Source organism: Lytechinus variegatus, chromosome 8, assembly GCF_018143015.1.
Source record: "Lytechinus variegatus isolate NC3 chromosome 8, Lvar_3.0, whole genome shotgun sequence".
Classification (NCBI taxonomy): Eukaryota; Metazoa; Echinodermata; class Echinoidea; order Temnopleuroida; family Toxopneustidae; genus Lytechinus; species Lytechinus variegatus.
The window spans coordinates 29,332,055-29,404,143 of NC_054747.1; the positions used below are offsets into that span (position 1 = coordinate 29,332,055).

General features: G+C 36.6%; 2 protein-coding genes across 2 annotated transcripts; one reads left to right on the top strand and one right to left on the bottom strand.

Moving 5' to 3' along the window:
* Window positions 1-5,842: 5,842 nt before the first annotated feature.
* LOC121420304 (cilia- and flagella-associated protein 45-like) lies at window positions 5,843-25,551 on the bottom strand. The gene is made up of 10 exons (XM_041614881.1): window positions 25,451-25,551; window positions 17,137-17,396; window positions 15,821-15,965; window positions 11,632-11,802; window positions 10,954-11,132; window positions 10,295-10,424; window positions 9,317-9,547; window positions 8,430-8,653; window positions 7,751-7,975; window positions 5,843-7,181 (listed from the first exon to the last, which is right to left on the bottom strand). The coding sequence occupies exons 1-10, from the start codon at window positions 25,451-25,453 to the stop codon at window positions 7,115-7,117; spliced, it is 1,635 nt and encodes a 544-aa protein (XP_041470815.1). The 5' UTR covers window positions 25,454-25,551; the 3' UTR covers window positions 5,843-7,114.
* Window positions 25,552-25,675: 124 nt separating this feature from the next.
* On the top strand, window positions 25,676-46,695 carry LOC121420305 (39S ribosomal protein L39, mitochondrial-like). The gene is made up of 10 exons (XM_041614882.1): window positions 25,676-25,844; window positions 31,223-31,420; window positions 32,467-32,606; window positions 33,019-33,118; window positions 33,999-34,170; window positions 34,511-34,649; window positions 35,425-35,457; window positions 37,318-37,365; window positions 39,533-39,580; window positions 45,194-46,695. Exons 1-10 carry the CDS (start codon window positions 25,796-25,798, stop codon window positions 45,230-45,232), a joined length of 966 nt encoding a protein of 321 aa, XP_041470816.1. The 5' UTR covers window positions 25,676-25,795; the 3' UTR covers window positions 45,233-46,695.
* The last annotated feature ends 25,394 nt before the right edge of the window (window positions 46,696-72,089 follow it).

Genomic DNA, 72,089 nt, shown 5'->3' on the forward strand with positions numbered 1-72,089 from the left:
CAGTAATGGTGCTTTTTTTGCACTGATGTCAGATCATGGCTCTTGTAAATTTTATTGCAAAAATATCCTTGTTACATGTGTACGTGATCCTGTTATTGCTATTTTTATGCAAACTTTGATTTCATTTGATTACTAGTTACACTTTCTTGCTTTGTCACTACATCATTATTTTTGTATGTTTGAAAAAAAGACTATTCAAACTTGGCTTCTAAGGTGTCTAGGATATAGGCTGAATTACATGCAAGTTCATAGGATTTTTCCTGAAATTGATATGAACACACTTGTTGAAACACTATGGCCCCATTTCACAAAGGCAGTTTAGGAAACCCACGGTTGAATCCATGATTTATTCAGATTTCCTGTGTAAATCATGCTTAATTTAGTGCATATTGGGCATGTGTATAAATATTCCAATACTGATGCACGCTTTTGTCACAGTGCGCCAAAGGGATACCTGTTACCTTGGTTAGATAAGGCTATTTCATTCATGAGTCCACTGTTAGAAGAGTAGACTCGTGAATAAAATAGCCTGGATAACCACGGCAACAGGCGTCAATTTGACGCACTGTGACAAAAGCGCGCATCAGCATTGGACAATTTATTTTAATATACACGGTAAAATAAGCATAATTTATACAAGCAATCTGCATGAACCATGGACTCAACCATGGGTTTTCAAAACCACCTTTGTGAATTCGGGCCTAAGAGTTTAGGTTGCTCCTTTTCAGGACCATCACATGCCCTCAAAAAGAATATACAGGTGTACTTGATTTCTTAGGTGTCTAGGTGATGGGCTGAATTACTTGTAATTTCATATTAGGATTTCTCCTCAAGACGACAAGACACACTTGTTGAAACATTGCGTTTGGGTGGTCCTTATTAAAGGTCAAGTCCACCCCAGAAAAATGTAAATGAAAATCCATAATTTATTGTTCGAAATAGACATGAAATGAAATACTCCGAAAATTTGCTTTGCCCAATTGATCGTGGGCCCGGCAGCCACTGTGCAGCACCAGTGGCTGCACAGTGTTGATATGAAAACCTGTAAATAGAGAAGAATTAGCATAATGCTAAAAATTTCAGCAAAATCGGATATATAATAAGGAAGTTGTGACATTTAAAGTTTCACTTATTTTTCATGTAGGACTTTCATTTGAAACCAATAAGAAGAGGAAAGATGGTGCGATTGATTTTGATGTACATGTATTGTGTGTCAGGTGTGCTTTTTCAAGTTATGTTTGTTTCTACGTATTAGTATTACTATTACATCATGTTCAGAATTATTGTTTAATATATTACAGGGATGCCATGCAATTCTCTTTTTTTTCTTACTCTCTCATCATTGTATAAATCTGTGTCTGTTTTCACAACAGGAATTTGGTAGCTTATATGTACATGTAGTTTGGGGTCACTTTTGTGCCCATTGTATATCACCCAATATAATCATTTATATCTCAAACTACTCAGTATTTCTGACCAATGATAATGCCTATTGTAATGAGGCCATTAGGGAATAAAAAATGATTGAATTTTCTTTCATACACTTGTAGAACATTACATTTTGGTTGCATCGCATGTATATAATTTGCTATAATTTGTTTTTTACAGTGTACATGTATTGTCCACAGGTGTGCAATGGCGCAAAATATTATATTTCAAATCCAATAGGCTTGCATACAACATTCTCTGTATGTGATGAAGAATTGTGAATATTGCATGGATAATGGTTAAATTAGCCTTAAAATGGCCTCGGTTATTGGACCTATCTCATTGCTAGGAGGAAGGGAAGGTATACGAACCAAAACTTTTTATACTTGCCTTTTTTTTTCTTCAGGGCTGGCATTTTTTGTGCACATTAGCTTCCCCTTCCCCTAAACTACTCTGTCTTATCTTAATACTGGATCCGTGCCAGAGAGGGCTAGGCCCGTCCCTGTCTGCCCATCCCCAAGGTGTTTCAGGGATTCATAAACGTAAATTTTGAAGAAAGAATGCCGAAAGATTGCCAAGTATGAATTATTTCTGCCAGTTTGATAAAAGATATGTGTATGTTAGGACCAGTCGATCTCGTTTGTTATTTTTGTTTATTATCGGAATATCGGTACTTAATCATGCACACTGTAACCTATTAATGTGTTGAAAACCTGTTCATAATGCTAATTTGTAATTATTTGCATCACTCTTGAGATTAAAAATATCTTTCCTTGCCACTAATTTCTAATATTACGAAGTTTCGGTACATTTTTCATCACAATTTCCAGTATTTTTCGATACAGTACTTATCACTTTTTGTGTGCTAGATTTCACGCTGAACAATGTTAGACTCCGGCTTGTTTTATATGCCATTGATACTGTTAAGATATGCACCTACTAGTCTCTGTGTGCTTAATTTTGTGCTGAACAAATGCTATGCTATGCTATGCTAAACCAAGGGTAATAATGTGAAGCCACTGATACATGTAAGTATACAGATCAGTGTATGATTCACTTAGAAATGTTTTGAGCCGTTCATTAGGCTCTGTTTAAATGATTAATATAATAATATGTAACCCCCCACCCTAAAGCCAACAATAAGTCACCCAAAATGAATTCCAAGATTTTTATTGAGCTTGAAAAAAAAAACATTTCTAGCTTTACATTATAGTATGTACAAACTTGTCAAAATTATTGGAATATGATATGACCTTCCACCCGAAAGCCAACAGAAAGTCGCCCAGAATGAATTTTTGGATTTTTATTGAGCTAGAAAAGCATATTTTAGCTTCACCAATTCAGTGAGAGCTTCAAGAAATAAGGAGAAAGCAAAAGTTTGAAGCTTACGGTTCACTCAAGCATGAGATGTGCATACTGCGCAATTTCTGTGAAACTTCCACGCATCCTTCAACCTTACAACTGCAATTTATGTGTACATTTTAGATCGTTTCCTGAATTTCCAGTGTATAATCATGTTAAAAATGTAGTCATAGCATTGTAGCAGACCCTATGCATGCTTTGATTTTGTTTTGTTTTTGTTAATGGAGAGTATTGATAAACATGTAAACATGTATTTTGTTCAGACAGGGGCTTTTTTTTGTATACTATCATGCCTGTTGAAATTTTCTCTGAATGTTGAATTTGTATTTTTGTATTGTTATTTTCATATATTGAATTACAGTATTGAGTCAAATTATAAGAATGAACTACACACATTTTGTCAATTTTATTGTCATTTTGTTCAGGATGTTGTTCTTTGAGAGAAGTTGGAGAATTTGGAAGTGTGATTGACATGGATATTTGGAGACCAACAACAGGATACTGAAAATTAAGAGAATAGAATATATACCGGTATAAAAAAATCTTCAAACATCTATTGCCTGTCGATTAATGTTGTCTATCTATTGATGACATTGTTTTATTTTGTCCAATATTGGGGCATCGTGGTCTAATGGTTACAACTCTCGTCTTTCGATCAGGAGGACGTGGGTTCAAATTCTAGCCATGGCGTGTTTTCCTTCAGCACTCGACCCAAGTGAGGATGAATGGTAACCCGGGAGGATGTATTCCAAGAAAGCTTTAGGCCTGTATTGCAACTCAGCTTCAGCTGGGGTAATAATGTACATATACCTCGGTCACATTTGCTCTACAGTGGCCGTACAGCGAGTCGAAAACGGCCGTTTTAAAATTTTCTGTACCAGCTACATAATGTATAGGCGATTCGAATAAAAATAAATATAACGGCTGTTTTCGACTAGCCGTATGGCCAACATAGAGAAATGTGACTGAGGCATTAGTATCAAGCACAGTAGAGTATGTACATGGACCATATTGTTATTATTTTATTCAGATCTTTCATTCCTGTTGTCCTCTTTGTACATGTATATCCTGTTACACTTACCACCTCTGCATAATTTTTTTTCTTTCATTCTCTCTCCTTTCCTATTCAGACTCGAATCCCATCTCTCTTCTCCAACCTCCCTTCTGTTTTTGTAAATCATTCTCAACTCCTGCCCACTTTCACTTTATCAATAGCCTCTCTTCTCTCTTATATTGCCATATTGCTCTTTTTTGTCTCCTACATGTAGCAATTAGTCTGCTAATGTAACTCCAAATTCTGTCTTGCCTTCACTTCCAGTAGGAAGAATTGGGACCCTCCCATTTTTCAATCCCATCTCTCTTCATATTTTCAATCTCCACCCTCACTTGCTTCTTTCATTCTCTATCCCCGCTTTCCTTCTCTTCCCTAATCCATCTGCTTTTCACATCCTCACCCCCCACCCCAGCATTACCGTTTCTCTGTCTGCCTCTCACACCCTGCCTCCTCCCTACCCACTTCCATCGCCCCCCCCCCTTGCTTTCTTATCCCCACCTACTTTTGTCTCCCATCTCTATCCCACTTTCTCCTCGGCCGTCTCTCTTTATCTTTAATTGAATCCCCCCCCTCTGTATCTCATTATTTGTCCTCTCAAAATTTTATTTAATCTTTGAAGAGTGAATTAAAGGGGAAGTTCACCCTAACAAAAAGTTTATTGTAAAAATAGCAGAAAAAATAATAAAAAATATTGACGAAGGTTTGAGAAAAAATCATCAAATAATTAAAAAGTTATTAGAATTTCAATTATTTGATTTGTGACGTCATATGCGAGCAGCATTCCTACATAGCGAATGGTAAAAAATCAATAAAAAGTCATTTTCTCAGAAAATTGAAAATGGTTTTTACTGTACCTTTTGTATATCAATAGATAAATCATTTCACACCCGATCATGAATAGAAAACAAAATTAAGTCATCAGCAACCATATAAAATTTGAAATTCATGCATTTTATATTACATAACACATGGGGCAGCTGCTCGTTTATTACGTCACAAATCCAAAACTTTGAACTCTAATAACTTACTTATTCTTTAACAGATTTTCCTCAAACCTTCACCAATATTTTTTACTATTTTTTCTGCTATTTTTACAACAAAGTTTTCTTCAGGGTGAACTTCCCCTTTAATAATGATAAAAGGCATTTATATAGCGCCATCTATCTAGAAAAATTCTACTCCAAGGTGCCTTGTTATTATTATTATTACCCCGGCTTTAGCTGGAGCTGCTTCTCAGCACTCATGCATTCAAGGAATTGATCCTACCGGGTACCCTGATCCAAGCTTTAAAAAAAAAATCTTGCACACAGAATAGAAATATTTGTTTTCCATGACTTTATTTTCTTACAACAAAGACATTTCAAAGTAAAATCATGTGTAACAAAGGATAAATCAATATACATGTAACATTTAAGAATTAGAATATTTACACAATTATACATATATATATAAAATACAAGGATAATTTATATCATCATACCTTCAAAGGTAATGAGCACATGACAATATCTTATTTTATACAATACTTACAGCACACAGGCAAGCCTGTAAAAGAGTTTATGAGTGGTAGCCTTAAAGGTGTACTCAGGGCTGAAAATATATCTAAATAAATAGAGTAAAATTCACAGAACAAAATGCTTAAAATTTTCAGTGTTTTGTTTTTGTCTGATTGTTCTTTATCTGTTCAAATCATTATTTCAAGCCTGGAGTACCCCTTTGAAACAGCTACTGAAAATAAAAATTTCCTTCAATAACATACAACTAATTTACACACACAAGTGCCTTTACAAGGGTTACAATTTTTTATCATTACATGTCAATGTATGTCAACTTTACCAAAATTATGGTAACGTTCGTGGAAAACTAGATTTTGATTGGCTGTTGAAAACCATTACCATGTTAAGTACAGTAATGGCAAAACTGACATAATAAGCCAATAAACTGCTTTAATGAAATAGGGCAGTGATAAAAAGTAACTCCATTTTCATTAACTTTCATTCAAAATATGAATTAAGCTCCTTATGGAAGTGCCTTATACATGTATCAATGGAACTGACTAAAACCGCATACATGTCGGCTGGAGTCAATGGAAATATGTGTTATTGCGAAATCATCCAGTCTTCAACTGGATAAGGCCAACTGCACAGAGTTGCAATAAGATGCAACCAAAACAAAAATTAATAAATAAGATTACATGGTGTCCATTCATAATTTACTTGCATTTACATGTACCTCTTTATACAGCTGGCCCTAGATCCAACAAAAACCTGCAATTTACTTCACTTTTAGATATCTTTTGGTTATGTCAAACAATTTCTACCTTACCAAAAGACTTAGCCAACGCTTGTGTTACCTTCCTTTTCTGTAAGCACGTAGAGGGGGGATGGGAGGGACAGGGTTACAAAGACAAATTTCCATTCAAGTAAACGCTACTTTGTCCATTTTAGAATATTGAACTGACGTAACTGTTAATAGATGTCATACTCTAATAAAAGACAATATACTGAAACAAAATCCAAATGTGCACACCACTGTACAATTTATTGGTTGAATTCAGTGTAGACAATAAAAATGTGAATAAAATTAAATATATATTTAGTTGTACTAAAGCCAAATACTGTACAGTACACACATCTGAATGAATCAATAACATATAAAAATCAACTGGCATACTTCAACCAGATATATCTTTGGAATTATATGGAATCAAGAAAAAATATATTGAAATGTTTGCTTATAAAAGTACAATAGCAATTACGGCTGTTCTTATTACTATAAAGGTTTAGGATGCTCTTGGAAATGGAAAATCCAACAACAAACGATGAAGGATGTTAGGCAAAGCTAGATGATAGAGACATAAGAGCAGTAGCCATAAACATTTTTTAAAAAAGAGGATAATTGCTCTGGATAACATCTCAGAACCTGTACTGTCAATTCGAGTACCGGTAGTTCATGGAATTTAGGAAGAGAGATTGTTAACCAGAAAGTTTAACAGTTTCATAGTCAGGTAGACTTGAACACAATGCAGGTTAAGCTGATTCTGGCGAGCTACAAGGCTGCCAAATAAAATAATATTAAGGACATAAACTAAATAAGAAAAAAAAAATGATTTCGAGATTGATCAAACACAATCTACAACAGTTGGTTTTTTTTGGATGGAATAAGCTTGAACATGAGGCAAAATGGACCCTAATTTCTGACAGTGGAAGGTTCCTCCAGTATGGGATGACACAGAGTTTGGACCAGTTCATTGTGATTTTAGGGGTGTTTTCAGTGTTTGACTGCCATTGTCTTTCTTTCCACCTCAGCGCAGTACTTGTCAGGAACACCAGCATCTCTGCAAGACAAAATACATAAAAAGATTTGTTATTTCTGTTGACTTTGGTAATATAAAATTATACATTTTTCATAGCAACTTGAACCAGCATCAGCTTAGAACTCTCCATATTTGGGGGGGGGGGGGTTCTCAGCTGTAGTATTACATGTAAGTATGGGTAACTTTGCAAAATTAAATTCTTCTGAGACAACAGAAACTTGTTCAACTAAGGAGGATTCAGACTTGAAACAGCTGTACAACACATATTTTGCATAATCTGGTCTCAAATACTGCTTTGATTTGGGCGAATATCTGACTTTTGGAGGTTCAAAGTTTACGATATCGCAAACTATGCATTTGCCTTTGCCAGATCTGAACTATATATATTATATTCAAATACCTAATATCTAAATTATAAAAAGAAACAATTCACAATGTAAACATATCGCTACCTAAAGTTGATCCGTCAAACGATTCTCTAGTTATCATCGCAGGAACGAAAACGGGACGGACATACCATTCGAATGAAAGAATGCATCTGACATTGGTGATGGTGGACATAGACATCAAAATACTACACAAAAACTCACCTTAATGCACCTAGTTTCTTCTTCTTAATGGCATCTAACTTGGCTCTCCTGTCCCTGGCTTCATCGTTAATCTTTACCCCTTCCTCGAAGAATGCGTTCCTGTCGGACACGCGGAGCTGTTCCTTCTCACGGATCTGCTTGCGGACATCGTCAGCGTGAGTGAGACGGTTGTGTTTCGTTTCTTCTTCTTCCATCCTATCCTTCTCCATAGCCTCCTGCTGTGCCCTGTCATCACACACATAAAACAACGCAAAATGTAAGTATTAAATGGAATTTAGACATACATAAACTCTACAGCTCTCATAATCTATCAAATGGGAGACAATATCTTTTTTATTTATTTATTCTCGAATATTTAAACAGTGTCGCCTGATCAGCATAAAAAATACAATATACGAAAAACATGGCAACAGGACACTATGAGATACAGAAAAAAGGAACAAATACAAAGTAAAAATATGAGAATATGTTACGAAATACAGATGGCAAGATACAATATCGGTGGTCACTAAAGACAGATTTTCAGTATAGACAGGTGGCTGCTATGATAGCTTTCACTGTAGTTTATAAATTGCCAAGTGATCATTACAAATTATTTTGATAAACCTTACCCCTGCCTTCCCCCCAAAAACTAAACCTTACCCCCTCCCCCCTCCCTCTGAATAGGCATCATTCTCACCTCAGGACCCTCTCAAACTCAGCCCTCTCTCGCTGGGCCTGGACAGCGAGGAAGTGATCCTTGTTCTGAACTTGGACCTCCCTCGCCTCTTTAAGCATGCGCTCCGTCTCTGCCTTAATGATAGCCTCTTCCTTCTCCTTCCTCCTCCAGTCTCTCTCTCTCTCCTCTTGATTCCGCTTGGCCCGCTGGGCGTCCTTCTCCGCCTGATAATCCTTTGCACGCTCCTGGATAAAAACAAGAATTGGGGATTGGTATTGATTATCTGTATGCGCTTGATAGCATTAATGATATTACATGTAAATCTTTTAGCCATAGCAAAATGTTAAAGCAGACTACAGTGGATAAAACCAGGAACAACTATTTCTTTATCTCTTCTCCGGCCAATTGATTCTTTAGCAATTAATGCAAGGTCTTTTGCAAATTATGAAAATAAATTTGAGATATTTTGAGGCTAATCATGCTCCAAAAGACAGGAGAGAGTGCTTTGACAAGTTTTTAGAAATGAGTTTGGAGAAGTTTGGACAAGTTGAACCCATCTGGTTCCCATTGCACAATGGTAACTTTGCAATTAACATACCCACTATGGAGCCCAGCAAGCATTCATCAATGTTCGTCATTTGTTATCATTATCATCATCATCATCATAATCTTCATCATCATCAACACCTCCTTCTCCTTCTTCTCCTCCTCTTCTTCCTCCTTTTTCTTCATCATCAATCATTATCGCCACCACCACCATCACCATCATCATCATCAAAATCATCAACACCACTACCATCATCGTCATCAAATTCTTCATCATCAAAATCATCATCGTTAAAATTATTATCAGCAATAGTATGATCATCATCATTATCATCATCATCTATCTTCACATCATTATTTACCTGCAGTGCCCTGAGTCTGGCAATCTCTTTCTCTTTCTCGATCCTAATCCTTTCCTGCTCGGCTTCGTACGCTGCTTCCCTCTCGGCTTTCTGCTTCATGTATTCATTGACCTTGAGGTCTGCTAGCTTCTCCTGCTCCTGCTTCTTCCTCTTCAACTCCTCCGCCTCCTCGTTGGACCTGTGGATCTCCTTCTGGGCCTCCAATTGGATCTGGCGTTTCTTATCAAGGTCCTATAGAGAATAAAACAGGAATCATATTAATCAAAATATACAATTCAAAACAGGGAAATATGGTGCTTGACAACGATGATATTGATAATGGCGGCAGTAGTCATGGTGTTTGTGATGATGAATATGATCACTGCCATGCCGATCAAAATAATGCATAGTAAATAAGAGGCTTTATAGGAGGTAATTAATAAATTTTTGGCATTACTCCTATGTGTTTAAGATGGCAAGCTTCATCTGTAATGAAAAATCATAAGTCAGAAGAAATGATGGAAACATAGCATTTACATTTTTAAATCATTGTATTGTAGAGAGTGTCATTTCGTAAGGGGGGGGGATGGTTGAATCAATATCTAATATAGCAGAGTGCATGTACATAAAAAATGTTTTTCAAGAGTTTCACAAAGTAATAGAAGTTGAGTCTCTCCTAAAGTTGTGTGTTATTATGCCACTGATGATGGGGATATTGATGATGATGACGATGATGATGGTGGTGGTGGTGGTGGGGATGACTTTGTTGATAATGATGCTACTTATGATGGTGGTGGTGATGCTACTGATGGTGGTGTTGATGATGATGATGATGGTGGTGGAGATGATGTTGATGGTAATGTTATGAAGTGAAAAGGGTTGGGGCATTGAAGACGTTTTTAATGATGAACTTGAGTAATAACAGATATGACAATAGAGAAATTATCTATCATAATCAATTTTTGAGGAATACAACTAAGCAATTATAATAAAACTTACCTTCAGATCTTCCATTTGTAATTTTTCAAGGTATTTTAGCATCTGTTGCGCTTCTTGATCTTTCTTCTCCTGTTGTAATAATCGTTCTTCCTCCCGTTGTGAAATTTGAGTTAGGATCATGGCTTTCCCTCTGAAGATTAATAAAGTGAATAGTCATAGATTGAAAGTTTTATGATAAGCACATTTTCACTGCTCATGAATACAAGAGTGATTGTAAGCTATGGAGCGACATCGTTCCAAAGGGAAGGTGACTTCATTGCATTATTTCATGGCAGCCATTTTCCCTCCTTTGGGTAGTGTTGCATAAAACGGGCCCATATGGTAATCATAGTGGATCTTGATTAGTGGGAGTGTCATGGTCTTGCGGTTGACTTTCGTCTTTCAATCAGAGGGACTTGGTCTCAATTCCAAGCCATGACATGTTTCATTCAGCAAGAAATTTACCCACATTGTACTTCACTCAACCCAGGTGAGGTGAATGGGTACCTGATATGAAGAAATTCCTTGAATTCTTGAGCGTACAATCAAGGTAGATGCGCTCAAGCCGGAGTAATAATTACATTATAGTGGTAAGCTGGGCCCATTGGGAGAAAAGTTTTCGGAACTGAAATGACTTCCCTGGGTGAAATATGGGTTGTTATTATTATCAAATTACTTACTCATATCTCTCTATCTTCCTCTGTTCTTCGATCTCTTCTTGTAGTTGTAGTGCCTTCTGTCGATCAGCCTCCATCATGGCATCCAGTCTCTTCTCTTCATATGTTGTCTCCTCCTTGATAACACCTTTCTCCAGAATCTGAGCATCTCTGATAGCATGGCATTTGGCATTCAACATCAACTACAGAAAATAATAACATTGTATCATTTAGCATTCAAAGAAGCATTCAGTTAAGAAAGTAAACAAAGAAATTGGGCATCTCTGATAGCATGGCATTTAGGATCAGCTATAGAAATTATAACATCATATCAGTCATTTATGATTCAAAGAAACATTCAGTATCGCACAAGAAACATAGTAGTTGAGCATCTCTGATAGCAATGGTATATAGCATCAATGAAGATCATATACACATCATCATATTGGCATTCTAAGGAGAATTGAGAAGCAGATAAACTTAACTTGATAAAATTTTGTAATCAAAGAGGCATTTCATGCTAATGATGCTATACATGTACAGTAAATATTTTTTTATTGTAATGTGTTTGGTATTCAGGATCTGCTACAGTTCTGTCAATCATTAAAAAAAAAATCACAAATCCATCTCCACAATCAATCCATCCACTTGTCAATCATTGAATCAGTCAAATTTTCTAAGAATCAATCATTGATTGCTTACCTCATTTAAGTGTTTAATTTCATCTTCTTGTTCTTCTTGCTGCTCACGAGCTTTAGCTAACAGGTATTCACCTTGCTCCTTTGCTTCTAATTCTAAATCACTCAACTTCTCATTCTTCTGTCTCTTTCTGTCCAAGGCTTGCATGTGAAGCTTAATTTCATTACTGGCATCCTAATCATATCATCAAGAAAACAGGAAAAAAAAACAAGAATTTATTGATTAATACAATGTGGATCACCAAATTCCTCATTATGTTCACGTTCTGTAATAGGAAGTACTAACAAGTGGAATGCCTCTGGCCGTCTCACCTGCATCACGCGGTTCAATATAGCAGCAGTGCTGACTTTGAATACTACTCTAACACGCACAAGATGTTCAGTGATACATGGTTACTCTTATGTCCACTTTTTATGAACTAGACCAATAAACTTACAGAGATTCACCAAAAAACCCCAACATGGCCAAAGTTCATTGACCTTACATGACCTTTGACCTTGATCATGTGACCTGAAACTCAAACAGGATATTCAGTGATACTTGATTACTCTTATGTACAAGTTTCATGAATCAGATCCATAAACTTTCAAAGTTATGATGGTAATTCAACAGATACACCCAGTTCGGCCAAAGTTCATTGACCTTTGACCTTGGTCATGTGACCTGAAACGTGCACAGGATGTTCAGTGATACTTGATTACTCTAATGTCCAAGTTTAATGAACTAGACCAATAAACTATCAAAGTTATGATGGTAATTCAACAGATACCCCTGATTCGGCCAAAGTTCATTGACCCTAAATGACCTTTGACCTTAATCATGAGACCTGAAACTTGCACAAAATTTTCAGTGATGCTTGATTACTATTATGTCCAAGTTTCATGAATCAGATCCATAATCTTTCAAAGTTATGATGGGAATTCAACAGATATCCCCAATTCGGCCAAAGTTCATTGACCCTAAATGACCTTTGACCTTGGTCATGTGACGTGAAACTCATGCAGGATGTTCAGTGATACTTGATTAACCTTATGTCCAAGTTTCATGAACTAGGTCCATATATTTTCTAAGTTATGATGACATTTCAAAAACTTAACCACAGGTTAAGATTTCGATGTTGATTCCTCCAACATGGTCTAAGTTCATTGACCCTAAATGACCTTTGACCTTGGTCATGTGACATGAAACTCTAATAGGATGTTCAGTAATACTTGATCAACCTTATGGCCAAGTTTCATGAACTAGGTCCATATACTTTCTAAGTTATGATGTCATTTCATAAACTTAACCTCAGGTTAAGATTTGATGTTGACGCCGCCGCCGCCGTCGGAAAAGCGGCGCCTATAGTCTCACTTTGCTTCGCAGGTGAGACAAAAACTGTGTGATTGAATCTACTGTCCTAAATCATTCCCTTACATTTATTGTACATAGCTTCCATTAATGTGGAATATCACTGGTTAAAACATCACTTCCCACTTAGAATAGACCCCGCTTAACTTCACCTCAACTGAACTCATCAACACATTTTTCTTGTTTATTTTCTAAAGCACAATAGAGATACATGTATCTATTTTGTTAAAACATTTCTAATCACTTGGAAGAGACTCTGCCTAACTTCAACACAAGAAAGTGAGCTCACCAAAACGTCTTTTCCTTTTATTTTCTAAAGTACAAAGAGACATACTTATTATGTGTTATGAGCTATACAGTGCGTATCAAAAAAAGTTTACACTTTGAAAAAGACATGGGAATTAACAAATGTACAACATGTGGGCAATTTTTTCACATATAATTATGGGTTTGGGTCTCATCTATCCAATGAAAGTAAAAATTTTGACAGAATGTTACATTTGAGTGAGCACTGTCCATTTTTGTAAAGCTCGCAGAAATCTGTTTGCGCAGAAATGCTTGTTTTCACGCTGTGTCAAGGGGAAAGGGCGAAATCAAACTTACCCTGCGAAGCATTTCTCATAAATTTTCCTAGCACTTTTAGCCAATTGACATAAAACGGATGCATTCAAGCATTTTGTAACCATTTTGCCGCCCAAATTTGAAATTTCAACACTTAGTAAGCACAACCTTTACCCTTTTTGTGCCAGCTGGATCTGAGGACATAACTGAATCTGAACAAAAGTTTATATCAGACATCTCCAGCATTTTTCACTAAGTTTTTATCATTTAAAGTTGGTTTACATTTCATTTTTCATTTAATACTTGTTTCTCCACACTTTTCCCAAGCTTGGCAATGATTAACAAAATGAAAATCAAGCCTAAGCCTTTTAAGTAAATCACAGCTCAGTGCATGTAAAGCAAATATCGTCACCATGGACTGGGTATGTGGGGGAGTGGGATGGGGCGCAATGCACTCTTCGAAGTGTTTGGACAAGGAAACAAGTTTAAAAGGTAAAAGATATCTTCAAATCAATTTTACTAACTAATTTCCACGTGTTCTTCATGATTAAGGTCTACTTTTATTCGCATAACTATTTCAAAGTTCTGCGCAAATCATTTTTCACCAACTTTTCAAAAGTAAGTGGTGCTCACTCAAGCGGAAATATTTTTCGACAGTTATATCGTCATTTGCTTAAATGGATCTGTACCAATGCTAAAATGAGGAAAAATCTTTAGGATATTACAAATATATAATTTTACAGGATTTTTTCGAAGTGTAAACTTTTTTTTGATACGCACTGTATAAAAACTGGCTCTCATCATTATTATTATTAACCTTCCTTAAATTTAACATTCACCAAAATCAAAGCATTTTTGCTTTTCTACGTGCCAGTAACAAAAAGCTTAGCATTGATTGTCAACTTTTTTTCTACAATTGATTGCAGAGACTACAATGTACAATTAATTTTGAAAATCAAGCATACGACTAATCGCTAACCTTTGTGTTACTGGACCCAGATCATAATATGCAAAGACATGTTATTAACATCTTTGAAATCAAACAGATTTCTATGGTCCCAAAAGAAGCAAAGGGAGATTTAACTGCATTTATTTATAGGCCTACAGATCCTTTGAATATCTACAGGTTGTCTTTATTGTGCTGAACGATGCAGCTGGTCCAACTTGATTACACTGGATTTCATCAACCGAAGGGAGATAATTTTAGTCAAACTGAATTGAAAAATACATAATTTCAAAGGACAATTCCATAAAATAATCAAACGTTTTGTTCATGTACAACCAACCCCCATTTTTCCTCAAGTTTTACTTCACCTCATAAATTGACCAAGTCATGGTCATTTCAGAGCATTACTGGGGCGGTATTCTGAACATTGTCTTATCTCTGTATTTTATCTTATCTCAGAGATATGACATAATCGGTATTCTGGTGGATGTCATAACTTTTGTCACAAAAATTGTCATAAATTTTGTCTCTTCTCTTTAGCGCACCAAAATTACGCGGCTTTCAATGCGCGTAATCCTTTTATTCAAGAAAAAGATACGACAAAAGTTATGACAGGGGGTAGCAGTCATAAATTTTGTCATATCTTTTAGTACCAAATATTCCGATACCCTGCCTACTAAATGTCAAGTATATGATATTATTTAGATTAGATTGTGGTAGTAGTTTCACTCATCATCGATGACAATTTTCAAAATTATTTTTTCATGCTACAATTAGTTAGGCCCTACATATTAATTCCTCCTCTTTTTCTCTGTTTTTCCTTCTTTTTCTACTTCTCCTCTAAAATCCTTCACAGCTCCGTGTCTCTCTTTGTAATTAAGCGCATCAATATTCGCATAGTTGCGCGATGCCAGCAACTGCAGTGGGGATACGCCCTAACTGTAACGGGGCCTTCCTATTGGCTAGAAGGGCTCCCACTGGGAACTAACGATGATTTTGATTGGATTGCTTCCGAAAAGATGGGCGGGAACTTTGAGAGATATGACAGGGAAAAGACAATGTTCAGAATACTGATTTGTGACAATCACAGCGGTGTCATATCTCGGAGAGAAATGACAAAATTTATGACAAAAGTTATGACAAAGTTCCAAAATACCACCCCAGACTGTCAAAAGAACCAGAATTCAGAGACAGAAAATTTAATGAAGGTCCCACGTATATGGGGTCGGACATACATATTTTATGGAATTGCCCCAAAATGAACCAAGTTGGCCTGAGTCATACTGCATTAAAAATAAATTATTTCAAAATAAAATTGAATGGAGTCATCTTTACCTGCTGTTTCTGTTTCTCTTCTTGTCTTCTCTTGAGTTCAGCGACCTTTTCTTCATGTGACATGGTTTTAGCAGCATTCATTATCCGACGGTATTCATCAAACGGTAAGACTACAGACTGTCCTGATGGGTCTTCTCGAGGTACTCTGTGATGAAAAAAAAAGTAAAAACACTATATAATGAAAGGCAAAAAAGATAAGAATGTTATCAGTTTAAACCAAAAACATTGTCCTCCATCAGACGTGCAAGTACAACAATGAACTACTTGCATAGCAGAGGACAGCTTTGTTTTACATTTTTCATTACTATCATCATCATCATTGCTATAATCCTTCCCTCACTTTTACATTATTTTCATTGCATCTATTTTTTTTATCATTTATTTTACATTTTTATGCCTCCACTTATTTGTCATTCTTACTCTGTTAATATGCATGCCCACTGTCCTAAAAAAAAGTTTCAATAAACCTTCATTCCCAGTCATGTTAAAGGGAATCCAACCCAAATAAAAACTTGTTTTTATAAGGTTAAGAAAAATCAGACAAGTTGATCGGTGAAAGTTTGAACAATATTGGACAAACCAAAAGAAAGTTATGAATTTTTAAAAGTTTTAAATATTGGTAATCACTACACCCATGGAGACTTCAAATTGGCCGCATATGGGATGTCATAGTGATGTAAGGCAAGGACTACTCTTCCATGTACTTCAATACATATTATAGCTAAAATGTAATTTTTCCTAAAAGTTTTATTTCAAATTATATTTTTCTTTTCTGAGGACATAAAACAATATACTACCTGTGTTATATTTAGATTACTGCCCCAGGGGAATGGGTACTTAGGAGAAAACCACAAATCCCTGATAATAAAGTACATGGCCTATGGGAAAGTTGTCCTTGCCCCTTGTCATAATTTACTTACCCAGTTGCCAATTTGATATCTACATAGTATTAGTGATCTCAATTTTAAAACAGCTATAACTTTCTTATTGCTTGTCCGATTTCTTTCAAACTTTCACCATTCTGTTTAATTTATTTTTCTCCTTCCCAACACAACATTTTATGGCCAAGGCTGGATTCCCCTTTAACCTAAGTTTTCAAAATGGAAATTACCCAATCATAGTCACTTGAAATTTTCAGAATTGTATTTATTATTATTTTTTTTATTCTTATGTCATATTTTCAAAATTATGAAAAGAGAGGGGGAATTACATTATAAGTCATGCAATCACATTCATAAACATGAAAAGAAGAGAAAATAGGCAATACACTGTACGCTACTTTTGCACTACAGTCACTGGCTTTAACTTAGACTTACATGAGTTTACGGATGAGGTCTTTCGTGATGACTTGTACTTCTTCTTTCTGCTTTTTCTTTGTCCTTCCTCCTGACCCTCTCCTGTTGTCTACCTCTTCTCTGGTCTCCATAGCTTGTGTGTTCTTGTTGCTACCATTTTTGTTGGCCGGTCCAAACAAGGATTCATCGATTTGAGAGGTCTTACTCACGGTGTAGTACTGTCTGGTCTTAGCTCGCCGCGAGGCAGAGCTCGTTGATGAGTCGCTTATCACGCTGTGAGGCTGTCACAAAGTAAAAAAAAAATCAAAACAAAAATAAAGTTGGGAATGAGTTAGAGTGAAAAATCCACTGTTCCCCTCCCCAGGAGCTTGTAAACATTTTCTGATTTTTTTTAGTTCTGCTACACAGACAGAAGTCTCCCATAAAACATGTAGTGACGGTGCTTCACACAACATATAACTACAGCGTCTATAGAGAAAAGGGTAGGCTACATGTACCCTACCCTCCTCAATTATTGCTTAATTCCCCCTTTTGGTATGGAGTGCAATTATGTGAATTTGTTAATGAGTATGTAGGCTAATCAGCTAACATGTAGATGTAGAATGTATTACTATAATAATTTTCATCAATAAACTGATGCTACAAAATGCCGTTTTGAAGAACAATTTATCAATTGAATATTTTTGAAAAGTCCTCAAACTTACACCCGAAAGTTAGTCTAGATTAAACATGAGTTTTATTTGATTCAATGAAAAAATGTCACGACTGAATTTTTGTTTTGGTCCAGTTATGGCTTTATGCTAAGTATTAAATTTCCGATATTGTGAAAGTGAAGAATTTCGTAGTCGGCCGGTGCAAAACTGCATTTGATTTGCGCCAATCGTTCCCAATCCGACCCCTCCCCCCCCCCGAGGATGAGCTGCTACACTACAGGGGCACCAGCAGTGCTGCAGAGGAGAGCTACCAAGACAGTCTCACGCATTATGCGTCAGAGACAGAGTCAGACTCAAGCATTTTTTACTCTTGTTCATCCCCTCAAATCTCTGTCTCACACAACTATCACATTCACAGTCTATCCCCATATACATTGTATACAATGTCTGTGATCGGCATACTCGTGATATAGGCCCCGCTCGAGAAAAAAATTGTAATCGATCATACCTCAATATCTAGGTTGCTAACTTCAGCTCACTATATATACTCGTGATATAGGCCCCGCTGCTGTGTTGAACGGCTTGGAATGTCCGTGCGCGGGGCCTGTTTCACGAGTATAGTACTATAACCGTTATATAGGCCCCGCGCTACGGCACTGCAGACACTCCAACACAGTAGTGGGGCCTATATCACGAGTATATATTAAGCTTGCATCCTAAGATAGTCGCGAAACAGGCCCCGTCCAATGCGCTTATCCCAGCATTCGCACGTGTGTGGGGCTCGGATGACGGCTATATAGTATACTCGTTATCGAGGCCCCTTACACTGTTGTGTAGTGGAAAATAACGTGGTCGTGGGGCTTGTTTCCCCGCACGGTGGACGATGAGAATTACCACGGGCGGCGCCTCCCCGGGGGGGGGGGGGGGGGGGCTCCAATTTGTTTTCCAAATAAACAATGAAAGAATATCATGGGCGGCGCCAGTTTAGGGGGCGGGGGGGGGCTCCAATTTCATTTTTCAGATATCTATCTGTCGATTTACTTATGTATGAATATAGTTATCAATCTATTTGTATTGATTAATTAATGTATTCATTAATCATTTAAGTTATTTGTGTTTAGTGTTTTTCTTTTGTGTTCTATTTGTATTGATTAATTAATGTAATAGTCATTTCATTTATTTGTGTTCAGTGTTTTTTTTTTCTTTTATGTTATATATATGGAGAGAGTCAGAGGTCTTTTTTAATTTTTTTATTTATGCGGAAGTTCATTTATTTCAATCTATTTTTATTGATTATGTATTTATATTGATTAATAATGTATTTATATTTTTTCATTTAATCTATTAGGTTTCATTTTTTTCTTTTGTGATGTAGAGAATCAGAGGTATCATTCGTTTTTAATTATATCTGTGCGTGAAATTTCGTTTATTTATTTATCAATCTATTTTAATTGATTAGTATATTAATATATATTCATTAAGCATTTAATTTATTTCTTTTCATTGTTTTATTTTCTATTGTGATATAGAGAGTCAGTATCATTCATCTTTAATTATTTTATGTGCGGGAGTTTATTTATTTCAATCTATTTTAATTGATTAAGTAATGTGTTTATGTTGATTAATAAATGCATTTATATTTATCCATTATTCATTCAATTTTTTATTTATCAATCTATTTTAACTACAGTGTTTTTTTCTGTTGTGATATAGAGAGTCAGAGGTATAATTTGTTTTTAATTATTTTTATTTGTGGAAGTTCATCTAATTTATTTTTAAATATTAATAAATGTATTATTAATTATAGGATTTATTTGTTTTCATTTTTTCTTCTTTTGTAATGTAGAAAATCAGAGGTATCATTCGTTTTTTAAATTCTTTTTATTTGTGGAAGTTCATCTTGTTTATTTTTAATTGATTAATTGATATATTATTAATTATAGGATTTATTTGTTTTCATTTTTTGTGATATAGAGAGTCAGAAGTGTCATTCGTTTTTTCATTCTTTTTATTTGTGGAAGTTCATCTAATTTATTTTTAATTGATTAATTAATGTATTATTAATTATAGGATTTATTTGTTTTCAGTGTTTTTTTTTGTGATATAGCGACTCAGATGTATATCATTCGTTTTAATTCTTTTTATTTGTGGAAGTTCATTTAGATTTTTATTCAGTCTTTTTTTAATCGATTAAGAAATGTATTAAAGCAGTTTATCTTTTTATCTATTAAAGCAGTTTATCTTTTCAAAATTCATATATGTGGCATCTCTTACACCAATTCCAGAATGGGTTTATGTTGAGCTTGATCAGCTGACTTTTACTTTTTGTGGGGTGGCAGAAATAAGATTAACAAAAAAACGATGTACTTAGATTACCATCAAGGTGGCTTAAAAATGATGAAATTTCAATGGTTAATAAAGGCACAGAGAGTTATGTGGATTAAAAGACTAAAAGAAAATAATACAATGAAATGGAAACAATATTTCAATTATGCCACAAAACATCTGGGAGGAAATTTTATATTTTCATGTGATTACTTGCTTGGATTGTTGGAGATAGCATTGCTGCAATTTTATATAGATTTGTTAGAAGTATGGATAGAGACGAAGGATTTTCGTTTAAAATCTGAAACATTTAAAGGAAATGAGATATTTTTTAACAATAAATTTGTACGAATTGAAGGGAAATGCATATTTAACCAAAAAATATATGAAAAAAATATTTACAGATTGAAACATATTATGGATTATGATGGAAACTTAAGGCCATTTTCGTACTTCCAAAGACAGGGTTTAAACATAAATGATTTTCATCTGATAGAGTCTATTTATAAAACTTTTCCAGTCAGCTGGAAACGAAATATGAAAATAGATAGCAAAGAGGCTTCTCTTAGGGAAGAAATATCATTTATATCTGGAAAAAGAATTTTGTCAATGGAGGAGTTAGTATCTAAAAACGTTTATGCAAATTTTATGAAATGCAACTTCTCAATACCTGATGTTTTCGAAAGGTTAAAAAACAAATATAGTTTCTCTTATGAAAAGATTGAACACATTTTTATGAGACCAAGACAATGTACTCTGAACAGTAGATTAAGAGAATTTCAGTTTAAAATGTTACACGGCATTGCTTACACAAATCATCACTTGTTCCGTTTTAAAATCTCACAAAATAACCTTTGTTGTTATTGTAAAAAAGAGGAGGAAACATATCGCCATCTTTTTTTGGAATGTGAATATGCTTGTCTGGTTTGGGATAATTGTAAGATGTTTTGTTTTATTTCTACGGGTAATTTAAGCTGGGAGGAAATTCTTGTAGGGGTAGAATTAAAGGACGAAGGAAAAGAACGCTTAATCAATCACTTTTTAATTTTTGTTAAATCTTTAATCTTCAAAGGGAGGGAAAAGGGTGCACATATATCCATGGATGAAATTAAAAGGAAATTTAAAGAAGAATGGGAAGAAAGAAGGCTGGCGCTAGGTAGAGGCAAGATGTCTCTTCATTTAAGGAAATGGGAAAATCTTAATTAAAAGAATAAATAGGGAGAGTGAGGCAAAGACGAGAGACAAAGCCACAAAACAAAATAAATAAAAACACAGAAAAAAAACAATACGGAGAATTGCAGTCCCTTCAATGTAGAGTATAGGCATAAAGGGGAGAATGCTCCTAACCTGGGGACGGAGGGGAAGGGGGGGGGGGGGTGGGAGGTGGAACAACATTTTTATCTTATTTTCTCTCTGATCATGTCATATATTTTGTTAATATTTCATTTTGTAATTGCTGAAACGCATTAGTATATTAATTTCTAGTATTTTTTAAGTTTGATGTATAAGTTGTATAATTATATTGTAATGGATTTATTGTATAATTTATAATTATGTTTCAAATAGTTTGTACAAATTGTTTATAGAATCTGATTATGTATGTTGATTTGAGAGAATATAATAAAACATCCTTAAAAAAAAACATTTCTTAATCGGAGGTGCTCGGCCTCGGAGAAGCCGTGGCCGAGTGGTCTATGCGCCTGGCTGTACATGGAAAGTCCGGGGTTCGATCCTCGGCCACTGCACCTACAATGCTCTTTTATCCTGCATTCAAATAAATGGAAATGCTATATGCATTATTGGTAACTAGGTGTGCACTTGTGTTTAAAAAAAATATATTTATTAATTATTTACTTTATTTTTTCTTTTTTGATATGGAATCAGGGGTATAATTCGATTTCATTTTTTTATGTGTGGAAGTTCATTGTTATCTCCCTTGTTTTGGGGAAAATAAATTGGAGCCCCCCCCCCCCGCATTTCTGGGCGTTGTGGCGTGCGCCAGTAATCCAAGCTGTGGGGAAGTTACAAATTGATGCGGAGGTTCGAGTCCTGGTCACGTCTTTCGGATGGTGACGTTAAAGGTCGGTCCCAGACGTAAATAATGATACACGTCTGACAAAACTCAAATACACGCACACACATTTCATTATGATTATTTTTTGCGGGAGGGAGGGGTTCATCAATAATCAAATTATATAATTCTTGTATAATTCCCCCAATCTTCCATTTATTCATTCATGTAATCACCTGGATGTAAGAATTCAATATTTATATATATATTTTTTTTTTCAAATCGGCTTTCTTCTCTTATTCAATATTGAATCATTCATCTGGCTTCGTGTGTATTATCGATTTGTATTTTTCATTCCTTTCATAAATGCACCCCCCCCCCCCCGCTTCCCAACTTTTCATCCATTTAAGTTCAGAAAAGAAAAGGAGTAGTCATATTCATTCGGGGAAGATTTATTAATTTTCTTTTGGTTTGGTCAATTTTATTATTGCTTGAGGGATATCTACACTATATTTAACTTAATCTATATTTTACTGAGACTTATCCCCCCCCCCCCCCGCCCCACAATTGGGGATCGGCCTTTCATTATGTATATTATCTATTTTGGGTATATAGTAGGCCCTACTTTTCTACCCAAATATCAATTTATTCATGTTTTGTTTTTAAAAAGCTTACAATACCGTTCATTGATATTCCAGTATTTCTTCAGCTAACCTATTTTCCCATCCTGCAGTCATTTTAAAACTTAAAGGGATGGTCCGTGTTGAAAGTATTTATAGCTTAATATATAGAGTAGAATTCACTGAGCAAAATTCCGAAAACTTTCCTCAAAACCGGATATCAAATAAAATTATTGAATTTTAAAGTAGTAATATTTGTTAAAACAGTCGTCATGAATATTCATTAGGTAGGCTGATGTCACGACCCCACTTTCCTTTTTCCTTATGTTATTAAACAAAATCATTGCTCGATTTTTTTTCACAATATATTTGTGAATAATGCGTCTCCTTTATAATGAAATAAGTTGCCCCAATGAATATCTAATGCACTAAATCAGTTGCCAATCCAATGTTTTAAGTTCTTCGTAGAAAAAAATTAAATCAACCTAATTTTCATAATACAAAAGAACATTAGTGGTGATATGACGTCACCAATTTGCTAATTGAATTATTATGATGACACACCCAAGACTGTTTCATCGGATTGATGCAAATTTTCAAAATGCGATAACTTTGTTATTCCTTGTCCGATTTTGATCATATTTTCAGTGTTTTGTTTATCTGAATTTTCTTTATTTGTAGGCATACAAATCATACTATTTTCTGCCCACAGTTTATTAGCCAACACGTTTATACGAGATTCTTTCCATTACCCACTTTCTAAGTCCAGTCTGTCGTTCTTATTATATTTGTGGGACTTTTTCGGGTGATCCCTCTCAATATTTAAACAATCGTGAATTATCACTTCACTGTTCATTAATATTTTCGGGGGGGGGGGGGGGGTGGATTTACGGTCACTGTTACTCATGTTGAGAGATCGATTTTCTTACTTTTTATTAGGGGTGTATTGAAGTTGATTCCAGTCTTTAAATTTTTATTTTTATTCTTTTATGAGAATTGCCAATTATTTATCTTATTTGAAAATCGCATCTGTTGATATTGTTTTTTTTTCTAGGTTGAAAATCAATCGCTTACCCATACATGTAAGTATTAATTGAAGAAAATAATGTAGGGTGTTTATTAATTTTTGTTTAAGAGGGAAATAGAGACATATCTATTCAGTTTCTTTCTTGGTAATTTGGTGGCTCTGAAAAGAGCCGTTGTGTTTAGAGGCGAGATTAAATCTCAAGCCAAAATGACTCCCGAGAGTCATTCGAAGTCGCTGTCATCGGCTTCGCCCCAGGTAAAGGCGATCCTTGAGTCGTTGTTTGCCGTGGCTGGTTGACGACTGCTTGGACCTGCACCCTCCTCTTTCCTTCCTAATCTCGATGTAGTCAGCTGCACTGGCGTTAATCCCGGGGGTTGGGGGAATATATCCCCCCACTTTTCGAGGAGGGGGGGGGGGTGGCCAGTACAAACACCCCCCACTTTTTACGGAAGAAATGAAAAAAAATCACAAGACGATAATTGTTTTGTTGGTGAAAATTCTTCCTAAAATACCGCTTAACAAATAAAACAATAGGCCTATCATTGGATAATAAAATGCAAATAAAGAGCCAGTTCACCATTTGCAAACGAAATACTTTTGTTCTTATTATAACATTGAATTAAATTGAATGATTAATGAATACATTAATTAATCAATATAAATAGATCACAAAAGAAAAAAAAACACCAAACACAAATAACTTAAATGATTAACGAATACATTTATTAATCAATATAAATAGATCACAAAAGAAAAAAACACCAAACACAAATAACTTAAATGATTAATGAATACATTAATTAATCAATACAAATAGATTGATAAATGAATAATGACTAATAAAAAACTATATTCATACACAAGTAAATCGACAGATAGATTTCTGAAAAATGAAATTGGAGCCCCCCCCCCGCCCCCTAAACTGGCGCCGCCCATGATATTCTTTCATTGTTTATTTGGAAAACAAATTGGAGGCGCCGCCCGTGATAATTCTCATCGTCCACCGCGCGGGGAAACAAGCCCCACGACCACGTTATTTTCCACTACACAACAGTGTAAGGGGCCTCGATAACGAGTATACTATATAGCCGTCATCCGAGCCCCACACACGTGCGAATGCTGGGATAAGCGCATTGGACGGGGCCTGTTTCGCGACTATCTTAGGATGCAAGCTTAATATATACTCGTGATATAGGCCCCACTACTGTGTTGGAGTGTCTGCAGTGCCGTAGCGCGGGGCCTATATAACGGTTATAGTACTATACTCGTGAAACAGGCCCCGCGCACGGACATTCCAAGCCGTTCAACACAGCAGCGGGGCCTATATCACGAGTATATATAGTGAGCTGAAGTTAGCAACCTAGATATTGAGGTAGTATAATCGATTACAAGTGTTTCTCGAGCGGGGCCTATATCACGATTTTGCCCAATGTCTGTGATCTCACTCAGACTCACAGAAAATCTCAAGCATAGCTGGTCTTTGAACTTGGCATCTCTGGTGCTGCGCAACGGCCAGGACTGGCCCAGCCCGGCCCTCACCGCGAAGCGGTGTCATGCATCGCCCATCACTCCAAGCTCGCGCTCAGCCCAAAACAAAAATCACACACATTGATTCGGCTTGGAAATTCTCCAAAAAACGACAAAAGGAAAGACCAAAATAACACTGTATTTGTAACGAAACGGTAATGATATAACTCACCATATCTACTTTATAATAATTCGTCTAATTTGTGGCAAAAAATAAAAGTATTCTGCATGGGTATAATATTCGGCGTCAACAAAACAGTGCCTGGCTGTGTTTATCAGAGGCATCCAATAAATTTACGTAGACTTTATTTACACGGCGTTGCTATGGTCGGGCTTTGGTCTATGCAAAAGAATGGTACCAAGCTTTGGGAGTACACGTATGGCCGACACCGCTGGTGCGCGTGTGCCGATGCTCCGGTAGTGTGGTCAAAGAATGGAGACTGGTTTAGAGGTCAAAGTTGAGCTCGTGCACCTTCGAGGAAATTTGTGAGGAGAGAGACAAAATATCTGAAGGAAAATGCGACATTTGAAGGAATGTAGACGGTTAATTTCTATAATTAGCAGACGTACGTATAAAGCAAAAGTATGAGTGTAATATGGATGCACATAAGCTTCCTTAAAAATACGAAATATGGAAGATATTTTTACTAGTGTAATTTCGTTCAGTCCCACCCGTTATAATTTTTGTTGGAAAAAATATAAACCCCTCATTTGGCCTCAAAAAAAGTTTTGCAACTCAGATTTGGGGGATGATATCTTTTTGGTTAATGAAGTATAAAAGATGAAACTGGTATCATTGGAAAGCTGATTTATTCTTCTTTACAATGACATGCCATTTTCTGTGATTATGTAATCATGGAATATGCAATCACCCTGGGGCCCGTTTCTCAACACCGTCATAAGACATAAGTCTAACTTCTTGACTAAATCGGAGATAGTGAGCTACTTGTCCGCTAACTGTTTCACGAAGCCCTCTTTACCAAGATCGGGTACAACAACCTCACTAAATATTTATGACACCTCCGAACCTGTCATAAACTTCTTTCTTAATGACGTATGGCATCACGTGGGTAGACTATGACATGCAAAAGTGCTGAGAAATTTGAAAATTATAATCTTACGTAATCAACCATAGTCAGAGGTTGAAATTAAATCCCAAAACAAGTGGGATAATGCATTCAATGATCATTGTAATAAAAAGTAACTATGAAAACTGTTGGTACAAAGCCACAAAACCATTCATTTTGAAACAGTAAAATAATTTAATCGATAAAAATTCTACCTGTCTACCATGTCAGGCCATCCATAATTTGACTTGTATTTGTCGTTTTCAGACCCTATTGACATTTGGATAAATTCTAATCTCTAATTTATGCATAGAATTTGTCAAATCGTAAGATTGGTATCAAAGATTTATAAAAAAAAAATGTTAAACTATATTTCGATGATGGTTGGAATCGTAAAACATTGTAAAATTATCATAATTTTACAAATAAAACCGTTATGGTTTACTTTCGTAAACTATTAAAATTTGATATCCCGGGGGTACCCATCTCAACGTCCACATGTGATTTTTTTAGTCATGAAATAAATTATTCATAATTCAATTTTTCAGCAATTGAATGCCCCAGTCTTCATGGTCTAAGTATGTATGATGCATAATTTACCTGTGCTATTATTTTCAAAAGATGTAATTCCCAATTCATCGCAATATTTGCTATTTTGTCATAAGTTTTTCTTTTTGAAAATTATGCTATTTTGTGACTAAGGCTACGTCTCGTCTGCTCTTTTTACCGATAGTATCGATATCAAGGTATTTTAGTTAGGAAGCCTTTCGTGAAACAGGTTTAGTAAGATTGGAACTAACTCCGTGGTTTGTGGATAAAGATATGACTAACTTGTCCAGGTGTTGAGAAACGGGCCCCTGAACATTGTCATTGATTGAGTAGGGTGTCTGGAGAAAAAAAAATTATTTTTCTTATTTCAAGAAAATATCACATTTTCTTTGTGAATTTGATGAGAAATGACCTTCAGACTGACAGAAATGTAACATTTTTGAAAAAATTCCAATTATTGGCTGCAAAAAAGAAGAATGAAATTAGGTCAATTTTCAGCATTTTTCTGCCATAGACTGTGTAGTTAAGAAATGGGACACACACAAATCCAAATTTTTAGCTTCCGAGAGCTGTTATACATTTATCATTAATGCCAAAAACTTGTCCGTAAAGAGTCCAATAGGATTTTTTATGCTCTTTCTGATGGTATGATTTTTATAAAGATTTTGAAACCAGATCACAATGAAAAATTGCGACAAAGTTAAAAAAATTGTGCAAAAGAGAAATTTCATTTTCCCATAGAAAACGCATGGGGAAATGGCAATCTCAACACACACACAAATAAGGGTTTGAAAATTTTCTTTAAATCCTTATTTATAATGATCATATAAACTTGTCCTTACTGTCAAAAGAAGCCCCTGAATTTTCTCTTTCTAATACATGCCAAACACAAGTTAATAATCAATTCAGATCACATTTTTCTAGCAGCCTGAACTTCGTGAAAAAAATGTGCCACATTGTCCCCTAAATCAGCCTGTTTTATGCTGACACTTTTCAGTGTGGCTTCAGACACCCTACATCGAGAAAAGTCACTCAGAAGTGAAATGTTGCAAAATTCATTGATTTCCAACAAGAGTCTCCATTTCTATAGAATTTCCACCATACAGGTGACAGCTGCATATTATCATGTCTGTGTATTTCATGATAACACTAGCATTACAAACGACACATGATTGTAAAGAAGGATAATCATGCTTTCTAAAGATATCACTTTTACACATGATGATGGCACATTAAGAAATTTATTAGCACTCAAACTTGCAGTTTGAGTTGCAGAACTCAAACATGACATGGCAACGAATTTTGCAACATTTCATTGTTTGCATTGCTGCATATTTATCATGTCTGTGTATTTCATGATAACACTAGCATTACAAATGACACATGATCGTAAAGAGGAATAATCATACTTTCCAATGATACCACTTTACATATGATGATGGCACACTAAGAAATTTATTAGCAGTCAAACTTGAGTTGCGGAACTTATTTTGAGGGGTTTAGTTAGGTCTAACTTTGGGATCTCTCTTTCAGAGTTAAATTTTACTATTTTTAAGTTAGTTTGTTCTAGACAGCAGAGGTGTGCGGCCAATATGGTAGACTTTATTCAATATGGGAGACAGTGTCCCATATTGGAGACTTGATTTTCAAAAAAAAAAAAAAAAACAGTCGCAGTCAACACCCACTCACACATTGTTAATGGTCATTGTACGAGGTTAGTATATGTACTAACCTCGTACAATAGACCGTGTTTGACCCTGGATTTCGAAGTAGTCGGCAAACATCGCTTCATTGCTGAAGTAATATTTGCTGAAACTCCTTCTCGCTATGCACCGGGGCTCTTGCTAGGTAAGTAGCAATACATTAAACAAATATGAAAATAAGTTAAAAATAGTAATCATTGAAAAAGGATAAATTTCGCTTGCCTCTGCCTCGAAAATGACCTCGCTTGTCTCTTCTACGGAAATACAAGGAAGCCCGTTGGCGCTAATAATTTCACAACCTTGATTCAGCTCCTCGGTAACTTTATAACTGTATCTAAATTCTTTGAATGCGCAATCCTTATGATTAATTTACTAATTATGGGCACCAATAAATGAAATACCTTCAAAAACATAGTTAAAGATTATTATTGGTGATGATAACACTTATTTGCAATTAATTTATAAAAAGATGACTAATAAAAAAAATGAAAATAATATACGTGCCTGGAAAGAAACCAGCAGTACAAGCTTTAACGAACGTCAATAATACGTATACGGTATCCCAAAGTCTATACAATGAAAAGATTGGACACTTCACGGACTTCGCGTAATGCCTTGCGTCGATTTACGTGTAAAATAGTGTAGGTGCCTAGTCTTTCCCTTGTCGTGTCTTTGATATGAATATAAATCGCGCGCCCTCTTTAGGCGAAAATTGTTATCCACGCTGATCAGTTTTCATCTCCGTAAAATCTTCACTAAAGGTCAAGAAAATATACATGTTTTTTTAAAAGAAACTTCAAGGAGAAGTCACGGAAGGATCTAAATGATTCGGTAAGTGTCAGCAGAATGTGATTTATAAAATTATAGGTATTATTTTATGTGGGCAAAAGCCCAGAATCTTTAAGAATTTTCGTATGTGTCGCGTGCATACGACTGATATTCCTTCGCACGCGAGATGCTTTGAACCCATGGGTGGTCAACACCAAACATTTTTTAACAAAATGTCAAAACAAGCATAATTTTTTCCACCCCAAAATCTTGTCTCACGTCATGCGTCACTGAGCCTGGGTCAGGAGTAGCCTTGAGAATTCTCCAATATTAGTTAATATTTTGACATAGGGGTCTAGGCCTATACCTTTGCGTCAAGGAGCCTTGAAATATGAAACCCTCCACATACATGCCTAAAAATAAGCGGAACTGATAAAAAGATGGATTTCCCTCACTAGTCATGCTAGTAGTGGTAGGAAATCAATATTTACAGGGTGATATCAATTCGTTTCACTGATAATATGCCTAATAAATGCTTATGAAGGGATAAAAAATTTATTAGTATAAATATGAAATATGAGAGGTTTCTTACCAGTGTAGATCCCTTGCCTCGATCCATAAGTAAACACCGCAAATACAATAGGCTTGAACCACTTCGTTATGACGTAGCTTTGAAAAGTAATGTTACAAAATGCTGTTTTGTAAAACATTTTATAGATAGAAATTATTATTTAATGAATAATAAATTTGAAACTTGATTATGAATATTTTTATGACAATTGCAATCAAGTTTCAAATTTATACAATATTGATTTCATTTTTAAGCAAATATAAAAAAAAATGAGGAAAATGTGATGAGAAGACAGGAAAAAACTTGCAGATGTTTACATGGCCATCTTGAGTTCTCTTTGTTACTAGCTCAGCTACGAGACGCATATAGAGGGTGGCAGATGTCTGCAAAAACTATAGAAAAACTGTGAGACTTTTGCAAACTCCCCTCTGAATCTATTTATCAAGCTAACATATACTGGGAAAATTTTACTTTGCTAATTTATTGTGACAAAGAGAACAAGCTAGAATAAGATGCTCAAAGTATCTATGCATGTACAGGGGGCACAGTCATGGAAAATCCTGGAGAAATTTGTGGTCATGGAAAGTCAGGGAAAATTCAGGGAATTTGGAAAATTTGTGAAAAATTCATGGAATTGCATTTAGCTGTTGGCTGTGGCAGCTTCCCAGTTTGTCATGTCTCATAACTCTCATACTCTGATCATATTCTGCTATTATAATTGCTGTTCATGATTTCCATTTTCCCCAGTTTTGTGACATCCCAAATTCTACATAACTCGCAAGACGTCACAGTGCATCATGGAAAGCAGCAATTTAGTCATGGAAAAGTCATGGAATTATGTTTTCTGTGGGAACCCTGATGTTATCCATTATGTCCATGCTCCAATGCACAAATTCATTCTTAATTACATTCCACTATAAATTGACCTCGCAAACCTGCATAGTATAGAACATGAACAAAACAAACAACATCTACCTGCTTTACATCCATAATTTTTTTTTTAACAAAGTGCATACCCAGTTACCTATAATGCATACAGCATTTCAATTTATTTGAAAGCAAGATAAAAGAGCATTGTAGATTAAATGCCTTGCTCACGGGCATAGGTGCCGCGGCCGGGGATCAAGCCCTGCACTTTCCATGTATAGCCAGGCGCCTTAGACCACTCGGCCACAGCACCTGTAGCAGGTGTAGTAATGCAGGTAAATAATGTTACTATCAGTGTTTGTGCTTGCTTCCGATTTCCATGTATTTTTTCGTCTTTAATATATTCCTTCTTTATACAGATATGTCAACAAAAGAGAAAATATTGACCACTGCAGCAGTCAGCCAGAAACAAAATGAATTGTTTGACCAAGAGAAGCGTCGTCAACTGGACATGGTCAAGAGAATTGAGAAGATTACCGTCCATCATGTCGGTCAGTCTCATAATTGCAAATTAGCCATGAACAAGAATCTCTCTACACCGTACCATGTGGCAATGCGTAAGTCCTCATCACTCTTAAATCATTATTATTACCAGAGTATATGCTCCTGTGGGCAATCCATGCCCCCTATGAGCGGCAATTGGTGAATAATAATAGGAGTGGGCTACAAATGGGTGATTTTTGGTTTTACTGTGGCAACAGATTTTTTGTGTGTTCCTTTTAAATTTTATCTCAACATGAAATGACAATATTTTTTGTCTCGTGGTTCGAGAAAAAAGTGTGCTGGACCAAAATACATTATGGCTGCCAAAAAACCCCAAATCAGAGAATTAATTCACTTGTCCATATTTTTGCTGCAGAAATTTCAATTTTCATTACAAGGGAAAAAGTTGCTTGGGGTAGGCCTCTCACTAGAGCCATTTTCTAGATTGGTCTCGTGAGCAGCCACCCTATTTAAATATTGCACAATATACAGGGGGTTTTTTAAATCAACAAGCAATAAACGTAAATATAATTTTAAAGTAATAAAAAAATTGAAATATAAATCTAAATACATTAAAATATATACATGTAGCTGAAATGGCAGGGGGTATAAGTTCAAGATCATTCTGTTAAACACATTTAGGTTTGATTTTAATCCTAATACCTCAGTCACATTTGCTCCACAGGGGTCCTATGGCAAGACAAAAACAGATGTTTTTAATAACATTTAATGTAATGTAATGTAGACCTGTGGTTTGAATAAAAATGGAAAGAATGACTGTTTTCGACTTGCATACGGCCGCCATAGAGCAAATGCGACTTAGGTTATTATATAAGCTTTGAAATGATATCCTTTCAAAATTGAAGAATGTGTATATGATCAAGTTTATCATCATTATTTTTGGGGGGATTATTATCAAGTGTTACAGCTCACACTTGCACCGTTTTTTTTTTGTTGTTGAGTGCTGAGTCGTAGCGATCCTCGTTCCTCTGAGAGGACCTTGAGCTGTTGGTCCTCTGGATGCTAACATACAAGCATTCATGCTTTCCTAGCAATCTGGAAAAAAAAATCACCAACACCGATAGATACATTTCCTTTTTCTTGTTCCTTTCTGGTGCAGATTTCAATGAGACGTATACAAAGCGTTCTGCAATAGCGTTGGTGAATGGAAAGCCGTGGCATATGCTCCAACCATTGACAGAGGACTGTGAATTGAGACTAGTCAATATGAAGGATGATGACCCCAAAGAGGCTAATGAGGTCAGAATCAATATGTTTCATATCTTGCAGTGGCAGCTGTGGTATAAATGTTGACAGGGACTGGGGTTCAATATCCATATAAACCCATCTATTATATTCTAGATTTGTCAGCCATAAACTAACTCCAGTCATATTTCTGACTCTGGATGTAACACAGTGCAGGACTGTTTAGGTATAGCCTAATGCACCGGGTTAGGAGAGGGTGCAAATGTGTTTAGTAGTCAAAATTTAGGTGGTTTTCTTTAACCTTGGATTTAAGCACCTCTTGTGATGTACCGGTACTGCTGGCAATAATAGGGAGTTGATTCCAGGCCAACGTTGTATTCCCAAAAAAGAATTTCTTAACTGCTCTGTGTCACAATGTCTTATTGAGAAACACTTGAGCTTATCATTTGTTTGTCATCCTGTACAGGCTTTCTGGCGATCGTGTTCCTTCATGGCAGGCGCCATCCTTCTCAATGCCTTCAAAACAGATGTCTATATCCAGCCTGTGAGGGCAGCAGATATTCCAGGTATATCTCCATGCAATATGGACAATATCATTGGCTGGCGCCACAACGTTCTGGGCACTGTTTCATAAAACTTGCTACAATGACTGATTTGCCAAAACAGTTAAAAGCTGCTGAAATCTTTCAATTCGATAGGTTGATTGTACATAAGTTATATAAATAGTGCATTTGTTGTTATAGCATGGACGTACTGTTATAGCAAGTCTTTATGCAACAAGTCCCTTGTAAAAAAAAACCTTTGCATGGATGAGCTACATATACTTATACATATGGTGTGTTAACAATAGATGTCACTGTGAAAGGGGTTTTGTGTGATGAGCTCTTCTATATTTGAACTACATGTACATGTTTTCCTCATTTCTCCTTTACTTTGACTGTACTAGTTTCACAGATTTGACCTTCCAAATTATTCTTCCTGTTTTAAACCATGCGAAGAGTGGTAACCCTCTCTCAGTTTTTGCTTGAAGTTTATGTAAATTCTCTTATGGTCCCTATCTGTAATCTTTCTTATTGGAAATAATGAGAAATAATTGGCCCTCTTTCTATTTGACTGCATGTGCCTTTACACTTATCTCTCCTATTTATATAGCCAAATAACTTTTAATTCTTCTTTTATTTTGCTTGCACTACTTTCCAATACAGTGTCTTTCTGTGACCTATCTCATTGGAACAAGTCAGAAGATATCATTGCTTATCCTTCCATTTGACTGTCCTAGTTTTCAAGTGTGCCCCTCCAGTTATCGCCTCTATTGGAACCATCCAAAGAAGTGCTTACCCCTCTTTCTTTTTTAGTAATCCATTTCAAAAGGGCCTTTTTTATTACCTATCCAATTTGCACCATCCCAATAAATAATAATCTCTTTTCTCCTTTTGACTGTACTAGTTTCTCAAGGGTGCTTTGCCTATGATGTAAATCTACCTTTTCCATGGGACCCATCCCAAGAAGAGCTTACCAGTCTCAGCAGGCTAGCATATGAGTTAGCAGAGAAGAAAGAACCCTTTGAAAGGTTAGAGGTCAGACCGAGCATCGCCATGGATATCTTCCAAGACAATGAGTGAGTTCTTTTTTGTTTTAAAATTTAATATTAGAAAAAATTCTGATTGATCCTTAGAATGCAAATACCCATAAATGTAGGTAATTCCATATTACATGCACAAGGCAGCTCAGAAAAAGCTGTATTTTTGAAATATTCCAATGCCGGCAACCTTATATTGCCTGGAAACATTCTTCAGATGTGAACTCATTTTAGGCAGAAGGATACTAGTTTTTTTATGCGATGACTCTTAAATCAAGCTTCTTTTGTGCTGAAGTTCAATAGGCCAGGAACAATGTTTTTGTAATGCTTTTATATTGTTGTGTAAATAAGTGTTTTATTTTGAAATTATATCCACCAGGTATAAGGTTGCTGAGCTGAACTCCATGACTGCAGACCGGATAGTCCTCTTTCGTCTAGGCCAGTTCATCGATGTTAGTCCAGGACCATTGGTTACCAATTCAGGCTTCATGGTTCCACACAGATACTCTTTCACATGCGTAAGTTAATCCATAGAAGCCAGCAGGCCTTGTATGTAATCTATAGAATGTCAACGCTTGATTTAACCCTATCAAGGCGGTGGTATTTTGGGAGGTCATATGGCCAGGGGGGGGGGCCTCCCAGGCCCCATTGAGATCCTGGCATGCGATCGAGCCGAAAATTGGCATGCAGGTTGTCTTGGATATCATCTAGAAAATTCTATCTTACTTTATTTTATGTTTTGTGGTTGTCCATGTTTCCAATTCATACATGTAACATGTATGTCAGTTTGGGGATAATACAGGAATTGAATAGTTCCATTTCTCACTACCCTTGGTATTCTTTTCTTTTGAGTTTTTTTTTCGATTTCAGTAATGGATATATTCAACTTTGTGTTCCGGAGCCCAGGTATTCTAATACGGTAGTCAGAGTTTAATATTTCTTTACAGATGAGTTTCGTAAAGGTGTATATACTTGTAAAAGCATGAATCTTGGAATAGTTTGCCTGCAACACTAGTAATGTCCTCCAGCATCAGCTCATGTAAACACGGATTAGATTCTTTTTGGTCAAGCAAACATTTTGAAATTGTCTGACATTCACGCCCGCACAGTACTTGTTAGACTTTTAATTATGCATCAAGTGTTTACGACCGGGAGATCTACAGGAATACCTACCCTCCCATACAGTTGATGATGATGATGATGAATTATTTAATCTAATAGTGGAAAAATGAATATTTGAAGTTATTGCAAGCACTGAAGTTACCTTAAACTCTTCTCTTGTTTTTCCTTTAGGTTCATCACATAGAGGATCATCTCAAGCCAGGAGTAAGTTTTTAAAATTACAATAGATTTTGGTAATTTGTGCATAAATGTAGGTGATGTACATAATTGCGTGTAATGCAACATATTATGTTGGTACGGAATATTATTACACAAAACACATGCACACGTGGCCATCCAAATGAAACAACGGTACCATGTATCTGAATCTCTTCCTTTGCTATAGATAAACACACATTGCTTTTATTTTGTATTTTGCATTCCTCCGCTTACAGTTGTGGCCAAAAGTTAGTGAGCTCACCACAAAATCCACCCCTTCATGCCTAGTGTTGAATGTAGACAATACTTCAATGTTTTATCATTTGACTTCACAAGTAAATATCTAACCCATGGCGGAACATGAAATCTTTGAATATGATCATTTTCTGGTGTGTTCACTAACTTTTGAGCACCCCTGTATGTGTGTATCTGGAAATTCTCCTCCATATTGTTCCTCTCCTTCTGGTTTTTCAGTCGGCCTAATTTGCTATTCATTGAAGACTAAGGGGCATTTTGCATAAAGAGTTGCATTGAAATGCAATCAGAAAGATCAACCATTAATGTCTATAATAGTAATATAAGTTAATTTATTCTAAAATGTTTTTATTTCATTTTCTTAATTTAAATTCATTCACAACTCTTTCGGCAACAGGCTCAGAAAGCAGAATTAAAGCAGGATGTGAGATGAGAACATAAAGTATGTTTTAAAATATATTTTAGAAATGGTCCTATTCCCAAAAGGATGCAATTGGCACCAAAAATCTGACCATCCAAAATAGTTTTCATTATCAAAATAGTTTTCATTATCAAAAAAGGAAGAAATTGCATGAACAAACGTTTTGACGTGCGATAAAGTGGGGGATGGTTCTTGCCAAAAATGAGTGGAACATCATAAAATACGTAGCCATGCCCCCCCCCTCAAAAAATATTGCTACCCCCTCCCCTTTCCCCTCCTTGCACTTCCTCCTCTCTGGATTTGTACCGAATTCCATGTGAGGATTAATATCATTTCTATCATGCTTCATTGTTCTATCTCTTCCTCTCTCTCATTACCCTCTCTCTCTATCTCTCTTCATTATCCTCAGACTATTCTTTAAGGGCAACCTAAAAGACAAGTCCACCTTAACAAAAAATTTCATCGAAATTAAATGTAAAATAAGAAAGTTATGACAATTTATGACATTTTCGCTTTTATATGCACATCCAGGTCGCTATTCAAATGAGGAGACGATGACGTCATCTTTTGTACTTGAAATATATAACATATTCTAATTTTCTTCTCATTGTCAAGTTAAACAATGATTAATTTCTCCTTGAACATGTGGAATGAGCATTGTTCAATACTATGTATGGTTCAGTCAAGTTGGTCCTTATTGTCAAATACGTAAAAATGTTACATATTGTATAATTCAAACAATTAAAAACAAAAGAAATAGTGAGTGATGGACTTCATCAACTGACTCATTTGTATGTCACTGAATTGTGCACATCACTGTTTTGTGAAAAATAAGTGAAACTTTAAAATGCCATAACTTTCTTATATTACATCTGATTTGGATCAAATTTTCAGCATTATGCCAGTTTGATTTTTCTTTATTCAAATCAACATTTTTTTTTCTGGAGTGGACTTGACCTTAAAATTGCATTTGTTCACCAGCAGACCTTACTACATGTAGGTTTGAAGACATGCCTTTTTGCCTCATTTGTAATTTACCCTTTCTTGTAATTCTCTATTGAAAATTTTCTTAACTTTCATGTTTTGCTCTCTTCTAAGCGCCTTGAGCATTTAATCAAAATGGAAAAGATGCTATATAAATCGTATATATTATTATTATTCCCTTCCCTCTCTTTCTCTCTCTCTTTTAGAACAAGCTTACCAGATTCCAGGGTGTTGCTCTTCCGAGTGATTTCCCGGTAAGTCTGAATTAAAGCCCACTTTGAGCTTTGGTAAATACCTCTATAAAAATGAATGCCCCCATTTTGATCCATTACCACCTTGTATGAATGTGTATCCGTATGTATTGTCCCCCATGGAGTGTTGATCTACATGTATCCTTAGGGCAAGTCCAAGAATTCGCGCACGTTACGTATGGGACATTTCAGAGGCTTTAATGACCTGAAAAATAGTGTTAAATGACTTTGATTAGATTGAATACCCTAATGATGGTAGACATCTAGGAGAAGAATAATCATGCAAAAAATTGTGACATATGACCTTGATCTTGACCTTTTAGAGTGAAAAGATGCGCCGTTACGTATGGGACGCAGAGAAAAGACAATTTTTACTACATTTTTTTCAAGTTGAGAATTCTCTGAAAGTATTTCACTTGACAACTTAAAAGTTAGTGTGATAGAAATCTCAATACTATAGTATATTTATGGCAAGTTTCATGTCATAAGCCAAATCCCTCTAATTACAGACTCTAATTAAACAAATTAATGACATGTTACGTATGGGACAGTTACGTATGGGACATTTTGTCCCCATAGAGAACGTACACAATTTTTCCCATAATTCAAAATATTGAAATAATTTAAAATATGGAAATAACAAAAGAGTTTCTTTCTTTTTAAATGTTTTACTGAGACATATTTGATATGACTGAAGGGGAAATTAGCCATTTCAACCTTTTTATTCCTTGTTTTTCATGGTTTTATGAATTTCTTATGTATTTCTATTGTTTTTATTTTTTCATATTTTTCCATTTTCACAATTTTTTTTGCTTGGATTGTATTCATTAATCAGTATTCATAACAAATCAGTGTTTAAAAACTAAAGAAAAGGTAAATAATCACTTTTTAGAGCACTCTTGAAATTTGTTTTTCTCCATTCACTTTGTACACAAATCTCCCCATTGACATTGTGTATAAATGTCCCATACATAACATGTTGTCCCATACGTAACAATTTTTTAATTAACTTTTAATTAAAAAGTAAACTCCATTTTTGAAACTTTTTGGGGTATAACATTTTCATACTTAATAAATTAGAACTTCCCAGAGATGCAACAATACAAGTATTGTATTATGAGAAATAACTTAAAAAAACATCCTCAAAATGTTACGTATGGGACATTCCATCCTTGGACAAGACCTAATTTGCATAATTAATTAGATGACACCACTTTTTTCTGCCAAAAAATAAGATGTAAGGGGTCCATGTCCCACCTATGACTAAATCTCAGAAGTTTTGTTTTCATTTTCTATGAGTTTTTATAATTGTCCCATACGTAACGCCTATTTTACTGATTATGCAAATTAGGTGCCCAAAATTAGCATAAATATGCATATTATCAAATTTTTTTAAATGAAATTTTAAAATTCAACATTTGGGCTTTCTTACCCCACCAAAGATAACTTCTTAAATTAAAGATGAAATTTTGCCTTCTAGGGTGACCTTTTCTTGGACTTGCCCCTTAACAAAAGATGAAATAGAAGCATTTGAGATAAAAGGGACAATACCATTAAGTTGACATTCTATGAACCTTCTGCTTTAGAATCTGGAGATTTGGATTGGAATAATAGGGATAATCTCTGGATTTTATTTTTTTTTTGCATTTCTGGATCACACACAAATAAAACCTTCAAATGCTGAAAGATGATGAAATGAGATATATCATTGACCCAATGATATATTGAAGTTTCATTCTCACAATACTATTCAAATTTTTGCCCAACAGAAAAGATATTATTAGTGTGATATACTGCCACCCTTATACTCATATACTTGCAGTGTGTAATAACTTTTGATACAAACTGAAAGTTTGTCATTCAATTGGTTTTCTACCTTTATTCAGTGTTAATGCTGTTCTTTTTTTCATATTATGATGTCACTGCCTTGTAGTTGAATGCAAGATACATGTAATTGTAGAGGCTTAATAGAACAACTTTCTCAGTAACAATTCCAAAATGAGTTTTCTCACAAGATCCTCTTCTTTGAAATTATCTATTGTCTTTAACCCCCAAAATTCTGTTTTTAACCCTGAAATTCTGTTTTGTCTTTGTTATGATCTAATTGAATATCCCTAATGGATTTGACGTAAATGACTTGACATATTCATACTTGTTTATGTTTTCACAGTGCCACTATCATACATGGAATTTGATTCAAGGAAGAGCAGAGACTCCAGTAAGTGAACAATTTTTTTTGCCCATGTGTTTGTGGACAGTTATAAAGTATTAAAGGGGACCAGGCGGGTGTTTCATAAGGCTGTTCGTAAGTTAAGAACGACTTTAAGAACGACTGGCGATCCTTTCTTGTATTAAATGGTATATTCATTGGAGATGGTTAAGCGCGTAAGAAAGGTTCACCAGTCGTTCTTAAAGTCGCTCTTAACTTACGAAGAGCTTTATGAAACGGCCCCCAGGGCTCTCGTCTTACAAAGAGTTACGATTGATCCAATCAATCGTAACTCTATGGAAATCCATCAGTGCCATAATTTTTTCTACAGGAATTTGCAAAATGTCCTTTGTAAACAAAGGAGAACACAACAAATTGTCAAATCAATTCATGGATATACATTCATATCTAGAAAATCATTTGAACAAACAAGCATTTTACGTGTTGACTTTGCTGGCTTTCCATAGTTTCAATTGATTGGATCAATTGCAACTCTTTGTAAGACGGGCCCCTGAACTTCAATGTTCTCTAAAGCCTCTTTCATACTGACAGCAGAAGTTGAGTTACTCTGTGGTCTAGAAGGAGTTACTCCACTTTAGAGGGCGAGTAACTTCATTCATTTTCGCATGGGGTTCCATTGGTCTTAAACATTTCCCATAGCCTTGTGTGTTAAAATGGCTTTTTAAAAAACTCAATAAAAGTAAGGATTAAATTCGGGGGTTTAATGTTTACTACCAGTGGATAGGATGATATCTGACAATCCACATCTGACCAGAAAAGCGTCCTTCGACCGGCTCATTTAAAAAATAAATCAGCATTTATAAAGGCGTCTTCTCACGGATCAAATTCATCACCTGAAACGGTAAAACAGCCCTTATCCTTCTGCAAGTAAAAATATAGTTCCAAAGTTGCTGATATTTCTTCTCAATTTTAGGAAAAGGTAGTTCAGTAATTACCAAAATAGAATCAGTGTTAGATGGACAATCATATACATTTTGTAAATCAGCCATATCAAAATAAAAAAATTGAAAATAGGTTAGCTCAAATGAATATCTGTTGCCTTCCCGTTGTTAATAGGCCTGTGTGATCATGCGGGAGATTTCGTGTGCACCACATATATGACGCGACCTCGTCTTGGAAACCATGGAAACAACTGCAGAACACAGCTGCGGAGCTTGCCAGTTTGAAAGGGGGTGTAATTTTAATCCACAGTACAAGCTATCAACTCAATCAGGAGTTACTCTGCAGTAACTCCACTTCTCCTTCAGTATGAAAAATGGCATAACACATTGGGTCATGTGTATGGGGTAATTCCTGATACACAGACCAATTTTCAAATCAAATATTTCTTGGAAATTTAACCAAATAATAATTAACTTCAGTCATTTTTTTTACTTTTCATTGAAAAAAATGGTTGAAAGCACAGTAAAAACATTTCATTTCTTATTTTGATATGATAGTCACAAGAGGAGCAGAAAATTGTACAGTGCGTCCCACAAAAAACGAAACTGAGATTTAGCGATGATTTATCATAACTCAATCACCAACATAATAGACAAATGACCTACCATTGTAAAAGCTTAGAATCTCCTCTTTCATCTAAAATTACTTAGATTATTTCTCATTCATGCATGAGAGAGCATGAACAATTTGAAGAGGGGATACCAAAAAAGTCACTTGGCGGGCTGTATCTGGGTTTCAAAGAAAATCACATTTGTCAAAAGTTCAATATCTGATCTCTAATTTGATACCTCAGTTACAGAAAATGTTCAAGAAATAACAAAGTTCTGGTTATTTGAAATAAGGTTTGAATTTCAATAATTTCATGAAATGAAGAGGTTTTACAGGCTAGCGTCCAGACTCACTCGACAATCCGTTTTGTTGGCGATCACACCGCGATCAGCCATGCATCAAGTCTTTTGTTAACAGTGCGAAAGCTTCTGTGGGAAACCGGAGAAAACATGTTTATTTAATGAAATCATGGAAATACACGCATTGTTTTGAGAGAACAGAACTTTTTTACTACTTGACCATTTTCTGTGATTAAGGCTTCAAATAAAAGAGCAAATATTGAAGTTTTTAGGCGTGTGATTTTTCCTTGACGTTCAGATACCCCTGCCAAATGAGTTTTTGTAATCCTTTCTTCAATTTTTTTTTTGCTCATTTATGTATGAATAAGGAGTAATCTACATGTGTAAGTAATTTCATATGAAAGAGGAGATTCTAAGCTTTACAATGGTAGGCCATTTGTCTATTGTATTTATGATTAAGTTATGATAAATCTTTGTTTCGTTTTGTGGGACGCACTGTATAACATTCTAGAACTTAGTTATGTATTAGTAGACTACATGTACATGTGCATCATCAAAATGTTGCATACGGGGTAAGGATCTAGTCTGCTGGGCAAACCCTTCACTCGAAATAAGGGTCTGAATGTGCAGCCTACTCATGCCTTGTGTACTGAAGGCTCTCTCTCTCAGTTTTGTTTGTGCTAGTCTTTGCGTGGAGGCACACTTGTTGATCAAAGTTCCAATGAGGGTCTGTGCCTGCAGACTAGTAAGGATCCAGGAACTAAATTAGTAGTTACATGTAAGGTGTTGAGCTGTAACTGTGCCTTTTTTTTAACAGCATGAATATGGAAACTGGAATACGCAGTGAGCTGTGACTGTGATGGATTTTTTTTTTAAGTGAAGAATAAACATCATTGCATATCATCAAAGTTAGATCTAGTAAATTCCAGCATGGCTTAAACCTCTTGTTTAACTTCATTTGACTATTCCAAATAAAAATCTCCGCTGCAAGGTTCTGCTTGTTGCCTGTGTTTGTGAAGCTACATGAATCAAAGTTCATTATTCCTTAAAATGAGACCTCTGTAATGTTTAGAAAAATCATGTGCTGTGAAATGATAGAAAATAGCTAGGCTGAAAACCAAATTAAGTGAATATTTTCAACACAAGTATTCACATGTGGGCACATAATATAATCGCTTGGAAAACTTCCCATCAATGGAGAGAAGGAAATGCTTGTTTTGCAGACTAATGGAGCAATTTGATCATTTTTTTCCTCACTCAGTTGACATTACTATCTCTTTTTACACATTGAAACACATTGGTGATTATTGTGTTGCGTTATGGTTGATTCCATTTTGCGATCACTCCCACAACGGAAATGTATTTTCTTTTTCATTCATGTCTATTGTTCAGCCCTCTAAAGTAAGCGCTCAAGAGGGCAAGGCCCTTTTTTTGGGGGGGATCACCTTAGAACCTCTGTCTGTAATATGGGGAGCCGAGTGCAGCGAGGAAGTTGCCTTCATTGCGTAGTCTAGAGGCAAAGACCCTTGGTTTTCCACAATTTGCTTGGTGCATAGTACAGAATCTAAAGTAATGAGACTAGATTCACTAACTGTGGCTGGCTCAACTAGACAGAGAGTTTGGCATCTACACGTACACTGCAAAAACTCTGGTGTTGATTTAACACCAGCCTGGAATCTATATGTCCACACCAGAGAAGTATTGAAACAACACCAGTTTGGAAACAAACCGATGCTGTTTTAATACTAATTGGTGTTGTATAAACACCTATCTGGTGTTAGACCAAAACAAAACTGGTGTTGTTTAACACTTCTCTGGTGTGGACATATATAGATTCCAGGCTGGTGTTAAATCAACACCAGAGTTTTTGCAGTGTAGTCTTCACTCTAGGCATGGTGATTAAACTTTTAAGTGTCAAATATCAGTCTGTGCTAGTAGACTATTTATTGCTGTGGGTTAACACTATTAAACCTAGTGTTTGTTTTTTATTGAAGTACAAATAACTGCTTTTTCAGAACTACAACCAATTATAATGGAGATGGGGTTTTAAAGCAAATTATGTGAGGCTTACGTCATGATTCACTGGTTTTTGTGCTTTTCATTTCTTACTATCTTGTATCATATTATCTTATAATTCAAAATCAAACAAAGGAATATGGATACTTAGGTCATGGTAAACATAACAGAAGAAGTTTGGCCCAGGAGCTTGTTCCATAAAGCTGTTTGTAAGCCAAAAGGTGACTTCATGCACGACTGGTTACCCTTTCATGTGATGTTGTGAATCAACACTGATATTAAAATTACAATTCTTTGGAATGTCATTTACCACAAGAATGTGTCACCAGTCATGCCTGAAGTCAAGAGAAACTAATGTAGCTTTGAGGGGAATGCAAGCTCTGAACCAAGGAGATATTGCATTGTATGCAGTTTTCAAAATGTTTTATTTGCTACACACATGACAATCTGTCCGTCATGGGTGACTGCAGTACCACTCTACCACTACCGCTCTCCTTAATCCATTTTTGGCAGAGCAATTTATCACTCTCACCAATTGCTTAACCCTATCTAGGCGGGGTTATTTTGGGAGTTCATATGGCCCGGGGGGGGGGGGCCTCCCAGGCCCCTTCCTCTTGAGATCTCGGCCGATGACCGGGCGATCGCGCCAAAAATCAGCACGCAGGTTGTCTTGGACATAATCTATAAAATTTTCTAGTAATTTATTTCATGCAAATTGCTATTAAGTGATTGTGCTAATTTATACGTAAGTGGTATGCAAAATCATACATTTCCTTTGTATCTCCCTAAATAAAGCGCCAAATGTTCTAATTTTTGGTATAACAACTCTTTTTTGGTGTTCTTAGCAAGTGTACATGAAAAAAATGCAATATCAGATCAAGTTCTTATGTATTATATTGTTCTTTGCAATTTCTTATGTATTTCTTTGGGGGTTTTTGTACCTTTTTTTCATTATTTTTTCAATGAAATTTGTTTGGGACTCTTCTGAGATCATAAACAGGTTGAAATATATACATGTAGACCAGCAAAACTAAAAATAATCATACATTTATGATATTTGGTTTAAAACACAATTTACATTGACTTTGTGCACAAAATTACATTTTTGACCAATTTTTGGTCTGACATGCACTTACATGATATTGCGTAATTTCGGAACCACGTACCCGGGTGATGCAAAACTGTACTCAAAAGTTGCGCAAGACTTGAAAGTAAAAAGTCAGCGGGTGGCATGGTAAAAAAATTTCGCACAGCGAAAACATTGCCTGGATGGGGTTAAAAAGAGTGTCAGGCAAGGATCAAACTGTTAGAGTCAACCTTGGAAACCTCAAAAGAAATTGAGATGAATTACAGAAAAGGGTAATTAACAACATCTGTTGAAAAATAACAAAATGAAAAAATAAGAATCAAGCTTTCAGCGTTGGAACCGATATGTAGGGACAGTGATTTTCTATTAACTGGTTTATAATCAAAGCAAAAATCTGTTTGGTTCTTCATTTTTCATGTAAAAATTCATTGAATTTACCTTTCCAAAACTTGAATCTATGGTTTTGCTGTATACTTTTTCTTTGACAAAAACAAATTCCCTTTTTTTAGATCAAGGTTGAAACAGAATTACAGGCTTACAGAAACGGAAAAAGCCACTTTTGACATGTAAAATCCCTGTCCCTAGATATATGAACAGTTGGTGCAAAGGCGGCAGAATGTCAGAAATTTGTCATTTTGAATGTAATTTTGATTTTTTTTAATTGAATTTGTCATCATTTTGTACCAATTTCTCTGTCATTTTGTCCAGGTCACAACGGATGCATCATCACCTCTGATAGACTCATGACAGCATAAGCGTATCAGACATATGCAGCAACAGTAAAGTTACAGTCGCACCAACAAAACCAACACCAAACTGACCAATGGTATGCAATTCATAATTAAAAAGAATTATTTGGTCGGTCTGAAGTTAGCTTTGCTTTAATCTGGTATACGGATGGAGTAAACAATGTGTGTTGACTTTTAAAAGGATCAACCAAGTCATCACTTTCAAAGACTATTCTGCACTTCATCAGACATGTACATTTACATGTACAGGCGTCAAGGTAGAGCCATAATTCCTAAGATATCAGTCAGCACTTTCAAAGAATATTCTGTACTTCAACAGACATGTACATTTACAATGACATCCAGGTAGAGCCATAATTGAAAGTAAAAAGTCAGCGAGCGACGCGGTCAAAAAATTTTGCACGGCGGATTTATCGCGAAAAATGTTGAGGGGGGGGGCTGAATCAGCCCCCTCCCCAGTCTTTTTAGGGTTAAACACCTCCATATACTTTGTACATGCGACACTGACCGAGACCGAGGTCAAGGATGGGAAAATGTGGCCTCGACTTCATTCCTGGTGCTTATTCTCTGGAGTATCAATCGCACTATACTGAGAAGGCATGTGAAAAAGTAAGCTTTTACGAAACAGAAAGGACTTTCTCGGCTTAGGTTTGGTACAAGGATACTCTATGCTACATGTCATGATTTATTGCCCAATCATTTAATCTCACGCTATGAGAGATCAAACGGACAGCTGATTATATAGAACAGCAGTTACAAGGATTGCTACCAGACTGTGTTTGCCAGTGTTGCATAATTGGTGCCAATAGGTGTAGAAGGGAGAGAAGTCCATGGTTCAGGTATTAGACTAACCACTCGTAGCACAAAGGATAGCGATTGATCATGCCCTATATTTTTCAAGAATAATTGCACATTGTGGTCATTGGTAAAGAAATTTTTTATGATTGCTAAGTCTTGTGTTATACAGGCTGGAAAAAGTTAGGAAGACACAAACGTAAACTGTATTTTCTCTTAGAAACGGAATTCGGGGTAAGGTAATCCGGATCATTTACAGGTCATTTTCTGGTAATGAAAAATTCCAAGTAATTCCACTAACCCAAAAATTACAATTACACAACAAATAAACGTTGCAAATTCTAATACTCATGTTATATTTAAAGAATTGTTTACCTTGATACATAGCTCGCATTTTGTAATTTTGGTCCTTTTTCTAAAGAGGACAAAAATGTTAAATTCCTTGATTTTGGTCACTTGGACCAAATTTAGGATCGCTGTATTATTGCCTGATTTTTGTTAAAAATCAAATTTGAAAACTCCAGGAAATGTCTATGAATTTCGAGAAAACTTGGGATTCAGTTTCAGGAAATTTGTTCTGGAACTGTGGAAACATGGTTCCTATGTTTGAAGTAATTTTCCTTTAATGAGTGCATGTTATCAAATAAACATGCATGATGAAATGTACCACATAAGGTTGAAAGTGTGCTCTATTTTTTGTTGTGTTGGATGCCAAATGAAATGTAAGTCCTATTCCGAGCTGTGTATATACTGTAAAAGGAGCGGTAGAATGGTTGATTGCCAATTCGTCCATTGCCAACTCGTCTACTCATGACATGGTCTAACTTCATTTAGTCTAATGCCATTCTGTTAATCACCAGTTCTTCGAACAACCATTTTGTTCAATGAACTGTTGGCCCGCCTGTTGGTCCATTTAATCACCTTGTCTAATCACCATTTCGTCTCATGACCAGTTGGTCTAATACTCATTTTTTTTTCATTCATTTTGCCCAATTTACACCGAGTCCAATTAGACCAAATGGTATATGGACTAAATGGCTATTGGACCAGCTGATTATTAGACCAAATGGTATATGGACTAAATGGCTATTGGACCAGCTGATTATAAGACCAAATGGTATATGGACTTAATGGCTATTGGACCAGCTGATTATTAGACCAAATGGTATATGGACTAAATGGCTATTGGACCAGCTGATTATTAGACCAAATGGTATATGGACTTAATGGCTATTGGACCAGCTGATTATTAGACCAAATGGAGAGTGGACGAAATGGTAATTAGACCGTATGGATAGTGGACTAGCTGATGGTAGACCAAATGATAGTAGACGTCTTGGTAATTGGACGGATTGGCATTAGACTAATTGAAAATAAACCAGAAAAAAGATTGTGCGGATTCTGTTATACCGTTTTAAGAGATGGGGAGTGTAGAGATCAGTGAAGAATAAGAGAAAGAAAGATTTTTCTAATATAACTCAGGGGTGTGAGTGTTCAGATTTTTATCTGATTTCAGATTTTTGGGGGTTTGATTTTCAGCTTAATTTTAGCTTTTTGGGGGGTTTCCTCTGTACAAAAAATATGGGAGCTCTTTTTATTTCAGAGTTTTTCAATACTATTCAGCTTTTTTCAGATTTTTTTTTATTTGTGACCACTCACACCCCTGATAACTAAAGATGGAGTGATTTAGAGAAAGAGGAGAAAAGGAAATATGTATGAATTGTTTTCAAAAAGCAGAATGGGAATCAGGAGATAGCAGAAAATACGGCGAAGAGAGAAAGAAAAGAAAATGATGTGCGATAGCTCATTCGTTATAGCAGGAGTTTCGGATTCCAGTGACCCGGGTTCGATTCCCACTTGGTGGGCTAGTTCCCTTTGGTAAGCATTAATCCTCATTACCAATTCCCTCGGAGAGGACCTTTAGCCGTCGGTCCTCTGGATGCTTGCTTACATGCAATCGGGTAAAAAATCACCACCAAAAAAAAAACGTTCTTGAAAACGGAAAGAAAGAACAGAGAGTGAAGATTGACAAAAGAGAGGGGGAGAAAGAAAATTATTTATGGAAAATGAAAACAGAAAGAGGGGATCGGAGAAGAGCGCACTCTAAAAAGATAAATGGAGAGACCTGTGCAAAATATTATTTTAAAAATGATAATACACCGGAGATACATGTAGATAGTGTAGATTAAAGAGAGAGAGGATACCAAACAAAAATTAAAAAAGCCGAAAGGGGGCAGAGATGAGGAGGGTAGATTGATAAAATATAGAAAGCAAATGATTTGTTGTTTTCTCTCGAAGAAAAAAATAACGAGTGAGATCAGAAGTAAAGATTGTACTATATGAAGAGAGAGAGAGAGATAAAGGGAAACGATTTTCAAAGCAGAAATGGGGGACAGAGATAAAGAGTGTAGAATGTAGTTTGACAAAATAGAGAGGAAAGGAAGTTTAAATTTTGTTGCAAACACTTTTACTACTGCTACTACTATTAAAGTTCAAGTTACATTTATTCAAAATCAGACATATACAGTGATGTCATAATCCTACACGACTTATTATTATTATTTTATTCGACAATTAAAAATGGAATTACATAAATCATAGTACAATACAAATCACACAAAGATTAGGACATAGGTGACATAGTACGAAGGACCTCGAATAGAGATGAAGGGGCTGCCTGGGTTTGGAAAAGGTTAACTGAATTACCATGGCCCACAGGCCTTCCTTCCCACACCCCTTCGCCTCTATCCAAGTCAGTTAAGTTGCATTAAAATTCCTTTTAAAACACCTTTTCAGTAATTTACATTATGTTTAATAAACACTTTTGACTATTAACTCTCAAGTTAATTTCATTTGAAAGGGATTTGCAAATATGTTTACTAACAAAATTGGCGTTTGGGGTTCATTCATTGCAGTCATGCCTTACTTTGGCGCAAATCAAAATTTACGTCACCGCAAAGAATACCTCCTGATCATCCAAGCATTAACACATACCACATAAATACGGTAACAAATTATTTGGGAGAACATACTCTTTCAGGCCATATATAATAATTATGTGTTCATGACATATTTTATCCTTAAATTGGGGTTTTTTAAGGAGTCACATGGTATAACTCAGAATTATTATTCATACGGTATAACTCGGAATAGGAGATATCGTTACTTAATACTTTAAACCGATAAAGAGTTTTAAAGTTCCTAATATCAGCAGGTAACCAGTTCCACTCCTTAATACAAGTTGTCATAATAGAATTCAAAGACACATGAGTGCTTAAGGCGACCGCACACCTTACGATTGGTCTGCGACTCAATTTTGGAATAAAACGTAGTAGAATTTGATGCTTATATTGAGACATGGAATCTGTGACTATGCTATCATTCTTCTTAACATAAAAGCAAAATTAATATCTAGGCGTAATGACGTCATAGCAGTCGAAGGATTAGCTACGATTTTAAACTAATTTGGCATTTACTTCAAGATAAAGGCTTGCAATCTTTCAAATGGTTATATTAGCATTCTTTCAATTAATTTTAACCTCAAATAAAATGATATGTTCCATTCACATTTTCAGAAAATGAGCAAAATGCGATTTGTTCCAAAATCGGATCGCGAGCAGTCGTAAGGTGTGCGGTGGCCTTTATGTACACTCACACCCGCACCCTAACGCAAGCTTTCACGCACGCATACACGCACACACACATACGCACACACTTCTCCCAAACACACTCATACCCACATCACATACGTGCGCAAGCGTACACCATACATCACTCTCTCCTTCTGCTTTGCTTGCCAATTAATTTGCGAAATTGGTGCAGTAATTTCAGATTAAAACGCCCCGCATAAATGAATCCTTAGGTAAATGTCACCCCTGACAAGTCACATATGAGACAAAGGATCCGTAGGTTATTGCACCATTAAACAAATATAGATAATTAATGGATAGGGCGAGGCATATGCCCTACGCAGTTTTTCGTAATTTTTAATAATTATAATTTAGGTTATCAACTTTGCTTAGCATTGATTCAGGTATGGTATTGACATAGGAGTATTCCTATCGTTTATATGTAAATCCATGCAGATATGAAAACTCTACTAATTATGTGAAAAATAATTTCATTTGATTCTTTATAGATTTATTATCTGTCCGTTTGTGGTGGGAGGGGGATCGATGAATTTCCCTAAATGTTTTCTATATTCCAATTTCTCCTCTTTTTTGTAAGACTCACCTCTTTCAATCAGCAAGCAACCATTTAAATCATACTTCCAGATGTGAATTCAATCACCATTTCCATATTCTTTGTTTTTATATAAACTGCATAAACGCCAGTTTTAATTTAACACCACCTGGTACCTATATCGGGGCACACCAGATATATGCTGAAATAACACCAGTCTAGAGTAAAACTGGTATTGTTTTAACATTAATGGATTTAACGCTTATCTGGTGTTAGCATAACGCCAAACCGGTTTTGTTTCGACCTTTCTCTGGTGTGTTTCGATATATAACAACAATCAGAAGAAAAGGAAAGGAAGGGGAAATGGGTATGTGAAAATTATAAACTGTAACAAGACACCTCAAAATCAACAATATGTCACTTTATTGAATTTTGAGATTTCCATTAAGCTTGAAAAAAATCACACCCTAAACTTTGCAGCGATACATATAATTGATCAAACACTCACTTGATGGAATTCAGATGAGATTCAGCTGCGATAGCTATGAAAAAGGGGACAGGGCAGAAATTTAAGATTTGGGGGTTTATTCATGCATGAGATGTTAACATTGCAATCTTCATAATTTGGTGAAATTTCCAAGCAGATGGCAAACATGGAGTCGAAGAAAGGAATTAGCTTTTCGTTTATTATACTTCATGTACTTTTACTATTATTTTAACTATTATTTCAGATGAGCTGAATTTCTAATCTTATATATTTTAGGACCAAGTTACTATTCTGAAAATGTACAGAGAACTTCCTCTGCCGATTTGTTTTCGGTTTGGGTTGGCCGGTCATGTGTTGAATATTAAGTAAAATCTATCAGATCTATTTATTTTATAATTGCCGGAATTTTCGCACACTTGCTTCACTTTTCCGACATTCGCCATCTTGTGCCACCTCAACGTTTTTGTTTCATCCCGCCACTGTGTCATACGGTATCCCTACTCATATCATGGAATGGCAGTGAATAAAATCATTTTCATTACCACGAATATGACGGCATATTTCCCGTTATGAGATTCAGTTGATTGCACAGAAAACATCTTGCCGACCTCCATGATCTAGAAGCGCCAGTGACACGTATACCGACGCCCATTTCTTAAAGGTGGTCAATTCTCTTTGATCCAGTTGATTTTATAATTTCAAAAATGCTGTTTGACTGTGTACATCACCTTTTGGATGTCCTCGATGAAAATTGAATCTCTGTTAATGTTGGCCTATTTCATGTTCGAAAAACAACTTCCATTTCACCGTTTCCGCAACTCAATTCTTTCAATAAAAGGTGCTATGCTCGACTGATCTGTAATCATGGTAATTGTAAAAAAAAAGGGGGGGGGGTCACAGACTTCATCAGTGTGTCACCATTAAAGATGGACCGATGTAGCAGTATCGTAAAGTCTTCTTGTTGTCCGGTTTTCCTGGCTCTTTCCATACAATCATCTTGTGCTCTTGGTCTTGTGAAAGCCATGGGAATCCTCTTTCCGGACCTGTCGAAGTCTTTGGAGATGACCGCGGTCGATCTGGGCATTACTCTTGGCCTATTTTTTACAGCCGGCTTACTATCGAGTAAAGACAAATTCATGCTCTCAGACGTATGTGACGATTATTGTGCTTACTTTGTAGATGATTGCCAATGTGTAGATTACTAATTGCTTAAACTGTATAGGAATTTGTGGGCGAACATCGCAGGTTAGGATGGGATGTTAGTTCACATTATCGGAGGTGCAGTTCTGTTGGAACCACCTTTGTCTAATTGCTATAACCATAGATTATCAGGGCAACCATTCGACCGTTTTCCCAGCATACTTCTCAACTCGTATTCTTGTGCCATGATTTATTTTATTTTCAGCACCCATCATAGCCTCTCTCATCACCCGGACCGCCCATCCTCGTTCTTTTCTAATAGTTGGTGCCACTTTACTAAGTGTTCCTGTAATCATATCGTCTACAGCCGCAAGCAAGTGGTATATGTTCATCGCCTTTCCATTATCTGGTAAGTTTTCTGAACCCGGGTAACCCAGAAATGCAATTCATCTCACGTAACAGAATTCATTGTTTTCCAATAACTGTGAAATTGTTCTGAACGCATTATGAAGCGTGATAAATGAATATTGCAAACTCGGCAAATTCAATCCAGTATTGGCTAGAATTAGGATCATATACGTAGTACGAAATCAGCACCTCAATCAGCACCTAAATATTCTAAAATAATTATTTAGAGGGGTCCACACAATACAAGCACTGCTTTTTAGTGGATCCCTCCATTTTTACAGAATTTTATTTTATACTGGTTATGATATTTGCTTAAATATGATATTCTGTTTTGTTTTACTTCTTCTTATACATAAATATCATATACTGTACATGCCTGAATTTATTTCATCTGTATTAGTTCATTGTAACTATTTTGATCACATTACTTTGTTCTTCTGTTGAAAACGAAAAAAAATGAAAAGATGCCATCTCACATGGCATATGAATTATCCCATTTAAACAAATAATTCATTTGTGAAAATGAACTTTCTTTGTCGCTGCATCATTATCTTTTCGATACTTTAAATGTGGCTGCAATTCTGGTACGGTAGGGAGGTGGATATCGCCCACTTTCTCAAAACATGTGCCATAAAGTCTCTAAAAAGTGATGTTTTTTTTTCTTGCATGTCACAAAATATTGCAATTGAGTGTTCTAGTCCAAAGTCCAATTAGCCGATTGATGTCATTACCGCACTCCACGATGCTATAGTATCAAGTTGTGAGCCCGTTACTGAAAGCTTAGCAATGATCGTAGAACATGTTTCTATAATTGAATTATTGTATTGATAACAAATCAATCGTGAAAGTCGAGCATGCGATCAATCGCTCACCTTTGTGTAACGAGACCCTGGTGTGCTATTTGGACAAAAATAAAATGAAATAATGAATAATGAAACGTCATCGACATTTCCTTTCAAGTCACGAGGGGCTGGGAATTCAGGGATCATAGTTTACCGCTTTATTCCGAATGATTCAAAAGATTGTTTGACAACCACAAAGGACAATAGGTTTCTATCAGAAATAGAAACACCCCCCCCCTCCACGATTTGCCACAAGTGGGGATGGTTAGAAAGCCTGATCGTTAATATTTATTCTCTCAGCAGCACTTCTTGAATTATACATGTACATGAAAGATGTGGGTTTTGCAAATTTGAAATGTTGGAAACATAACACGAACATGTCCCCCATAAAAGTGCGTTGCCCTTTTTGAATCCTTAAAGTATCATTTTTTTTTCTAATATCTGCATTTTCGTTGATATTATAACGTTAAATTCTCTCTTCCCATAGTGTAGTAGCTTCCATGGAGCACCGTTTATTTTTAAGTGGGGATGGTTAGAAAGTCTGATCGTTAATATTAATACTATCGGCAGCACTTCTTGAATTATACATGTACATGAAAGATGTGGGTTTTGCAAATTTGAAATGTTGGAAAGATAACACGAACATGACCCCCATAAAGTGCGTTGCGCTTTTTGAATCCTTAAAGTATCATTATTTTTTTCTAATATCGTCATTTTCGTTGATATTATAACGTTAAATTCTCTATCCATAGTGTAGTAGCTTGCATGGAGCACCGTTTATTTTTATTGGGCAAACGTTGATCCTGAAAAGGACCACCCAAACTCGACGTTTCTGAGTGTATTCTTGTCGTCATCCCATGTAGAATGTATCAAGTACAGTCTTAATTCCTTAATGAAGTATACATGTATATTTTCAGAAGGCTTGGCTAAAGCTTTTTGTTGTTTGATATTATTTCACCAAAACTATTGGATCTTGGGGATGGGACACGACCTTCTTCATGATGCATTTGTTGTCCTTTTCATTTTGTCAAAGAATTTGAGAGGTTTATTTTATATCATCCATCAGGAATTGGACACTATGTTATACGTGTGACATGCCTGATCGCACTGGATAGGTTTGCTGGTGATCACTTCAATGTCTTGCTCAGCCTCTCGACTTGCGGATTCTCCATTGGAGCAGTTCTTTACCCTGTCTTAGCAGAAATATTACTGATGGCTTATGATTGGCGAGGGGTGCTGCTCATCCTTGGAGGTCTCATGTTAAATCAGATTCCGTGCTCCTTGGCCGTTCAGGTAACAAATGAGGACATCAGCCCGTCGAGGCCATTAGATGACGAGGGATTCGTAAGACATAACCAAGTCCAAGTGGATAATGATATGACTTGTGTGCGAGAAGGAACTGAAGGAAATGATGGTCCTTGTTCTTCTGGGGCAACCGAGAAGGACCTTGGTGATGTCGTCACTGACACTTATCATCTATTGGCTCCTTCACCGAGACGGAGTCGAGTGCCCGCAAATGTAAATCTTACAGGGCCAAAATATGAAAGACCTCCTCCAAACCTGATAGATTGCATACGTAGTATCCCCGAAAAGATATCATCCCTCTTTCGAAGAATGGGGTTCTACAACGATCCGGTTTCCTTGTGCATTTGCGCTTCCTATGCTATGCACTTTTTCGTGTACAATGGATGGTATGATTTCCTTCTACCGCAAGCCTTGCAAAGAGGAATCTCTGAGCGAAATACGGTTATTATCAGGCGCGGATCCATGGGGGGCCGAGGGGCCTTGGCCCCCCCCCCTTCGGCTAAAAAAAAGAGAGAGGGAAAGAAAGAGAAAAAAAAGGAAAGAGGGGAAAGAAAAGAAGAAAAATAAGAAGGGAAGAAAAAAAGAGAGGAAAAGGGGGAAAGAAAAAAAGGAAAAGAGAGAGGAGAGGGGGAAAAGAGAGGGGAAAAGAGAGAGGAAGAGGGGGAAAGAAGAGGGGAAAAGGAGAGAGGAGAAGGGGAAAGAAAAGAAGAAAAAGGGAAGGAAGGGAAGGAAAAGAGAGAGGAAAAGGGGAAAAAGAGAAGGAAAAAGAGAGGGAAAGGAAAAGGAAAAAAAGAGAGAGAGGGGAAAGGAAGAGAAGAAAAAGAGGGAAGAGAAGAAAAGAAAGGGGAGGGAGAGGGAGGAAAAAAGAGAAGAAAAAAAGAGAGGGGAAAGAAAAGAAGAAGGGAAAGAAAAAAGAGAGAAGAAGAGGGGAAAGAAGGAGAAAAAAGAAGAGGGGGAAGGAAGAGAAGAAAAAGGGAGGGGGAGGGAGAAGAAAAAAAGAGGACTGAAGAGGGGGAAGAGAGAGGAGAAGGAGAAAAAAGGAAAGAGAGGAAGAGGGAAGAAAGAAGAGGGGAAAGAAAAGAGGAAAAGAAGAGGGGAAAGAAAGAGAAAAAAGAGGAAGGGAAGAGAAGAAAAGGGAGGGGGAGAAAAAAAAGAGGAAGAGGGTGAAAAGAGAGAGGAAGAGGGGAAAAGGAGAAAGAGGAAGAGGGAAGACAGAAGAGAAGAAAAAAGAAAGAGAGAAAGGGGAAAGAAGAGAAGAAAAGGTGAGAGGAAGAGGGGAAGGACGAGAAGAAAAAAAAGGAAGAGGAGGAAAGAAAATGATGTTTGAACCAAAAGGGCGCTGAAATGATGTTCGAAGGAATGTCAAAATGCTGTTCGAACTGGGGGCAGAATTGATGTTTGAACGGGGGGGGGGGGCGAACTGATGTTCGACGTAGGGGCGCCAAATTGATACTCGAGGAGCTAGGGGGGCAAATGGTATTCGAACTAGGGGCGCCAAATTTATGTTAGACTACATGTAGGGGCGCCGAATTGATATTCGAACTAGGAGGGCGCCGAAATGATGTTCGAACTGGGGGCCGAATGATGTTCGAAAGGGAGGGGGGGGGCCGAAGTGATGATCGACCTACATGTAGGGGCGCCGAATTGATATTCGAACTAGGGGCGCCAAATTTATTTTAGACCTACATGTAGGGGCGCCGAATTGATATTCGAACTAGGAGGGCGCGCCGAAATGAGGTTCGAAGGGATGTTAAAATGATGTTCGAACTGGGGGGCCAAATTAATACTCGAACTGGGGAGGGGGCGCACTTGATACTAAAACTAGGGGGGGGCCGAACTGATGTTCCCAACTAGGGGGGCGCAAAATTGATACTCGAGCTAGGGGGGGGGGGTGATATTCGAACTAGGGAAGGCAAATTGAGTTCGAAGGGATGCCAAAATGATGTTCGAACTGGGGGCCGAATTTATGTTCGAACGGGGGGGGGGGGGCGAATTGATGATCAACCTACATGTAGGGGCGCAAAATTGATGTTGGACCTACATGTAGGGGCGCCGAATTCATATTCGAACTAGGAGGGCGCCGAAATGATGTTCGAAGTGGGGGCGCCAAATTCATACTCGAACTAGGGGGGGGCCGAATCGATGTTCGAGGGTAGGGGGCGCCAAATTGATACTCAAACTAGGGGGCGCCGAATCGATGTTCAAACTAGGGGGGCGCAAAATTGATACTCGAGCTAGGGGGCGAAATAATATTCGAACTAGGAAAGGCAAATTGAGTTCGAAGGAATGCCAAAATGATGTTCGAACTGGGGGCTGAATATTGTTCGAAGGGGGGGGGGGCTAATTGATGATCGACCTACATGTAGGGGCGCCGAACTGATATTCGAACTAGGAGGGCGCCGAAATGATGTTCGAGTGGGGGCGCTACGTTGATACTCGAACTATAGGGGGGGGGCCGAATCGATTTTCGGGGTAGGGGGGCGCCAAATATTGATACTCAAACTAGGGGGCGCCGAATCGATGTTCAAACTTGGGGGGCGCAAAATTGATACTCGAGCTAGGGAGGCGAAATGATATTCGAACTAGGGAAGGCAAATTGAGTTCGAAGGGATGCTAAAATGATGTTCGAACTGAGGGCCGAATTGATGTTCGAACGGGGGGGGGGCAAATTGATGATCGACCTACGTGTAGGGGCACCGAACTGATATTTGAACTGCCGCCTCGTTGTTGGCTCATTGTTCCATATATTGAAAGTTTGAAATGCCTTGGCCTTGAGGTTTTTAGGCCTTGGGTTTCCATGCCTTGGCCTTGGGGATTAAAGCCTTGGTCTTGGGTATTAAAGCCTTGGCCTTGGAGGTTTGAGCCTTGACTTACAACACTGATGGATATATTGACAGATATTATTTACAGAAATTTTGAAGTTTACTTGCACACACTAAGAAATAAATGTTCAGAATTGAACCCCGAAAGGTTGATGCAAAATCAGCACCCTATGGGTTCAAAAATTGAACCCCTGATTTGGGGTTCAAAAGTTGAACCCTGCGGTTGGGGTTCATTTTTGCAACCTAGGGGTTCAATTTGAAATTTAGGGGTGCAGTTTTGAACCCCAACCGCAGTGTTCAATTTTTAAACATAATTCTAGCAGGGCCTACTCTGATGAGAATTTAAACGAAATTGAAAGCATCAAATGGTTTAAAATAGAATCGATCGAGTTTAGTTTTCCCGCTCGCATTGATTATTTTTTTAAAGTGATGTTACATTTATTCATGAACACATCATTTTAAAACCATTATTCAATTGCCTCTTCTTCATACATAGGCGGATCCAGGTGGGGACCGAGGGGCCCGGACCCCCCTATGGGTAGAGCAAATAAATAAAAAGGTGGGAAAGAAAGAAAAAGAAAAGAGAAAAAAAGAAAGAGAAGACGAATTAATAAAATGAGATGAGAGGAAGACGAATTAATAAAATAAGATGAGAGGAAGACTTGGACAAAATATTTTATGTCACTATATTAAAATTTTCGCTCGCGCTCCGCGCTCGCATTGCCTGTTAAGTGATCCACATATCTTGTTCAACACGGAGCTTAAATATCAAGTTTGGAAGTTAGTATACAAACATATTGGAAATCGAACTTTCATTAATTTTTGTGATTTACATATTGATTTTTAAAAAGTGCTCTGTAAAAATGTCAGTTTTATGGTCTGAATATTAACATTTTACAATTGTGCTGCGCGTTCGTGAATTTTTATTTATCAGGACCTATTATTTTCATGTATTCCATTAAAGTTTTAAAAATATCCCTTTTCAGGTCTGATTGTCAAAACGCATCAGCTAGCGCTGCTTTGCTTGCTTTTTTGATTGGGCGATTAGGTATGTCTCAATATTGTTGTATAACAAACTACTTAAAATCCCCTTTTCATGACAGTTTATAAAAACTTTGCGCTCGCATTAATGGTTAAAAATATATCAACTAATTAATGATGCATCCTATTCATAAATAAAGGTGCTTGAAATGTTCAGTGTTCAGGCCATATATCATCAGATTCCGCGCCCTCATATGCATTAATACTTTATATCATTTAATTATAAATTGTCACTTTTCTTTTATCTCGCGCTTAGCAAGATATATAGTCATCATATTTCATATAATACACATGTCTAATTTATAAGAATGTCAAGGTCCGAGCTATGTCTCAAAATTAAAGTAATAATGAAACATATCAGCTCTTTATCAAGTGCGATTTATATCCACCTTACAAGTTCCTACAAAGTGTTTGAAATATCAGATCGGAATATCAAATGTTTTAAGCTCGCGCTTCGCGCTCGCTTTTATTTTCATGATAAAAGATTGTTTTAGAATGCCTAAATTCTAGGTCTAAATCTGAAACACGCGCGCGCATTTTCATTCAGTTATCCAGTTTCAGATCACAATATCAAAAATTTCTGCTTGCCCTTTGTGCTCGTATCATTAATGTAGGAAGATCCCCTTTCTCATCCCTTTCATGATTTACAAAACATGAATAGAGTATCCCGTTTAAGGTCGAAATCTCGATTTTTTTTACGCTCGCGCTTCGCGCTCGAATAATTTGATTGTTGAAATATGTAATGTCTTCATGGCTAAAATGCAAGCAGTCCTTAAAAGGCACTTTTCGATCAGTTCAAAACGTATATAAACATTTTCTCTCGCGCGCTTTGCGCTCGCATTATTATATGGAGGTAAGATCCCTCTCTTTCTTGATTTTTTCAGGAATAGACTAAAATGAATAGAGTGTCCCGTTCTAGGTCTAAAACTAGAATTTTTCCGCTCTCACTTCGCCCTCGCATCAATCGTTTAGTTATATAGCTATCTTGTTCATGATTACAAAAACTGATTAAAGTTTTCCATTCTTTATGTAGAAATGTCAAAAATTTTCAGCTCTCGCTTCGCGCTCGTATTATTTGATTGTGAAATATGTAATGTCTTCATGGCTAAATGTAAGCAGTCCTTAAAAGTCCTTACTCATCTTTTTCATGATTTAGGAAACATAAATAGAGTGTCCCGTTCTTGGTCTAAATCTAGAATTTTTCCGCTCGCACTTTCGCGCTCGCATCAATTGATTTGATTTGATTTATTGTTTTCTTCTGCATGACTGCATCCATAACATTCATGGAGGAGCGTGGTGTAGTGGTTCTGACTCTCGCCTTGTAAACAGAGGGTCGTGTGTTCGAATCCCACCGCGGTCTGGCGTCCTTTGGCAAGGCGTTAATCCACACTTTGCACTCTCGACCCAGGTGCTAAATGGGTACCGGTAGGATGTGAAAGTCATTGTAGCTTGTCCAGTATTGTGTGCGCCTCACAGGCGACTGACTGGAATACTCCCCAGGGAGTGGAGGATGTGCACACATTGTGTGCGGGAATGACTGATTGAATCCGATGACGGGGTAATTATATTTCTGTAAAGCGCTTAGAAACGTCGTTCCGATGGATTAAGCGCTATATAAAAGCGGATTTTTATTATTATTATTATTATTCGCATAATACATTTTTCACAACATAATAAACATAATATGTTAACATTTTTGGCATGAATCTAAATAAAGAGTACTAAAAAAATAATTCCAGACAAAAATAATTAACTATATGATATTCACAATTCACAATTGCAGGAGGGATTGTCATCATAAGTAGATTGCTTGAAAAAATAAACAATCCCAAACTTATACTAATTGAATTAATACATTTGTAAAGCAGAATTGGCATATATTTTCAAATACGAAACATGAATTCATGCAATATTATAGTATGAAGATGAAGATGATAAATCTGAGGGTGACGTGAGTGATATGATGATGTTGATGATGATGATTATGATTATGATAATGATGAAGGCCATGGGAGATGATAGTGGTCATGATGAAGATATTGGTAATGACTAAATCGAAGGAGGAATAAATTCACGATAAAAAGGATACGACACAGAAATTTTACTTCAAATATTCTGATAATAACAATAGATTTACGTTTGCCGTAAATGAGTGAAGAGACGAGGATTTTTTTACAGACTCTGCTGGCAGAGAGTTCCACAAAATCTGGACCATGGTGTCTTATGGATCTCTGCGCAATAAGCAGTTTTGGGTTGATTAAATGGAAATTTGAAGAGTTACGAGGGTAGGGTATGAATGAATAATGTTTTCAGAGAATAAAAATTGTGGAATGAAGGTAGGTGGGAGCATGTTATTTACGTACTTAAACATAAGTAGTAAACTTTGAAGTGTATTTATGTCAAATACTGTTAGGTCTTTGTTTATGGTTTAATGGATTTGTGTGTGATAAATATTGGGAATCAGTACAAATCCGAATGTGTTTTTTCTGTAATTAAATAAATTGTATTCAAGTTTTCATTCTTTATGTAGAAATGTCAAAAATTTTCAGCTCGCGCTTCGCGCTCGCATTATTTATTGATGAAATATGTAATGTCTTCATGGCTAAATTGCAAGCAGTCCTTAAAAGGCACTTTTCGATCAGTTAAACGTATATAAAATTTTCTGTTCGCGCTTTGCCCTCGCATTATTAATGTGGGGAAGATCCCTTCTTTTTTATGATTTAGGAAACATGGATAGTAGTAGTGTCCCGTTCTAGTTCTAAATCTAGAATTTTTTCCGCTCGCACTTTGCGCTCGCATAAATAGTTATACTGTATAGCTATCCTGTTCATGATTACAAAAACTGATTAAAGTTTTCATTCTTTATGATGAAATGTCAAAATTTTTCAGCTCGCGCTTCGCGCTCGCATTATTTGATTGTTGAAATACATAACGTCTTCATTGCTAACTGTATGCAATCTTTAACATGACTGTTAGGCCTAGCTTTCCGATCAGTTCAAAACGTTTATCAAAAAATTCTACTCGCGCTTCGCGTTCGCAGTAATTATTGCACGCACATCTTTTTTCAGAATGTTCAAATTTTAAGAAAAATAAATACAATTTCAAAAAAATTGCTCGCGCTTCGCGCAGGTATTATAAAATAAGGATTATGATAGTATACATCTATGTTGATTTAAAGAATAAAAGCTAAGAAGTGACCTATAGGACTACCCCCTTCAAAGAAACAAACGAAAAAAAAACACATCTTCGAGCGGCCGATCGGGGAAAATATGGCTGAAAAAAAATTCAGAAGGCTGGATCCGCCCCTGATTCATGTGCCTATGAAATAAGATAATTTAACCATGCATTTAAGGCACTTATGATTGCCTGGGGGAGGGTGGGGCCGCAATTTTTCTGAAAAGTACACAGGGGCGCCAAATCAGGTCGAATTTGGGCCCCCTTCCTACGAAATCCTGGATCCGCGCCTGAATTATTATAGCATCTATGCTGGGGTTGGGACCTTCTTTTCCCATTTCGTCATCGCTTCCCTAACTCACAATCCGTTGATCAGTCGAACATTTTTATTGTTTTATCCATCTTGAACATCATTTCTTTGACGTGCGGCGTGTTCCAATCAAATTTTTACTTCATGGCGATGACATCATTTTGTTCGGCCCTTTGCTATTGCGGAAGAGCTATTCTGGGGACCATGTGTTTGAGGAAACGATTTTCATCCGAAAATCTACCATTGGCGTTGAGTTTGAGCAAACGTTCTAGAGCTTTTGGATTTTTCCTCGGTGGATATCTTTCAGGTATGGATTGTCTATTTTTGGTAGTCATATATTCATCCGACGTACGTAGTAAAATTGCCGACTTTTATTTTTTTATTCAAAACCGCATAAGATACTACTAAAACAATTATGAATAATTGATGAGCATGAAATTGATACAAACGAAACATAGAAAATTTGAGGAAAAAATCGTAATTAGAAAAATTAGAAATATGAAATATAAAACAAACTAGTAAAAAAGTTACCGACGTGCACAATTGAAAACGGCGGTATCACAGAGTGTGTTCATGTTCACACAATGGACTAGCAGACTCTCTTATAACGCATAACTCCGCAATTAAATTTTTAACCCAAACTTGGGTTGTAGATGTATTTAGGAGACCTGAATATCATGCAGTCAGAGGTCTCATGGTAGGGTCATAGGTCTTTTGAGTCATTGTTATGGCATAACTCCGCACCGTTTAGTCACTTTTGAACAAACGTGGGTTGTAACTGTACTTAAAAGACCTGCATGTTATTTTGTTCAGAGGTCGCATGGTGAGTTCAAATATCATTTGAGGTCAACATTTAAGTCATGTGTAATACCCTTTTCATACTGCCCTCTTCATTTTTCACCGGCGAACTTCTTCGACTCGCATTCCGAATTCTCACGGCTAAGAAACAAATGTACCCTTTCGCATTGACATTTTTCCCGGCGAAAGTCAACGGGGGTTGGGAGGGCAGAACAACACGAAAGTAAATTTGTAAAATTACTTCTTACCTATTCAAAAAGGTATCAAAAATTAATTAAAACATATTTGGAAGTATTACGAGAAAAACAAACAATATCACCATGTTTTTATTTTTTAGCGCATTTCATACATGTAAAAAAGTGATTTTTTAATAAATATTGTTAGTAAAAAAATATGTTTGAGGGTATCTACTTGGCCAGCTGAGCTTGCAACTTATCGCGCGCGGAATCTCGGTACTGTAACAGGAAACTTCGGGAGAGATTAAGAATTTCTCCTCATAAAGAAGAGAAGTTCTACGGTTTGCTTTCATACTGGCTGTTTCAAAAGTTTCACCGGCGAAGTTATCCATCTCTAGAGGTGGAGAAGTTCGCTGGCGAACTTCACCGTGAAGTTCGCCGGTGAAAGCGCAATATGAAAGGGGTATAAGACTCTTATGACAATGGTTATTCCATCCAGTTATTATTCAATGAATTTTCGATTACCCTCACAAGTGGACGAGACACAACCCGGGGGGGGGGGGGGGGCACTTCCATTCACGAGTGGATACCATGCGCGACCATGGGGTCTCGAAAAGCACCCTAAAACACGTAATTTCCATATTCTGAAAATGTACGGCCCCTTAACAAGTATTGGCGAGTGAAACCCTACCCTTAACAAGTATTGGAAACAAAACGATACTCTTGGCAAATATTCCTTGAAATGACTCCTAAACAAGTACAGGAATGCTTTATTGTTACGGGTCCTTCGGTCGTCGGCTTTACCTTATTCGGTTTAGTACGACCCCACTTCTACACCTAGCGCAAATTGGACTCTAAACACGAAGTGTTGGGGCAAAAAGGACATCCTATATAAAACATTTTAATTTTGTTTTATCCCCGCAAATTCGACCATAAACACGTAATTTTCCTAGTGAAATCGATACACTTTTTCATTATTTTTGTGTTTTTGACACCCTTATAACGTTACGTACGTAACGTGCCCTATCGTGAAAAAGACATCCTTTTTACGTGTTTGTTTGGTCGCGCATGGTATCCACTCGTCAATGTAAGTGCCCCCCCCCCCCCCCCGGGGGACACAACACCGCTTATGCCGTGTTCTAACATCCCTTCTATAATATATTTATAATTCGGGGAATTAAACCCGATTAATTATAAAATATGTGCGTAGGTACAAGTACTTAACGTGTACTTCAGTCACGTTGCTTATGCTAATTGTCTTGAACAAATAATGTCTTAATACAGGCTTGGTGGCTGATAGGTTTTCAACGTATGCAGCATCATTCGTTCTGCTCGCCTCTGTTGATGTTTTGACCTTCGTGTTCATGATGTTTCCTAAAATGATCAAGAAACCTGAGGTCAATCCAGACATGGATAAATGATGTAACGGGTTGACAAGAACAGAGGCTTGTTCAGCATTAAAGTATATTGTGATTACAACTCTACCGTGCGATAAAAAGCTTTACACCTCATAAATCCAAACTTTATGGGAAAATGATGTAATGAACACATGATAATTATATATGGCCTGAAAGAGTATGCTCTTCCAAATAATGTTGACACCACACTTATGGGTATATGTGTTTAACACTTGCAATGGATGATCGGGAGGTATTTTTGCAGCGATGTAAATTTTGATTTGCGGCAGAGTAAGGCATGACTGCAATGAATGAATCCAGATGTCAATGATTTCCTTATCATACAACGGTGACATTAACATCTATTCAAAACACCTTTCCAAAGTTAAAAAAAGGATACGAAAATTGTTTAATAACTCATGTAGGATTATGACATTATGGCATCAGGTGGGTGTTTCATAACGCTGTTCGTAAGTTAAGAGCGACTTTGAGAACGACTGGTGATCCTTTCTTGTGCTAAATATGCACGATTCAATGTTCATTGGTGATAGCTTAGCACGTAAGAAAGGTTCACCAGTCGTTCTTAAAGTCGCTCTTAACTCACGAACAGCTTTTTGAAACACCCTCCTATACTTATTCGTTGCAGTCATGCCTTACTCTGGCGCAAGTAAGAATGTACATCGCTGCAAAGAATGATTATCCAAGCCTTTACACATTCCACTCAAATAATTTATCAAATTAATTGGGAGGGGATACTATTTCCAGCCATATGTAATGATTAGGCGTTCATGGGATATTTTTCCTTAAAATGGGAATTGTGACGTGTCTATTTTTTATGACTCACACGGTATAGAGGTTATTTGGAGATGCAATAAATACTCCTGCTAATGCTACTACTATTACTACTACTACTGCTACTACTACTACTACTACTACTACTGCAAGTGGCATTGGTAGTGAGTGTAGTGATATGAGTACAAATTGTAGTAGTAGAAGAGGTAGTAGTAGTTGTCGTACTACTTCTAGAAGTAGTAATATTATTCCTATTATTATTACTATGATTATTATCATTGTCATTTTCATTTTTGCTACTATTATGTTTATTGTTGATGTCGTTTACAGGATGACGTTTTTGTAATTTTTCAATTTGTTATTATGCCTCTTTTTTGTTTCATCTTGTAAATCGGTGAAATAATTTGAATTTACCGATTGAGGGCGTGTTGCTATTATGTCTGGTCATGGGAAGCCTGCCGCTTGTCCATAGTTGTTGTTAAATCTCTTTAATTTGGTGATACAAGCCCAATGACGTGAGTATTATTTTCTTCATCTTCATGTTTATTAGTTATGTTATCAGATAAGCCGAGTGGCATGCTGAAATATGGTTTTAAGTGTAGGAATTAATGTGTCAAAATTATGTAGGCCGAGTGAAGTAGTTCAAATGAAAACGCCGTATACGTGTACTTGCATACATTACGTAATAGAGAGCGTACAGTCGTACGTGGCGTGGTTTTGCATAGGCAAGAGACTTGAATTTGGCGCCTTCTGGCTTGTGATGAATGCATTGTTATTCACTTCGTTGGAAATTGAAAGAAGTAAACATATATAGACGCCTTTTAAAGATTTATTTAATTTATTATTGCAGTTATGAAAGTTGTTTGACAAAAAAACGGTAATTTTAGGTACATAATAACATGACATCAAGTAAAGTAATTGATATGACCTTGTAGCATGTCAAGGTCACTCTTAGTTTTCGATTAGATTAGCAAGTTGAAGTGCAAGTCAACATTTACTTGTTTGTAAATCTAATACAATCGACATATTTCTATATGACATGTTTATGATCAAGTCCATTTACTGTCAGTATATGTGTATATATATATATACTGATTATTGTTTACTCTGTATTAAAATTGCATATTGAATCAGTCGCATTGTCTGCACACATCAACACACTGGACTCGGTCTGATTCTTGGGTTTTGTTTAGTTTCGACGTATCTCACGCCATAATTATTATTATTATCATCAACATCGTCATCGTTACTATTATCATTATCATTAATATTAACATTCACTGAAAAAAAGAAATGTTAACTAAACATTTGAAAGGTTGGAGGAGTGACAACATTTTCTAATCATTGTATTTACCACTTTAAATGGTTCTAACCAACACTGAAAATGTTGGATTCAGCTTTATACAAGGTCGGATGTAACATTTGGAAAAGGTTTTCACTCCTCCAACCTTTCAAATGTTGATTAACCTTTGAATTTTATAGTGTTGTTGTTCATTTGGTATTTGAAGTACACGGAGAAGTTACATACATAAACAAGTCAACGTGGAGAGCAATGACAGTCGTGTTGCATGATAAAGTAAATAAAAATCTGGATTAGAGTTGGAATAACTCAATAACCTTCACAGGTCTTCCTCCCCAAACTGCCCAAAAGAAATAGTAATAGCAGCAGTAGCAATTGAAGTAGAAGAAGAGGTAAAAATTACTGCAATAATACAGTAATTACAGCCTAAAAATGATAATGACAAGAAGTACAACTAGAATGCAATAATGGTTGTGATAAGTCTCTTGATGTTTATCATCATATCATTACACCATCTGGGCTTTTATCTATTACCTGCAGGGGCAGACCGGGGGAGGGGGCACTTTTGTACAGGAAAAATTGTGACCAAAAAAAAGATTTTCACTACAAAATGAAGATTATTTTGTTCCACGAAAAATTTGGCAAGCAAAAAAAAATGGGGGGGGGGGGGGTTCTGATTTGCATATGCATGACAAAGGCCGACATAAAATATGTTTTGGTCTCTCATAGGCGGGGGACAAGGGCCGGATTTTCGGTATTTGTTGGCATATACATAAAAACTGACCAGTAACACACGCTGAAAGGATCGACTCACAAACGTTAATAAAATTAATTACGATATAACAAGGAAAAATGAACGGAAAGCATATTTACAATATTTTATATCAAGAAACAAGATATATCTCATAACATGGAAGGTTAAAGGAAACGAGAGACAGGCACGGGGGGGAAGAGAGAGAGGTGGAAAGAAAGGAATAGAGGTGTGTGAGTGAGGGGGAAGAAAGGAGGGGGTAGGACTCCAAAATACAAAGAGAAAATTGAGTGAGGTAGAAAAAAAGGAGAAATCGCTGAAGAAGAAGAAGATAGTGACATAAACAAAAGATAGACGAAGGGATGGAGACAGCGAAAAAAAGGTAATATGTTGATATTTATATGAGAGACAGAAAGGTAAAGCTAGAAACGGACAGAGAGAGGGAGAGAAGGAAAAAGAGAAATAAAGTGTAGACATTTACATCTCAGCAAGATGTGAACTTAGGATATAGGATATAGATTTTAAAGTGGCTGTCAATATTATTGCATTGAAGTCGAGAGTGATTATGCTATAACGAAGGGGGAGGAGGCTCAGGCGGTGCGCGAGTGTGAGAATGATGTGCCAGCTCAATTTATATAATATCCGTACTACACAGCAAAAACTGCGGTGTTAACCGGAGTACATAGAGGACCACACCAGTTATTTTACACCAGTGTTAGATTTAAGGTGTTAACACCTATAGGTGTTATTACAGCACCTTTGGTTGTTACATTTACACTCTTTGGTGTTATATCGAATCTCTAGGGTGTAATTCAAACACCTCAGGGTGTGATCCTCTGTTAACACCACCTGGCATGCCTGGTGTCAGTTTTAACAGCACAGTTTTTACATTGTAGCTGTGAGAGAAAGAAGAAAAACAATAGTAAACACGATTACTTTATTCATAGACTGAGACAGAGAAACGAAAAGACAAAGGGATAGGGAGAGAGATATGATTCAGGTGGTGCGCGAGTGTGAGAATGATGTGCGAGCCCTTATTGATATCATATCCGAAGCACTAGCTGTCAAAGCGCGCGGTGTTATTCATCTCCCGTGGCGCGAGACTCGGCTATCACTCACTCTCGAACGATCGGAGGTGGAGAGCGGTGGTTATTGTTACACCATTATCACTCTCCCTCCCCATCTCTAGGATGCATCTGAGACAATGGCTTGCCATCCAGGTAACGTTATGGAATCTATCATTCGTCTGTTACTTCATTGCGTCTGGAAACCACCTTGAATCCACTTCAATTTCGTCAAAATCAACTGATGAATCTTCAGCAGTCATAAACGCTTCACTAGTTCTTTCATCTAAATTGAGGTTTATGTTTGGAGGCCTTAAAGCGCCGCAATCGCCTTTAATTGTAAGTGTTAGACAGATTCATTCACAAACGGAGTTATATAATGAATCGGTGATCGTTGTCACAAAGAGTGGTATTGATACGAACCCGTCACATGCTAAACCCGGGCTGACTAAACCGTCTTTATTTAATACGAGCGCAAACTACTACCAGAGAGGAGGAGGTGGTGGTGGTGGTAGGGGCGATAGGCTGGCAGTGGATAGAGCGTGGAAACAGTCGCTTCGCCGTCGGAGAACAAGAAGCGTGAATGCCTTGTCGATCTCCAGCACCTTGCCTGCTGGTGTCCCATCAAGTGCCTTCTTTTATCATTCTCCTCTTCGTCTGCTTTCAAATAACGATGACGATTCGCGGTGGTCGACTACGTCACCCGGCGCGTCATCGAGTAATTTGCCTTCTTCCACTCTGTCTCAAACCTCCCATGTCACTGTTTCCGAATTCAGGAAAATCAGTTTGATAGAAGGCAAAAGAAAACGCTTTAAAAGGAGCCCCGAAACGGTGGGCCCCATGGGCTCAGCAGTGCACCCGTCATCAGTTGAGACAAGTCTTGATTTGAGCTCTGCTACCACTTTAAGGATTATATCACCAGTTCAATCAGAGACGGAAACAACACAGATGCAGTCAAGTTATAGAACGATATTGCATTCATTATCGTCGTTGTCATCGTCGACACTAGCACCATCATCATCAACAAAACCATTATTAACAATAAGTACAAAGACGTTAACGTCAACGCAGATACCTTTCCAAACAACATCGATTATGTCATCGAGCACACTTACGCTCCCTCCTCATTCAGATAAGGTTTCCACGAAGCTAGGAATATCATCCCCAATGAATACTCCATCATTATCTTCGACATCTCATACGGTGACAGTGATGCCATCCCCTTCTCCATTTGCATCCTTATCATCATCATCTTCTTTATTTCAACTTCCCAAACTCCATTACCTGATCCTGTCCTGATCTCTCCAAGCCTATATTCAACATCCACTTATATGACGTCAGACACACCACCATTGTCAAGATATTCAACTTCATCATCATCATCACCAAACCCACCATTATCATCATCATCACAACTACCACCATCACCATCTCCACCAAGCCTCGAGGGGAACCCTAATGGAACATCTCACGTTTCCACCAGTTCTGGATTTTATACCACGAGCGAGATTAGTATTGAAACAACCATCTCCGATCCTAATCTACCCGGGTCAACATCTTCCCCAAACGTCTCCATAGCAACGGAAGGACTATTAGCACCATCACCTTCATCCCTCCAACCCTCGGGCAGTCTATCGGCTGGCATACAATCATCGCCGTCACCCTCCGCGGGATACAAACCTGATGCACGTAAGTACCACTTACTTTCATAATCAACTCCCCGTGAACACATTTTGTCTTCCTCATAATTCGTTTTCGTCATGCACCTTATTTCATTATATTCTCATATTTATCACATCAATCTGTGCTGTGATGCATGTATGCTGTGCTACTGACGTTACAATTTTTTGTCAACATTGGAGATACAATATTGATTTTTCCCCCTCAGGGCCCTAAAGGAACACCGTTTGTCAAACAAATGAGGTTCATCTTGTTTAGGATAAAACTGGAAATAAGAAAATAAATTGATCAATATTGAATGCATTCGAGTGAATCTCATTGATTTTCAATACTTTCTCATTCAAATATTGATATCAGATCAATTACAAGACAAAAAAATGATCTACTGTTATGGGGTCTAGTTAGAAATGAAGAGGCCACGAATACGCCATACTTAAATGCTGTAGTCGATCTTGATAATCTTAATTCCTCTATTGAAAACATTCAAATTCAAATCTTTTTAGTGCAAAGCTGCCCAAGGGATTTAGTTAAACGGGGTTCAATGCCTGATGGAAGGTGAATAAACCAAAGTAAAAAGTTATCTTCGGGAAATAAGAAACATATTGGTGAATATGTGATGGAAATCAGACGAAAAGTAAGAAAGTTATTAATTTTTAAAAGGTTTAACCGATGTGTTATCTCTCTACGTTTATTACGTTCAACTGTCACTCCATCGACCATCGTTGTCTTTACTCCAATGCGCGAAATAAATTAAATGAAAATAGGTTAAAAATATTAAATACATTCGTTACAAGTTTGATTTGATAGTTTGCAGTTTGACTCGGTGGTTCATCAAGTTTTGTTATTAGACAAGTCAGACGTAACCATTTTTCTTTAGTTTTCATTGGTTTAAAGGCACAAGTGTCCGACTGTTACCATGGTAAATGCGGATGATAATACTAATCATAAATTTATTAAGTGCATCACTTTGCGCTTTGAAATAACATATATTAAGCAGAATGTCGGACAAACGATCTGGCAAGTCTTTTCATGAAGTAATCGCAGAATGAATATCGTATAGGAGACGAGGTTCGGAATCATTGATTAAAGCCCTGCGGCATAGGGTACTTTCTGAGGGGAAACCTGATTCCCGATAATAAAGTGCATGAGAAATGGGAGAACTGGCCCTCGCACTTGTCGTAATCTAGGCCTATACATTTCTAAATTTCCACCTTGAGGTTTATAAGGTGCTGCATTGTTATTACTGTTAAAATAGCGATAATCTTTGTTATTCCTATAGTCCGATTTCTGACAAACTCTTACCATTCTATTTTTTAATCTCCCCCATCAACAAAAACATTTTTTTATCAAGATATCATAATGATTGCACGTCATTTTTTAAGAGCCACACTTGCTTTAATAACATCAGTTTAAGTACCAAACGCCTACATAGTTTTTGTCTTCTTAATACCCAAGAATATAAAAGCATTCTTATTCTTGTATTCTTAAGCTATCAAGCATTTTTAATTTCCTACAAATCATGCACATTTTATGTCCCAGATTTGCGACATTAAAACTTACTTTTACGAGTAAGGAAGAACATAATTTTTTCAAACCATAAGAAGCACGATAGACAAGAACGAACGAGCGTGTATTGAATCAGAATGTATTTTAGATGACGAATTATTCATTGAAGCAGGCTTGCATTGAATTATTGCTATTTCTGTCTACAACGAGGAAATAAACCATCGATGCATACATTTTCAGGAATTTCTTGATCTGTCTCGCGCTCAGAAGGCCGGAAGAAAATTGTCTGACATATTTCCAGTAAAAAAAGAAACTTTGAATATGATGATTATGAATCCGATAATGATGCGTGGTATGGGTAAAAATTCTTTAATTCTTTTTATCGCAGGGTGTAGTCAGATGAAATAAAATAGTTTAATTCTGAACTAGTTATCTTTAGTTATTTGGCATTGTATAGTAAAGCTTTTATTTAAAAAAAACACTAAATGATTTCTTTCAATGAATATATTTTTGTCACGGTTAAATCAATAGGCCTATTTGTGCATATTGTTCGGGTTGTTTAATGTATTGTGGGATTTCTTCTTCATTTTGACTTTTTGCATGTTAGCACTTTCAGCCGCCAATTTTCGTTGACTGGGCTTCAAAATATTATGAACGTTTTATCATTTGAGTTATTTTAGTGTGATAATCCATGAATATGCATTTTATTCAGAAAATGAAAAAAGCGCTTAATAAGAAGCAATAATCTGATTATCATGTGACATGCTTTCGTAACAAAAATTATTTAATAGGCATAAAGAGCATGCTCGTCTTAGCTCCAATAGATAAAGATTTACACAGAAACCCACCTGTATCGAAAATGATAGTTCCGAGGGAGTTTGCATG

Excerpts from the sequence above, each read along its gene's own strand:
- LOC121420304 (XM_041614881.1), bottom strand. Across the intron at positions 8,654-9,316 it reads CCAGACTCAGGGCACTGCAG|GAGCGTGCAAAGGATTATCA; the intron begins GTAAATAATGAT and ends GTTTTTATCCAG. Across the intron at positions 7,182-7,750 it reads AAGAAACTAGGTGCATTAAG|AGATGCTGGTGTTCCTGACA; the intron begins GTGAGTTTTTGT and ends TTTGTCTTGCAG.
- LOC121420305 (XM_041614882.1), top strand. The coding sequence starts at position 25,796 with ATGCGACATTTGAAGGAATGTAGACGGTTAATTTCTATAATTAGCAGA. Across the intron at positions 32,607-33,018 it reads ACCCCAAAGAGGCTAATGAG|GCTTTCTGGCGATCGTGTTC; the intron begins GTCAGAATCAAT and ends CATCCTGTACAG. Across the intron at positions 33,119-33,998 it reads GAGGGCAGCAGATATTCCAG|TTTCTCAAGGGTGCTTTGCC; the intron begins GTATATCTCCAT and ends TGACTGTACTAG.